Source organism: Arachis hypogaea, chromosome 3 (assembly GCF_003086295.3).
Source record: "Arachis hypogaea cultivar Tifrunner chromosome 3, arahy.Tifrunner.gnm2.J5K5, whole genome shotgun sequence".
Lineage (NCBI taxonomy): Eukaryota > Viridiplantae > Streptophyta > Magnoliopsida > Fabales > Fabaceae > Arachis > Arachis hypogaea.
The window spans coordinates 33,016,289-33,087,831 of NC_092038.1; the positions used below are offsets into that span (position 1 = coordinate 33,016,289).

The window sequence follows — 71,543 nt, forward strand, 5'->3', positions numbered from 1 at the left end:
TTTCCTCTTTCTAGAGGTTTCTCCGGCCTTAGATGCCATAAATGGTTATGGAAAAACAAAAAGCAATGCTTTTACCACACCAAACTTAGAAGGTTTGCTCGTCCTCGAGCAAAAGAAGAAAGAAGAGAGTAGAAGAAGAAGAAATAGAGGAGATGGAGGTGGCTTTGTGGCTTGGCCAAGGGGGAGAAGTAATGTTTAGGTTGTGTGAAAATGAAGGAGTGAAGAAGAGTTTATATAGGGGTGGGGAGAGGGGTAGGGTTCGGTCATGGATGGGTGGGTTGGGAGGGAAAGTGGTTTGAATTTGAATGGTGAGGTAAGTGGGGTTTTATGAAGGATGGATGTGAGTGGTGAATAGAATAGTGGGATTTGATAGGTGAGGGGTTTTCGGGAAAGAGGTGTTGAGGTGATTGGTGAATGGGTGAAGAAGAGAGAGAGTGGTGGGGTAGGTGGGGATCATGTGGGGTCCACAGATCCTGAGGTGTCAAGAAAAATTCATCCCTGCACCAAGTGGCAAGCAAAAATACTCTTTATGCCAATTCTGGCGTTAAACGCCGGGATGGTGCCCATTTCTGGCGTTTAACGCCAGCTTCTTGCCCCTTCCTAGCGTTTAACGCCAGTCTGGTGCCCCTTTCTGGCGTTAAACGCCCAGAATGGTGCCAGACTGGGCGTTAAACGCCCATTTGCTGCCCTTACTGGCGTTTAAACGCCAGCAAGTTTTCCTCCAGGGTGTGCTGTTTTTCTTTCTGTTTTTCATGCTGTTTTTGCTTTTTTCAATTGATTTTGTGACTTCCCATGATCATAAACCTATAGAAAACATAAAATAACAAAAGAAAATAGATAAATATAACATTGGGTTGCCTCCTAACAAGCGCTTCTTTAATGTCAGTAGCTTGACAGTGGGCTCTCATGGAGCCTCACAAATGTTCAGAGCAATGTTGGAACCTCCCAACACCAAACTTAGAGTTTGAATGAGGGGGTTTAACACCAAACTTAGGGTTTGGTTGTGGCCTCCCAACACCAAACTTAGAGTTTGACTGTGGGGGCTCTGTTTGACTCTGTTTTGAGAGAAGCTCTTCATGCTTCCTCTCCATGGTTACAGAGGGATATCCTTGAGCCTTAAACACAAAGGATTCTTCATTCACTTGAATGATTAATTCTCCTCTGTCAACATCAATCACAGCCTTTGCTGTGGCTAGGAAGGGTCTGCCAAGGATGATGGATTCATCCATGCACTTCCCAATCTCTAGGACTATGAAATCAGCAGGGATGTAATGGTCTTCAACTTTTACCAGAACATCCTCTACAAGTCCATAAGCTTGTTTTCTTGAAATGTTTGCCATCTCTAGTGAGATTCTTGCAGCTTGTACCTCAAAGATCCCTAGCTTCTCCATTACAGAGAGAGGCATAAGGTTTATGCTTGACCCTAGGTCACACAGAGCCTTCTTGAAGGTCATGGTGCCAACTGTACAAGGTATTGAGAACTTCCCAGGGTCCTGTCTCTTTTGAGGTAACCTCTGCCTAGTCAAGTCATCCAGTTCTTTGGTGAGCAAAGGGGGTTCATCCTCCCAAGTCTCATTACCAAATAACTTGTCATTTAACTTCATGATTGCTCCAAGGTATTTAGCAACTTGCTCTTCAGTGACATCTTCATCCTCTTCAGAGGAAGAATACTCATCAGAGCTCATGAATGGCAGAAGTAAATTCAATAGAATCTCTATGGTCTCAGTGTGAGCCTCAGATTCCCATGGTTCCTCATTAGGGAACTCATTGGAGGCCAGTGGACGTCCATTGAGGTCTTCCTCACTGGCGATCACTGCCTCTTCCTCCTCTCCAAATTCGGCCATGTTGATGGCCTTACACTCTCCTTTTGGATTTTCTTCTGTATTGCTTGGAAGAGTACTAGGAGGGAGTTCAGTAACTTTCTTACTCAGCTGACCCACTTGTGCCTCCAAGTTTCTAATGGAGGACCTTGTTTCAGTCATGAAACTTTGAGCGGTTTTGATTAGATCAGAGACCATGGTTGCTAAGTCAGAGTGGCTCTGCTTAGAATTCTCTGTCTGTTGCTGAGAAGATGATGGAAAAGGCTTGCCATTGCTAAACTTGTTTCTTCCACCATTATTGTTGTTGAAACCTTATTGAGGTCTCTCTTGATCCTTCTAGAAGTGTACATGAATTAGTTATTTGCAACCATTTCAATAAGTTCTTGAGCTTCTGCAGGCGTCTTTTTCAGATGAAGAGATCCTCCAGCAGAGCTATACAATGACATCTTGGACAGTTCAGACAGACCATCATAGAAGATACCTATGATGCTCCACTCAGAAAGCATGTCAGAAGGACACTTTCTGATCAATTATTTGTATCTTTCCCAAGCTTCATAGAGGGATTCACCTTCCTTCTGTCTGAAGGTTTGGACTTCCACTCTAAGCTTACTCAATTTTTGAGGTGGAAAGAACATTGCCAAGAAGGTATTGACTAGCTTTTCCCAAGAGTTCAGGCTTTCTTTAGGTTGTGAGTCCAACCATATCCTAGCTCTGTCTCTTACAGCAAAAGGGAATAGCATAAGTCTGTAGACCTCAGGGTCAACCCCATTAGTCTTGACAGTGTCACAGATTTGCAAGAACTCAGCTAAAAACTGATAAGGATCTTCCAATGGAAGTCCATGGAACTTGCAATTCTGTTGCATTAGAGAAACTAATTGAGGCTTAAGCTCAAAGTTGTTTGCTCCAATGGCAGGGATAGAGTGCTTCTCCCATAGAAGTCGGGAGTAGGTGCAGTAAAGTCACCCAGCACCTTCCTTGCATTGTTGGCATTGTTGTTGTTTTCGGGTGCCATGTCTTCTTCTTTGAAGAATTCTGTTAGGTCCTTTCAGGTTCAAGGTCAGCCTCAACAAGAATGCTTTTGTCTTTGCTCCTGCTCATGTGAAAGAGAAGAGAACAAGAAAATATGGAATCCTCTATGTCACAGTATAGAGATTCCTTGAGGTGTCAGAGGAAAAGAAAAATAGAAGGAAGAGGTAGAAGAATTCGAACTTATAAAGATAGAGTTCGAATTTTACATGTTAGTCCAAAATAGAAGGACGTGAGAAGAGGGGAAGAAATTTTCGAAAATAAATTTAAAAAGATTTTAAAAACATTTTGAAAAATTGAAGAATGATTTTTGAAAAATATGATTGGGAAAGAGATAAAATGATTTTTGAAAAAGATTTTGAAATTAGAAATTAAAAAGATATGATTGAAAACTTATTTTGAAAAAGATGTGATTAAAAAGATATGATTGAAAATATATAGTTTTAAGAAGATATGATTGAAAAACAATTTAAAAAAGATTTGATTTTTAAAATCAATGACTTGGCTAACAAAAAAAGATATGATTCAAACATTAAACCTTTCTCAACAGAAAAGGCAACATACTTATTGTTAGCAAGTATTTTTGAAAAAGGAAAGAAATTGATTTTGAAAATATATGATTGAAAAGATATGATTTGAAAAAGATTTGATTTTGAAAACTTGAAAAAAATTTGCATTAAAAACACAATCCTCCCTCTTGTGCCATCCTGGCGTTAAACGCCCAGAATGGTATCCATTCTGGCGTTTAACGCCCAAAATACTACCCTTTTGGGCGTTAAACGCCCAGCCAGGCACCCTGGCTGGTGTTTAAACGCCAGTTTTCCTTCTTCACTGGGCGTTTTGAACGCCCAGCTTTTTCTATGTAATTCCTCTGCTGTATGTTCTGAATCTTCAATTCTCTGCATTATTGACTTGAAAAGACACAAATTAAAAATTTTTTGGATTTTTAATGATGAGAAAAAATCAAAATGCAACTAAAATCAAATAAACAATGCATGCAAGACACCAAACTTAGAAGTTTGTATACTACTGACACTAACAAGTTGAGAACGCATATGAGAAACAACCAAACACTCAAGACAAGAGAATTTAAAGATCAGAGCAAGTAAATCATCAAGAACAACTTGAAGATCAATGAAGACACATGACTGAATTCGAAAAATGCAAGAAGAATAGAAACATGCAATTGACACCAAACTTAAAATGAGACACTAGACTCAAACAAGAAATATTTTCGGTTTTTATGATTTTGTAATTTTTTTTTTGGTTTGTTTCGAAAATTATATGGAGAAGAAAATAAAGAGATTCAAAATTTTTAATAAGAACTCCAGGAATCATGCAATGTTAGTCTAAAGCCTTAGTCTAAAGGAATTAGACATGGCTAGCCAAGCTTCAGCAGGACATTACATTCAAGAGATAAATTGATGAAGATCAATCAGCTTTGGTGATGATGAGAACATCACCTTGAAACACTAGAATTCATTCTTAAAAATTCTGAAAAATACCTAATCTAAGCAACAAGATGAACCGTCAGTTGTCCAAACTCAAACAATCCCTGGCAACGGCGCCAAAAACTTGGTGCACGAAATTGTGATCATCAATGGCGCCATCAACATGGTACGCTCAATTGCAATCTCAACTCTTTATCACAACTTTGCACAACTAACCAGCAAGTGCACTGGGTCGTCCAAGTAATAAACCTTACGCGAGTAAGGGTCGATCCCACGGAGGTGGTTGTCAGGTACACGTTCATAGGTGAGAATGATGATGATTGTCACGGATCATCACATTCATCAAGTTGAGGAACAAGTGATATCTTAGAACAAGAATAAGCTGAATTGAATAGAAGAACAATAGTAATTGCATTAATACTCGAGGTACAGCAGAGCTCCACACCTTAATCTATGGTGTGTAGAAACTCCACCGTTGAAAATACATAAGAACAAGGTCTAGGTATGGCCAAATGGCCAGCCTCCCAAAGAGGGTTCAATCATCTAAACATGATCAAAAGATCTCTAGTGATCAAAAGACGAAAATACAAAAAGGTCCTACTTATAGAGAACTAGTAGCCTAGGGTTTACAAATATGAGTAAATGACATAAAAATCTACTCCCTGGCCTACTTGGTGTGTGCTTGGGCTGAGCATTGAAGCATTTTCGCGTAGAGACGCTTCTTGGAGTTAAACGCCAGCTTTTGTGCCAGTTTGGGCGTTTAACTCCCATTCTTGTGCCAGTTCCGGCGTTTTACGCCAGAATTCTTGAGCTGACTTGGAACGCCTATTTGGGCCATCAAATCTCGTGCAAAGTATGAACTATTATACATTGCTGGAAAGCCCAGGATGTCTACTTTCCAACGCAATTGAGAGCGCACCAATTCGGCTTCTGTAGCTCCAGAAAATTTACTTCAAGTGCAGGGAGGTCAAAATCCAACAGCATCTGCAGTCCTTTTCAGCCTCTGAATCAGATTTTTGCTCAGGTCCCTCAATTTTAGCCAGAAAATAACTGAAATCACAGAAAAACATACAAACTCATAGTAAAGTCCAGAAAAGTGAATTTTAACTAAAAACTAATAAAAATATAATAAAAACTAACTAAAACATACTAAAAACATTTTAAAAACAATGCCAAAAAGCGTATAAATTATCCGCTCATCACATCCTCACTTTCATATATTGCAAAATCTTTAGTACGCTTGACACCTTTGTCTTTAACCTGTTTGGATACACCACCACCTTTGATAATAGACACCTTGTTCTCAACGAGCTCATTGCTCAAATAAATAGAAAAATATTCAAACAAACAAGTTAAAAATATTCCATAAGGAAGAGAGCTCTTTTTATCGCTTTTGACACAATCCCACATGTGGCGAATCATTAGATATGCAAAAGAAATAGGGATAGAGTTCAGAATGGCATAAAGCACAAGAGTGTCACAAACTATTACCCTTTGATATGATCCGTTTTGAGGCATGATTATGTGAGGTATGATGCTATGCAACAGAGCCCTAACAGGACCTAGGGCATTGTGTGTGGGAGTTGGCCATCCATGGGGGAGAAATTTTCACATATTCTAGCCAGGGCTTCTTGGTGAGAAATGCCAATATGGTTATCTCATTTTCCAGACATATAGACATTTGCCTTTGTGTCTTGGTACCCAAGAGCTTCACAATAGTTATTACATTCAAAACAAATTAAGTATTTTTAACAAAAGAATGAAGTTCCCATTAATGAAAAAGCATATTTGCATAAAACTCTCGCACCAGGTTCGGATAGACAGACTTTCTAATTTTGAAAATGTTAGTCCATTTCAGATCATGAAAACTATTTCTAAAATCAATCCTTTTTTCAGACAAAGCATCAAGATCAACCACAAAAAATGAATAGAGAGTTCGGTTCGAAATGACTTGCTTATAAAACTCATAGTCAGTGCAACTGGCAAAACGATGAAGATCATAATGAGAGTATGCTGGTTTACCATACTTTTGTTTGAACTAAAGAGAGTCAAGATGTGGAGGCTCTCTTGTATCGTGAAGTGTGGACCTTCTTGGACTTTTAGAGGGACGAACAGAGCATCCGGAAGGATGAGGAGTAGAGCGACGAGAAGGAGATGGTGGACGGTCTTCTTGTTCTTGCATGGTGCCTTTTCCCTTTCCACCTTTCCCACGAGATGATTTGGCTCCTTTGTTAGCAAAGGAACCCTTAAGATGAACTGTTTTTCTGGCCATGGATTTGTTCGGTTGAGAGGAATGAGATGAAGATAAATGGGAATGTATGTGAATGTGTATGTGAGAATAAGGTTGTTTGGATTGAAGAGGATTTCGAGAAGGGATGAATGCACCAGTGCTCCTTCTTGTTGCTATTTTCTTTCTCATATTGAATGATGGAAGAAGGTTGAGGGGAAGAGATAACGCCGAAGAGGGTTAGTGGAGGAGAGAGAGGTTATCTTGAAAGAGAAACCATCATTAATGCTTAATGAAAAACTGTTCTTTTAAAGCAAAAGAATTTATTGAAATGATTTTCAAAAAAAATTTTGAATTTTAAAACAATGAAATATGAAGTGACAAGTCACGAGGGATGATAAAAATTTCTGATTGACATGACTTGAAATGGAAAAAAAGAGAAAGAATTGAATAAAAAATTATTAAAATAAAGATTTTATGATTTTAGTAATAAGCCCATATCATATAAACAATGTTTGTCTTACATAGACCCAGAAGTGGTGACAGCAAGTTGGGCTATATGGGATAGATTCACATTCTCTCAATCTAGAAATTTTCTGGGCCATGTTTAAGTTCCTTTAAAGAGTTCATCACGTACCCAGTTTTGTCTCCCTACTACCTACGAGACAAAATAACATAGAGAGAAGAAAAACACAATTAACCCACTGAGTTAATGTCAATTATTCCTAGGACATTTCTTAACTTGCAAAATCTTTCTTCACACAGTGGCTTAGTGAAGATATCAGCCAATTGCTTTTCAGATTTTACAAATTGAATCTCAATAGTTTCCTTTTGTACATGTTCCTTAATGAAGTGATATCTCACTTCAATGTGCTTGGTTCTTGAGTGCAACACAAGATTTTTTGAAATATTTATTGTACTCATGTTATCACAAAGTTAGAGAATACTATCAATTTTCAGTTTGTAGTCCACAAGTTAAGTTTTGAGCCAAATCAGTTGTGAACAACAAGTGGAGGCTGAAATATATTCGGTTTCAGCTGTGGATAAAGCAACAGTAGCTTGCTTTTTGCTTGACCAAACATTTAGGGATTTTTCAAGAAAGCAACACAATTCCGAAGTACTTCGTCTATCCACATAATTACCCGCATAATCTGCATCACAATAACCAACTACATAGAATTCATTAGTTCTAGGATAACATAAACCAAGGTCAGATGTGCCTTTTATGTACCTAATGATTCATTTTATAGCTGAAAGATGTGATTCCTTATAGTGAGATTGAAAGCGAGAACATACACCCAAACTTTGAACTATGTCTGCCCTAGAAGATGTTAAATAGATTATTGATCCAATCATACCTCTATACCAGGTTTCATCAATATCTTTCCCATTTTGATCCTTGTTAAGTTTTGTATTCGGATGCATAGGAGTACCATGGGTTTGGAGTTTTTTAAACCAAATTTCTTTATTAACTCTTTGGCATATTTACCTTGGCGAACAAAAATGCCACTAGGAGTTTGCTTGATTTGAAGTCCAAGGAAGAATGTTAGTTCTCCTATCAAACTCTTTTCAAACTCGCTAGTCATTAAATTTTCAAACTCTTTACACAAGGATTCATTTGCCGATCCAAACATAATATCATCCACATACACTTTGACAAGCAAGAAATCATCATTAGATTCTTTAATGAATAAAGTAGTATCAGTAGTACCCCTTAGAAAATCATTTTGCAAAAAGAAGGCACTAAGCCTTTGATGAGCGGATAATTTATACGCTTTTTGGCATTGTTTTTATATAGTTTTTAGTATGATTTAGTTAGTTTTTAGTATATTTTTATTAGTTTTTAAGCAAAATTCACATTTCTAGACTTTACTATGAGTTTGTGTGTTTTTCTATGATTTCAGATATTTTCTAGCTGAAATTGAGGGACCTGAGCAAAAATCTGATACAGAGGCTGACAAAGGACTGCAGATGTTGTTGGATTCTGACCTCCCTGCATTCGAAGTAGATTTTCTGGAGCTACAGAACTTCAAATGGTGCACTCTTAATTGCGTTGGAAAGTAGACATCCAGGGCTTTCCAGCAATATATAATAGTTCATACTTTGCGCGAGTTTTGATGATGTAAAATGGCATCAAAACGCCAGTCTTCTGCCCTTTTCTAGCGTCAAAACGCCAAAACTGGCATAAAAGTTGGAGTTAAACGCCCAAACTGGCACAAAAGCTGGTGTTTAACTCCAAGAGAAGCCTCCACACGTGTAAAGCTCAATGCTCGGCCCAAGCATACACCAAGTGGGCCTGGAAGTGGATTTCTGCATCATTTACCTATTTCTCCAGACCACTTATGTATTTTCAACGGTGGAGTTTCTACACACCATAGATTAAGGTGTGGAGCTCTGCTGTTCCTCGAGTATTAATGCAAAGTACTATTGTTCTTCTATTCAATTCATGCTTATTCTTATTCTAAGATATTCACTCGCACTTCAACCTGATGAATTGATGATCCGTGACACTCATCATCATTCTCACCTATGAACACGTGACTGACAACCACTTCCATTCTACTTAAGATTGAGCGTGTATCTCTTAGCCTCCATTCCGAAAGATCGGAGTCTTCATGGTATAAGCTAGAATTATTGGCGGCCATTCCTGAGATCCAAAAAGTCTAAACCTTGTCTGTGGTATTCCGAGTAGGATCTGGGAAGGGATGACTATGACAAGCTTCAAACTCGCGAGTGTTGGGCGTACTGACAGATGCAAAAGGATCACTGGATTCTATTCCAACATGATCGAGAACCGACAGATGATTAGTCGTGCGGTGACAGTGCATTTGGACCATTTTCACTGAGAGGATGGAAAGTAGCCATTGACAACGGTGATGCCCAACATACAGCTTGCCATGGAAAGGAGTATGAAGGATTGGATGAATGCAATAGAAAAGCAGAGATTCAAGAGGGATGAAACATCTCCATACGCTTATCTGAAATTCCCACCAATAATTTACATAAGTATCTCTATCTTTATTTTATGTTTTATTTATCTTTTAATTATGAAAACTCCATAACCCATTTGAATCCGCCTGACTGAGATTTACAAGGTGACCATAGATTGCTTCAAGCCGACAATCTCTATGGGATCGACCCTTACTCACGTAAGGTTTATTACTTGGACGACCCAGTGCACTTGCTGGTTAGTTGTGCGAAGTTGTGAAAAAGAGTTGAGATTACAATTGTGCGTACAAGTTGTTGGTGCCATTGTGTATCACAATTTCGTGCACCAAGTTTTTTGTGCTGTTGGCGGGGATTGTTCAAGTTTGGACAACTGACGGTTCATCTTGTTGCTCATATTAGGTAATTTTCTTCTTGTTTTATTTTATTTTCAAAAAGTTTTCAAAAATCTTTCAAAATTTTCTTCTTTTTTGTTTTTCCAAAATAATTTTGAAAAAAAATACAAAAAAAATTTATAAAATCATAAAACAAAAAATATTTAATGGTTCTTGTTTGAATCTAGGGCTAAATTTTAAGTTTGGTGTCAATTGCATGATTTTAATTATCTTGTAATTTTTGAAACACATGCATTGTGTTCTTGATGATCTTCAAAGTTGTTCTTGATGAATTGCCTTGTTTGATCTTCATGATTTATTGATTTGCACTGCATAATGTTCTACATATGCATTCTTGCATTCATATGGCCCAAACATGAGAAAGTTCTAAGTTTGGTGTCCTCCATGTTTTCTTTCATTAAGAAAACTGAGTTCTTGATCTTCATCTTGATCTTCAAGATTGTTCTTGGTGTTCATCTTGACGTTCATAATGTTATTTCATATATCTTGTGTTTTAATCCAAGAATTATATGTTTTGACTCATTTTGTTGTTTTTCAAAATTGAAAACATATCTTCTTGAATAAAGGATTTAGCAAAATGAAGATCCAAGAACATAAAGTAGAGGAATTACAGAGAAAAAGCCGGGCGTTCAGAACGCCCAGTGAAGAAGGAAAACTGGCGTTTAAACGTCAGCCAGAGTACCTGGCTGGGCATTTAAACGCCCAAACCATGCAGCAATTCGGCGTTAAATGCCCAAAACATGCAGCTCTTGGGCGTTAACGCCAGGAAGACATAAGGAGAGGAATTTTATTTTCAATTCAAATCTTTTTCAATTCTTCATAATTTTTCAAAAAAATCAAATCTTTTTCAAAATTTTCAAAAATCTTGATTCAAAAGTTTCAAGTTTGTTACTTTCTTGTTAAGAAAGGTTCAAAATTTGAAATTTAGAATCATATCTTTTAGTTTCTTGCTAATCAAGTTATTAATTTTAAAAATAAAATCTTTTTAATTTTTATCTTTCCAAAAATATCTTTTTTAAATCATATCTTTTTCAAATCACATTTTTTTAATTCTAATTTCAAAAATCTTTTTTTTTCTAACTCCTTATCTTTTCAAATTTATTTCTTATCTTTTTCAAAATCACCTAACCATATTTTTACTTCAATTTTCGAAAGCCACAACCAATTTTTCAAAATTATTTTAAATTTTCATTTTTTTTCAGTTATTAAATTTTTCGAAAATTTCCCCCCTTCTCTCATCTTTTTCTATTTAAACACTAACATTCCTCCTCCATTGTCAATTCAAACTCCATCTCTCTTTGTGTGTTCGAAATTTTACCTACCTCCTTCTTCTATTCTTATTTTCCTCTGACACCTCAAGGAATCTCTATACTGTGACATAGAGGATTCCATATTCTTTTTGTTTTCTTCTCTTTCATATGAACAGGAACAAAGATAAAGGCATACTTATTGAAGCTGATCCTGAACCTGAAAGGACTCTGAAGAGGAAGCTAAGAGCAGCTAAAGCACAAAACTCTGAAGAGGACCTCACTGAAATTTTTGAAAAGGAAACAGCAAAAGAAACAATTATGTCCGAACCAAACAACAATGCAAGGAAGATGCTCGGTGATTTTACTACACCAACTTCTAACTTCTATGGAAGAAGCATCTCAATCTCTGCTATAGGAGCAAACAATTTTGAGCTAAAGCCTCAATTAGTTTCTCTACTGCAACAAAACTGCAAGTTTCATTGACTTCCATCAGAAGACCCTTATCAGTTCTTAACTGAGTTCTTACAGATCTGTGATACTGTTAAGACCAATGGAGTTGATCCTGAAGTCTACAAGCTCATGCTTTTCCTTTTTGCTGTAAGAGACAAAGCTAGAACATGGTTGGACTCACAACCTAGAGATAGCATGGACTCTTGGGATAAGCTGGTCACGACTTTCTTAGCCAAGTTCTTTCCTCCTCAAAAGCTGAGCAAGCTTAGAGAGGATGTTCAAACCTTCAGACAGAAAGAAGGTGAATCCTTCTATGAAACTTGGAAAAGATACAAGCAACTAACCAAAAAGTGTCCTTCTGACATGCTTTCAGAATGGACCACATTAGATATATTCTATGATGGTCTGTCTGAATTTTTTAAGATGTCACTGGACCACTCTGCAGGTGGATCCATTCACCTAAAGAAAACGCCTGCAGAAGCTCAGGAACTTATTGAAATGGTTACAAATAACCAGTTCATGTATACCTTTGAGAGGAATCCTGTGAGTAATGGGATGCCTCAAAAGAGAGGAGTTCTTGAAATTGATGCTCTGAATGCCATACTGGATCAGAACAAAATATTGACCCAACAAGTTAATATGATCTCTCAGAGTCTGAATGGATTGCAAAATGCATGCAACAGTACTAAAGAAGCATCTTCTGAAGAAGAAGCTTATAATCCTGAGAACCCTGCAATGGCAGAGGTGAATTACATGGGTGAAACCTTTGGCAACACCTATAATCCTTCATAGAAAAATCATCCAAATTTTTCATGGAAGGATCAACATAAGCAAGGCTTCAATAATAACAATGGTGGAAGAAACAGGTTTAGCAATAGCAAACCTTTCCCATCATCATCTCAGTAACAGACAGAGCATTCTGAGTAGAATTCCTCTAGCTTAGCAAACATAGTCTCTGATCTATCTAAGGATACTCTTAGTTTCATGACTGAAACAAGATCCTCCATTAGAAATTTGGAGGCACAAGTGGGCCAGCTGAGTAAAAAGGTTACTGAAACTCCTTCTAGCACTCTGGACACCTCTAACTGGGGACTTTAGCAAAGCTGAGTCACAATCTGAAAAGGTTCACCCAGTTATGTGTCTGTGGCATTTATGTATCCGGTGGTAATATTGGAAAACAAAGTGCTTAGGGTCACAGCCAAGACTCATAAAATAGCTATGTTCAAGAATCAACGTACTGAACTAGGAGAATCAATAAAACTATCTAAAATTCAAAGTTCCTATAGATGCCAATCATTTTGAATTTCAAAAGAAAAAGTAAGATGTCAAAACTATTCAGAAGCAAAAAGCTACAAGTCCCACTCATCTAATTAGAACTAAGTTTCATTGATACTGTGGGATTCATTATATATTCTCTTCTTTTTATCCTATTTTTTTTTTCAGTTGCTTGGGGACAAGCAACAATTTAAGTTTGGTGTTGTGATGAGCAGATAATTTATACGCTTTTTGGCATTATTTTTATATAGTTTTTAGTATGATTTAGTTAGTTTTTAGTATATTTTTATTTGTTTTTAAGCAAAATTCACATTTCTGGACTTTACTATGAGTTTGTGTGTTTTTCTGTGATTTCAAAAGTTTTCTGGCTGAAATTGAGGGACATGAGCAAAAATCTGATTCAGATGCTAACAAAGGACTGCAGATGTTGTTGGATTCTAACCTCCCTACATTCGAAGTGGGTTTTCTGGAGCTACAAAACTTCAAATGGCGCACTCTCAATTGCGTTAGAAAGTAGACATCTAGGGCTTTCTAGAAATATATAATAGTTCATACTTTGCGCGAGTTTTGATGACGTAAAATGGCGTCAAAATGCCAGCCCTCTGCCCTTTTCTAGTGCCAAAACGCCATAACTGGCATAAAAGCTGGAGTTAAACGCCCAAAATGGCACAAAAGCTGGCGTTTTACTCCAAGAGAAGCCTCCACACGTGTAAAGCTCAATGCTCAGCCTAAGCACACACCAAGTGGGCCCGGAAGTGAATTTCTGCATCATTTACCTATTTCTGTAAACCCTAGTAGCTAGTTTCATTATAAATAGGACCTTTTGCTATTGTATTTTCATCTTCGGATCATAGAGAATTCTGGATATCATATTTTCATATTTGGGGAGGCTGGCCATTCGGCCATGCCTGGACCTCCAGACCACTTATGTATTTTCAACGGTGGAGTTTTTACACACCATAGATTAAGGTGTGGAGCTCTGCTGTTCCTCGAGTATTAATGCAAAGTACTATTGTTCTTCTATTCAATTCATGCTTATTCTTATTCTAAGATATTCACTCACACTTCAATCTTATGAATGTGATGATCCGTGACACTCATCATCATTCTCACCTATGAACGTGTGACTGACAACCACTTCCATTCTACTTAAGATTGAGCGTGTATCTCTTAGCCTCCATTCCGAAAGATCGGAGTCTTCGTGGTATAAGCTAGAATTATTGGCGGCCATTCCTAAGATCTGAAAAGTCTAAACCTTGTCTGTGGTATTCCGAGTAGGATCTGGGAAGGGATGAATGTGACAAGCTTCAAACTCGCGAGTGTTGGGCGTAGTGACAGACGAAAAAGGATCACTGGATTCTATTCCAACATGATCGAGAACCGACAGATGATTAGCCGTGCGGTGACAGCGCATTTGGACCATTTTCACTGAGAGGACGGGAAGTAGCCATTGACAATGGTGATGCCCAACATACAGCTTACCATGGAAAGGAGTATGAAGGATTGGATGAATGCAGTAGGAAAGCAGAGATTCAAGAGGGATGAAGCATCTCCATATGCTTATCTGAAATTTCCACCAATGATTTACATAATTATCTCTATCTTTATTTTATGTTTTATTTATCTTTTAATTATGAAAACTCCATAACCCATTTGAATCCGCCTGACTGAGATTTACAAGGTGACCATAGCTTGCTTCAAGCCGACAATCTCCGTGGGATCGATCCTTACTCACGTAAGGTTTATTACTTAGACGACCCAGTGCACTTGCTGGTTAGTTGCGCGAAGTTGTGAAAAAGAGTTGAGATTACAATTGTGCTTACAAGTTGTTGGCTCCATTGTGTATCATAATTTCGTGCACCAGCCTTTCATACCAAGCTCTTGAAGCTTGCCTAAGGCTATAAAGAGCCTTGGATAGTTTTAAAACATGATTAGAAAAATCTTTGTTTTCAAAACCGAGGAGTTGAGCTACGAATACTTCTCTATCAATAAACCCATTCAAAAAGGCACATTTGACATCCATTTGAAATATTTTAAAACCTTTGTGGGCAGCATAAACAAGTAGCAACCGAATTGCTTCCATTCTTGCCACTGGAGCAAAAGACTCATCAATGTCAATGCCCTCTTTTTGATCGTAACATTGAGCCACTAATCTAGTCTTGTTATGAACCATACTACCATCTTCACCCAATTTATTTTTGAAAATCCACTTGGTACCGGTTACCTTCTTACCATTTGGGTAAGGTACAAGAGTCCAAACCTCATTCTTTTTTAGTTGGCTTAACTCCTCTTTCATGGCCTTCATCCAAGAGGGATCTTCAAGAGCTTGTTTCACATTTTAAGGTTCTAATTGGGATAAGAAAGCAACATTGTTGATTTCGGCTTTCTTCTTGCTTGAGGATCTAGTAGTGACTCCATGGGATGGATCTCCAATAATGAACTTGTGTGGGTAGTTCTTCAAGAACTTCCACTCCTTAGGCTTTTGAGATGAGGTTTTGGCTTGACTATGACTTGGTTCAGCTTTATTTATTATTCTGAATTCTCTGGCTTCATCAGGAGACAAGACAGAAAAGTCTCCTTCATTTTGAGGAGCCGGTTCAGAACTGACATTCTCCATAGAAGGACCTGATTTGACATTTTCTTGATTCTCTTGTGGACTCTCCTCAGCTTCATTTCCGGCATCATCATCTAAGACAGCACTTGATATGAAGTTAGTATCGCAAAAAGATACATGTATGAATTCCTTAATAGTTCTATGTTATTTGAGGTAAACCCTATAAACTTTACTAGTGGTTGAGTATCCAACAAATAAACCTTCATAAGATTTTGGATCAAATTTTTCAAGATTATCTTTGTTATTTAACACAAAGCATTTGCATCCAAATATATGAAAGTACTTAAGATATGGAGAATTTCCTTTCCATAGTTCATAAAGGGGTTTTCTTTAACCCTTTTTCTAATTATTGTTCTATTTAGGATATAGCAAGCTGTGTTTACTACTTTGGCCCATAGAAATTTAGGAATTTCATTTTCAAAAAGCATTTCCCTAGTCACTTCTTGTAGACTTCTATTTCTCCTTTCAATAACCCCATTTTGTTGAGGGGTTCTAGGATATGAAAAATTATGAGAGGTTCCAAGTTCATCACAAAAGATTTCAAAATCTTGATTTTTAAATTCTTTTCCATGATCACTTCTTATATGGGCAATTTTCAAATCCTTTTTCATTTTGAATCTTTTTACATAGAGAAGAGAATGCATAGATCGCATCATTTTTGTGAGCAAGAAAAAGAACCTATCCGTATCTAAAGTAGTCATCAACCACTATCAAGCCATAATGCTTTCCTCCCAAACTTTGAGTTCTAGTGGGACCGAAAAGATCAATGTATGACATTTATAATGGCCTTTTGGTCGAGATTCCATCTTTGGGCTTAAAAGAAGATTTTGTTTATTTGCCCAATTGACAAGCATCACAAGTAATATCCTTGTCAAACTTTATATTAGGAATACCTCAAACTAAATTTTTCTTAACAAGCTTAGAAATTTGGTACATGCTAGCGTGACCCAACTTCTTGTGCCAAAGCCATTTTTCAGATTCTATTGAGGTAAAATATGTCACATTTGATCTTTTAAGTCCTCTAGAGTAAGTCCATACACATTGTTACATCTTTTTGCCTCAAACAAAACTACACCGGATTTTTCACAAATAACTAAGTAGTCTAATTTTCTAAATATAACTAAATATCCAAGACCACATAATTGACTATTGCTTAGTAAGTTGTGTTTCAATCCATCAACAAGAAAAACATCATTCATGAAAGATGAGAAATTCTTACCTACTTTACCTATGGCCACTATCTTTCCTTTACCATTATCACCGAAAGTTACAAACCCCCCATCATACTCATCAAGCTTGATGAAGAATGTGGATTTTTCGGTCATATGCCTAGAGCATCCGCTATCTAAGTACCACATGTTGTCCTTTCTTTTGGATTCTAGGCACACAAAAAAATCTTAAGTGACCTTAGGTATCCAAATCTTTTTGGATCCTTGAATGTTAAACCACCTCCTTTGGCCAAGACCATTATAGTTGCCAACTATTTTGTACACTTTATCTCCAATAATTTTTTCACATATAAAACATTGAATAAGAAAATGCCCATCTCAATTGCATAAATGACAAAACCTTTTTGGTTGCTATTTTTTTATATTAGTTGGGTTTTGAAACTTTATGTCATCTGAAGTAGAAGCCATATTTGAAAAAGGTTATCTTTCAAAAGTGTTTTTAGATTTTTTATGAAAACCCAATCCAGCCTTTTCATAAATATGTTTTTGACTAGCCAAGAGTTTATTTAGATTTTCAGAACTTTGAGTAAAGTTGGCCAGATCTTCTTTTAAGCTTTTTACCTCTTTGTGAAACCTTTCATTTTCTTCAAAATAGTTCAAGTATACAATCACAGAATGTTGTTTCTCATAGCCCTTAAGTTCAGCCTTTAGTAGCTTGTTTTCTTCAACAAGATCAACAACGGTTTCGACTTCCCTTAATTTATCTTTGAGAAAAGTGTTTTCTGCCTTCAGGATGTCATTTTGAGATTCAAGTTCATGATTTTTATTTAAGAAGCATCTTAGTTTCTTAGTGAGATAATCAATCATAAGATGAAGGTCTTCAGTAGAAGGTTCAATGAAAATTACCTCATTAGTTTGATCGGCCATGAGGCAGGTTTGAGATTTGTTCTCTGATTCTTTTCTTTCTTGGAATTTTCTTCTTTCTTCAACTTTGGATAGTTAAACTTGTAATGTCCAACCTCTCTACAGTTGTGGCAGATGATCTTGTTTAAGTCCCTTTTTGGTCTTCCTAAGCTGCCTCCCTTGCATCTTTCTTTAACCTTCATCATTTTTCTAAATTTCTTAGCAAAAAGAACAAACTCATCATCAGATAAGTTATCACTGGATTCATCATCTAAGGACTCAGTGAATGATTTGAGAGCAATTTCTTTCTTTTTTGTGTCATTTTTTAAGTAAGTGGTTTCAAAAGCAAGTAAATTTCCTCTCAGATCATCATATGTCATTTGATCAATGATACTGCTCTTAGCTATAACCATAGCCTTAATTTCCCACTCTTTATTGAGACTTCTTAGAACTTTCCTCACTAACACAGGTTTAGGGTGAGTAATCCCCGTAGCATCTAGGCCATTGATGATGACGTTGAATCTTTCAAATATTTCATCAATAGATTCTCCTTCCTTCATAGAGAATATTTTGTACTCTTTGCTCAACATGTCTATTCTGGTTCTCTTGACTTGGGTAGTCCCTTCATGGGTGACTTGGAGCTTGTCCCAGATTTTCTTTTCTATTTTACATCTTGATACCTTTCGGTATTCCTCGAAGCTGATAGCACAATTAAGCATGTTGACAACTTTGGCGTTGAGCTCTATCTTCTTTTATCTTCATCATTCCATTTGTCCTCAGTCTTAGAAATCACTACACCATCTGCTTTTGTTTTGGTTGGGATTTGGAGACCATTCAAGATTATCATCAAAATGTTATAATCTACTGATTAAACAAAGATCTTCATTCTCTCATTCCAATAGTTGTAGTTCTTTCTATTGAAGAACAAAGGTCTGTTATTGGATTGGCTTTCTGTCAGAGTGTATGCCACCATGTTGGAGCCATTGTTGTTCGCCATCAGGATCTTTTGTCCAAGCTACAAAGCTTGATCTCTTTGAAACTAAGCTCTGATACCAATTGATGGTTATCAGTGGCTAAGAGAATGGGGGATTGAATCTTAGCATCTCTTGTGAATATTACTTTTTGTTTTCTCAAAGAAACTTAGGAGATGTGTTTGCTTTTGTCTTGTATCGAGTTAAGAGACACTTTATTTTTATCTCTTGAGTAGCAAAAGTAGAAGTGAAGTAGAGAGGAAGAAGTGACACACAGATGTATCTTAGTTCAGCTACCTAGTGCAATGTAGCCTATATCTAGTCTCCATCATAATTATGATGGGATTTCACTAACTTTTTCAACATATTACATACACCAATGTTTTTCTAGGATCTACCCAATCCTATCTGGGACAAATTCATATTCTAACACAATCTGAATTTGACTAGATCTCAATCTAGTTTTCAACAGTAAAGTGCTAACCCAACTTACAAGGGAATCTCCACAGGATCATGACTTAAAACAGAAAGATGTATAAAGAAAATCTGAAACATCTTATGGCTTTTTCTCCAAGTTTTACTAACTATTTTTTACCTCTCATTGGCTTTTCTTACAAACCTCACCATGTTTGCCTTTTTTCAATGAGACTCAGACAGACTAAATTGAGAAAAAGAGAATACTAAATGAGAACCATGAAGGAGAAGAACTCAAAAGTTTAGGAAGCTATAAGAACTGAACACTGTGCTTCGTTCTTACTCTCTTGCCTTCAACCCTTGGCCATTCACCCTTATTATAGAAGAGTGAAGCTTCCCAGGTTGAAGCTAGTTCACAGTCCATACTATCTTCTTCTCCTTCACAGAACTTGTAGCGGCTTTGTCAGTGAGGAGAGAAAAATCTGAATTGGTTGCATGCAACTTACCCATTCTCTCTCATTCTTTTTTTCAAGTTTCTTCAATCTTGACCGTGGAGCCTTGCTTTGGCTTCAAGTTTTATTTCTGAGCATTGATGAGCTTCTAACAATTGTTGACTTTGCTTTCTTCATTGTTGCTTGTTCTGTTCTTGGTTCTTGGCAGATTTCTCCTTGATTCCTTGATGAAGCACAAAAGAAGAAAGAAATTTTTTGATGTGTTTTGACCGAAGAGTGACTAGCTTCTTGGTTGTAGTTCTTTATTCTTGCTTGGATTTGAAAACAAGCTTTTTGTTCTTCACACCATCATAGCTACTGCATTTTTTTTTCTTTCTTTCTTTCTTCCTTGTTGGAAGATGTGACCAAAGTGAAAGAGAGAGGAGAGAGAAGAAAGAATTTGGCTTTCGGTAGAAGCGTCAAAAAATTAATTGGAATGAATTTGGGGTTTAAGTGTCAAAAAGTGGGAAGTGTAGTTGATTACCGAATGGGCTTGGATTTTTATTTGGGCCATGTAACTTGTGGCTAGGTTCAGCCATTTCCTATCTTGGATCAAGATTGGGGTATTTAGTGTAGACTTGCTTAATGGGTGATCAATCTGTAAGTCATATTGTGTGCATATATGGGCCAGACCGGGTTTGGGCAGGATCTCAAGTTTCTTAGACCAATTTGGTTAACTTATTTTCTTGCATACTAAACCAAATAAATTAAACAAATAATTGACACTTAGCTTATAATGTTTGTTCATCACAGAAATTTGTTTTCCAAACTCAACAGATCTAGATCAAAATATCCAATAAATCAAATTATTTCTAACTTAAAGTAAAATAAATATAATCAAATAAAAATATTAAATATTTTATTTCATTCACATAAAAAAAATGAATATTGAATTCACGTAATAAAAATATCTCAACCTAAATTTTATTGTTGTCTATAACACAATCTAATAACATAAACTAATTTAACCGTCTTATAAACAAATTTTACATAAATCTATCTAACACTAAAATACCTAGCCATTAAAAAAAAGAGACAAAGACCAACCCCAAAGCCCAATGCCCTGGCTACGTGCCATGTCTCATTCAATTGGCCAATGTTTCCTGAACACAAAACTTGGCAGCTTGACATAATGCTCAAAGCAAATTCATCAAGATATGCAAGAATCTAAAGAAAATCTCTCAAATGAAAGAGATCACATATGCATGCTTTATATATGCTTCTTTCAACCATATCTTATATGCTCAGAATACAAAAACTGTACGTGAATATCTCATATGTACAGTATCTGAGATCTTATTTTAAATATAAAAAATACTCAAAATAGTCCTTGAAATTTAAACCACTACTCAATTTAGTCTCCCACTTTAATTAATGACAAACTAAATCGCTTAAACTTGAAAACGTGCATCCTTGTTAGTCCCTTGGAGAAGAGCCGTGTAAAGATTAATGATATGGAATGTTAAGTGCCAGGTTGGTATCCTAGTTGTATGCTGATATGGGCCAAAGTTGAATATTATTCAAATTGGTCCGAAATTAGTTTATGATACTTAAATTAGTCCATTTTTAATTATAAAATCCTAATCCCTAATTCTTGTCTTCTTCTCTTCGTTCTCTCTTCTCGTCTCTAAAACCCAAAAATCTAAAACCTAAACAAATACCAAAAGCAATTACAAAAGCAAGTAGCACTATTATCATCATCATCAAAGGTCTTAACATCACTCTCCAAGCTTGATGGTTATCAGTGGCTAAGAGAAGGGGGTTGAATCTTAGCCCCTTTTTTTCTGCTGTATCGTACTTTTAGTTTCTCATAGAAACTTAGGAGATATTTTTATTTTTGTCTTGTGGTTATCTGAGAGACATTTTTATTTTGTCTTCTAAGCAATAGAAACAGAATTGAGGTAGAGAAGAAGAAATAACACCCAGATGTATCTTGGTTCAGCTACTAGGTACAATATTGCCTACATCCAGTCTCTATCACAACAATGATGGAATTTCACTATCTTTAACAGATTATTACAATCATCAATTCTTTTCCTAGGATCTACCTAATCCTATTTGGGACAAATCCAGATTCTAAACCTAATCTGAACTTAACTAGGACTCAAACCTAACTTTCAACAGCAAAGTGCTAACCCAATTTGCAAGGGAATCTCCACAGGATCATGAAACAAAACAGAAAGATGTACAAAGCAAACCTGAGACATCTTATGGGTTTTTCTTATAGTTTAACTCACTGCCTTTTTTCTTTCATTGACTTTTTCTTACAAACCTCACCATGTTTGTCTTTTATAATGAGACTCAGACAAATAAAACTGAGAAAATAAAATACTAAATGAACTACATGAAGGAGAAGAACTCAAATAGCTTGGGTAGCTATGAAAGTGAACTCTGTGCTTTTTACTTACTCTCCTTATCTTCAACTCTTGACCGTTCACCCTTAATATAGAAGAGTGAAGCTACCATGGTTGAATCAAGTTCAACCCTCACACTTTCTTCTTCTCCAACATCAGAGATAGCATCAGCTTCATCAGAGAGGAGAGAGAAGACTGATTCTATTGCATGAAACTCACCTCTTCTCTCTCATCCTTTTTCTTCTAGCTTCATCAATCTTGACCATTGATCTTGACTCTGGCTCCAAGTTTTGATTCTGAACGTTGATGTGCTTCTAAACCAAGATGGCTTCACATTCTCTATTGTTGCTCGTTCCATGCTTGTGACCTTGTGGCTTTCTTCTTGGTTCCTCGGTGAAGCACAAATGAGGAAAGAAACTTTTGATGTGCTTTGACTGAGAGAGACTAGCTACTCAGTTATAGCCCCTTTTCTTTGCTTTGATTTGGCAATACCCTTTTTCCTTTCAAAGCTCCATAGCCTCTGTAGTTTCCCTTTTCTTTCTTTCTTTCTTTCTTGGAAGAGTGAGTGACGTGACCGAAGCAAGAGAAAGAAGAGAGAGAAGAGAGAAATGATAGCTTTCGGTGAAAGTTTCAAGTAATTAATTGAATTGAATTTTAAAGTTCCAGTTACCAAGAGTGGGAGAACCGTATGAAACTTGTGGTCATTTTACTGATTGGGCTTGGTTCCTTTCTGTTGGCTCTTTTTCTTTCTTCAGCCACTAATTTTGAGTCAAATTTGTACAAAGCTGAATTTGTTTATTGATCAAGATGAGCTTGTTTAATTGGGCCAATATAAAACTTAATTTACTTTCCTGCACACTAAACCAAATACATCAAACAAACAATTGGTAATATTTTAATAAACATCTTATTAACATTTTAATAATGTTTAATCATCATTTTAATATTAGTTTTTCAAACTCAACAAAGCTTGTCATCCTCCAATTGAAATCATGCAAAATTTCTTTCGAAATACGTATCGCACAAACTAGTTTTTCACATCCATCAGCCTATCAGAAGACATTATAATGGATTCCATACTGCAAAGTAACAAACACATGTGAATCCAACCTCAAATTGAAATCATCTTTATATTTTTTTCAAAGACATAACTTTACCTCATAGTTTGGACAAAGATAAAATAGTCTACCTGAATTTTCTGTCGTCATTGAGTACTTTATCACCGTCTGAAACCCGTACTTGCAGAAAACAACGTTTTTACCTCTCCTATTGCGCATTCTATTACTGCTGTAAGGTCTCCCAGTAAGGTTGTTCCTACTTGAGTTACTTTGAGTTCTCTTCGCACCTCCTATCATCATACACACAGAAGAGAAAACAAGAAGAATTGGAAAATAAAAGAGAGGACGAAGAGGAAAAGACAAGAATTTGGGGATTAGGATTTTATAATTGAAAATGGACTAATTTGATAATTATAAACCAATTTCTAATACCAATTTGAATCATATTTAATTTCCATCCACATCAACATACAGTTGGAATGCTAACTTGACACTTAACGTTTTAAATCATTAACGTTTACACGGCCTTCTCCAAAAGACTAATGGAGATGTATATTTTTGAGTTTAAGAAATTTAGTTAGTCATTTATTAAAATAAAGAACTAAATTGAGTAACAATTTGAATTTCAAACCATTTTAAATATTTACTCTTTAAATATATCTTGAGTAGATCCAAAAACTATTCAATTGTGATGTTACTTATAATGAATGTTCACCATTCAAGACATAGCCAAAATGTTAATGGATATACAATATCCAAGATGTGATGTATTGTATAAAATGGTAAATACTATATTACACATAAATATAAATAAAATATTTTTTTTGTTATTCACAATATCTTTCGGTTTGACAGATTAAGAATTAATTCGTTGTGAATCGAAATTCAATTTAAGAGTTTGTCGCTAGTTAATAAATGACTGCATACATAAAGCGGGATTCGAAATCCATAGTTATTTTTTTTTTGGTGACTTACCCATAGTTGTTTAAGCAAATAAAATACTTATTTAATTTATATAAAAAATCCAAAGAAATTACATAGTCCAAATCTGAAAAAAGAAAAAAACACAGAAAAAAAAACAAGTGGGTAATTTTTTCTGGGTGTTAAATATTCATGCGGAAAACGAATTTTTTGTCAAAAAAAAAAGCGTGACGATGTCGTTTCAAGAATCAGATAGCAAAAGCCCTAATTCCATCAAAATTAGGGGTGGCAACACTACCCGAACCCGCGGGTACCCACCCCGCTCCTACCCGCTCGGGGCGGGTAATTACCCGCCCCCGCACCGGGGCGGGTTTTAACGGGGCGGGTTCTTGGGCGGGGCGGGGCGGGGTCGGGTTTAGGTTGAACCCGCCCCTACCCGCCCCGGTATATATAATATATATGTAAATATATATATTTTTAATATATAATATATGTAACATATATAAAATAATTAGTAAAATGATTAATAATATTATATCATATATAAATTTTTATTTTAATTTATATTATGTATGTAAATGGTGGTTATATAATTTTTAAAATTTAATTTTATTTGTTGGATTTAATAATTATAGGGGCGGGGCGGGTACCCGCAGGGGCGGGTTAGGGTTTAACATTTTACAACCCGCGGGTAGGGCGGGGCGGGTTTGATGCGGGTTTTTTGTAGGGCGGGGCGGGGTCGGGTAGAGCAAAAACCCGCCCCTACCCGCCCCGTTGCCACCCCTAATCAAAATGGAGAGCGGATAAGATATTTCCATGGTTTACCCATTTCCATTTTCCGTAGGTAGCTTGTTCATGTCTTCAACCTTTAATGCTTCATATTTCTTCTGCTAACATCAATCACAATCACAAATTCACAATGTACACAAATGTTTCCAAAGCCCATGCATTTCCTCTCGCCGCCAAATTTTCTTCGCAACCCAGATGCTTCAATTCACCCATCGCCTTAAAACCACGATCTTTACCTCATCACTATAATCAAAAACCCTCCCAAAACCCTAGCTTGAAGAAGGTAGTCAACCCCCGTGGCTTGATGCTAAAATTTGCCAGAAGATATTGTAAAGCCAGAAGCTTCTCAAGCTCTTATGCTGGAAAAATGGATGGAGGGACTAGTTCTAATGGTGCTGGAAAACAACTTCCTTGGTTAGCAGCCAATGAAGCCAAAGCGTTGGAGAGAGCGAAACTGAATAAGATTAGTAGCTCTATTCAGGAAGGTTCAGGAAAGAAGGTGAATACCAAGTCCTCTTGGGAGCAATCGGTTGAGAGGTTAGAGAAAGCAGTAGTTCATGATCATGAAGGTTTTTCTAAGCCAGGACCATCATTAGCAAGTAAAGAAAGGAATAGCGGATTGGCTGAGAAAGTGAGAGTTCAGAGGACTGAGAGAAGTGATTATGGAACCAGGTATAGGAAGTTTGATAATCATGATGATGGTGAAGTAGGTGATGGTGAAATAGAGGAAGCCATTGATGATCCAAGGTGGGATAACATAAAGAACAGGTACAGGGGGATGGGGGGAGCAAAAGTTGGATCAGAAAGGCCCGAGTTTAGAAGATGGAATAAGCAGGAAAATTGGGGTAGAAAGACTTGGAAAGAGGCCACAGAATCCACTGTGCCTAAGATTGTTGGTGAGGGAATCTATGGGGTTGGACCGGTTTTGGCTGCACTGTCGGCTGAACGTAGAGAATTCTATGCATTGTACGTGCAAGAAGGTTTGGATTTGAGTAGTAACAATAGGAAGAAAAAGGACAAGAAAGGATTTGAGAAAGTTCTGAAGATTGCGGAAAAGGTTGGTTTAACTATAAAAGATGCATCAAAACATGATCTAAATATGGTAGCTGATAACCGTCCTCATCAGGGTTTGGTATTAGATGCTTCACCACTGGAGATGGTAAAAATAATGCAATTGGATCCTGTTTCTGTTGATGAAGGGAAGGGTTCTCTCTGGGTAGCCTTGGATGAAGTTACCGATCCTCAAAATTTAGGGGCAATAATTAGGTCTTCATACTTTTTTGGAGCTTCTGGGATAGTGTTATGTGCGAAGAATTCAGCTCCATTGAGTGGTGTTGTCAGCAAAGCAAGTGCAGGCTCACTTGAATTAATGGAACTTAGATATTGCAAGAATATGATGCAATTCTTGGTGTCTTCAGCTGAAAATGGTTGGCGAGTTCTTGGAGGATCTGTCTCCTCTAGAGCTATTCCTTTGGATGAGGTTGAGCCTGGTCCACCAACTATTCTTGTTTTGGGCAGTGAGGGTACTGGTTTGAGGCCTCTGGTAGAGAGATCATGTACTCAGTTAGTTAGGATTCCTGGGAACATTCCTTCTGATTTAGATAATAGTGAAGTCAATGATGTGAACCATGAGAGCTCTGGTAGAGAGTTCCTGTCATTTTTGGCCGTGGAAAGCTTAAATGTTAGTGTTGCCGCAGGCGTTCTTCTTCATCACTTAATTGGGAAAAATTCGTCTGGTTCTTTGCCAGACGGATATACACAGACCAACTCATATGAGTGAGATTGCAGGGGATAGTTTCAACTTTCATGTAGTCTTCTGTCTTCTCACCTTAGTGTCTCATGAATCATTGTGCCCTGCTTTATTACTATTATTTTCAATATAGTTATGTTTCTCCTTTTCTTTAGCTTGACCATGTTACCATTTTATGATCATTTAAACAAGTTTTTCTGATCATAAGTGAAGTGAAATCACAAACTTGACTTCTTTTCAATGTGAAGCCTAAATCTATTTGTGACAATATTCATAGCAATGATCACTTGAACCAATAGTTGAAACTTGTTTTGGCTTCAACTTCGAAGCTATCTGACACTATTGATTTACTTCATGTTGAGTTTGAATTATTCTTTCAAGCTTCATATGTGATTTTTTATGTCTCAGGTTTATTACATTTGAAAATTGTTTATTTGCCAGTAAAGCTGACAGGCTGCAATCAATAAAAGCGAATTGAAGCTGTATAATGGTAAAAGTGATAGCTGAGACTTCAAATATTTTAGGAGACACTTGGATTGATTAATTCCAGGGAGTGATCATGGTAAACGTAACTGCAGCATTACAAGTCATCATTTGCGATGCTTAAGCAGGTGAGCTTACATTTCATGTGCATTAAACACAGCAGTCCAGTTCTATCAAAATATGAGGGACTTTGATTGTTGTTGCTCCTGGATGCATTTTCATGTCAGTAGTTTAGTTATGACCGCTTAATTCCATGGCATATGAGGTTTTCCTCAACAGAAGTTGATATAATGGTATTCTTCCCTGTAAATGCTTTCCAAATTAATGCTTGCTGTTTTATAACTTACAATTAGGTACACTTGGTAAGCATGATTCTTGAATGCCCTCCAATGCAGCTCTTACTCTTCTGCTGTTTGCAATTGGGCTGCTGTTGCTGTCTACAGTACTATGCACGTCGAGTCGGACAAAATTGGAAAGATACAAAGACGATTCGCATATTGTCTTAACAAAATTGGAACGATACAGAGACGATTAACATGGCTCTTTGCATAAGGGTATGGGGGAACTAAGGTGATATAGACCTTGTGCACTTGCCAATTGCCATCATCATTCAATAATAGACAGACAGATAGACCATCAACACATCCCCCCAAGGGTAGTGCCATTTTTCTTTCCATAAAGTGCTTGCTTCTTGTGTCCATAGTTGATAGTTTACAGTTACAATGACTCAATAAATAAAGGGACTATTCAAGTGAAGCAAGTTTTTTCACAACATGAGAGGATGTTAGTCAATATCATGGTTCATTGATTCATGGTTAGCTTGCATTGCATAAAATAATATGAATGAAGGGAAATGGGAAATGGAAAATGAAAAATGGGCCACATTAGCAGGGTGAGCGGTATTCCATTAGAATTTGAACATCAAAATCAATAATAGCTGGCATTGGCAATATCATGTGATTAAGTAAGGTGGGGGCACAGTTACACTTGGATCCCAAGTTGCGTTTCTGGAAATCGTTTGTTCCATTCCAAATTTCCAATGCATCATTTTCATCTGAGACGAATACCGAATATACGCCTTATGTGATTGTGATGCCATGGTCATGGTCCCATTTAGTTTTCATTAGCGTGGTATTATAGTAGGTGATCCTTTTCTTATGTTATAATAATATTAAAACCAGCATGATTTTCAATAATTGTCAGCTTCTGCAAGAGCTATTTCCTTCGAATTAATAAATAATCTTGTTTTGGCGTTTAATTACGATTACAATTACAATTTTCAATTATGATCGTTTTTTTTTAGTATTAAAAGCAGGAGCATGCTTCATGGATCCCCACATGGGCAATCCATAGACACCAATTTACGAGATTAGATCTTCTGTTTTCTGCTTTGTCCCTAAACTCCTTCTGAAATCCTACGTCATTTTTAAGCATATTCATATTTTGCGTTAGAGATTTTTATTAAAAAACAAATCTGAAGATACATAATATAATCATTTGAAAAATAAATGAGAGAATCCATCCATTGTTATGGTATTAATCACTAGGGCTAGTGACTCCATCGGCCATCCTTCGACTTTTTGTTTGGGCAAATTGAGTTCTCTGAGAGGTAAAATTAATCGAAAGTTATCAGGTATGTCCGGAAATATCGGTGTTCCAGTTATTTTAACGTTGATTTTAATTAATATATATTATATATATTTTTTATAATTCAGATCAACAGTTAAAATAACCGAAACATTGGTATTTCGAATATACCTGAAACTCTTTCAAAATTAATAGGTATGATATAACATTCAATAAGACTGCAGCTGAGGTTTTGGTTGAATAGTTAAATATGTTGCCTCTTAATATATTGTATTTGGATTCGAATTTTGATAATAATCAAATAGTGGATAGAACCCTTAAATCTGTGTATGTAATGTAATGCTTAAGATTGAGGGTTGTCCAATCCATCTGACAACAAAAATTAATAGAACTAATTTTGTACCATAAGGACAAAGAAAGAAGGATCATTTAACATGGCTTTCTTTAGCCCTTCACATAGATTAGGATACAAATACAATTGTGGCAGAGATAGATCAGATTAGAATATTTGGACAGAGAATTGCACCCTCGAAGTTGCTTCTCTTGTCCTCCACTATTGTACTATCTCTTATTATCTCCTTTTTTTTTAAATAAAGGATGATTGTACTTAATTTGCTTCAATGATTCTAGCTAAATCTAATCCGAAAGTTATTTTCCACTTCCAAAAATAAAATTAATTTGAGATATGCTGGGTATGAGGGTACACGTTATTATATTGTGAACTAATCACATCTTTTTTCTAATTAGTAAGATTAAGCATTGCTCTATATGTTAAAAAGTTACATGTAACGTAAGTAATAACACATATGAAAGGGGCATGTGCAAACTTCCGTGTTCTAGTTGTCGTTATAGGTTGTAAAATAATCTTTTTTTAAAAAGAAAAAGAAGAAAATTTAAGGGTTCAAATATATAATAATAATAACTAATAAAGAACTATATAAATGCGAGGAATAATATTCGGATCCTAAGAAAAGCATCTTTCATGTTTATTGGGTGATTAAAGACCGAATAAGCACGTGACACCTTGCATGCTACCATTGTTCCCTTCAAACGTATGAATAACCACCAATCCAACGGTCTCTCCCCCTCTTCATCAGTCACAAACTCACAATATTCAAAACAAATTTCGAAACGAAAATGAAATGTTAAGTTATTGTATGATTAAAGATATTTATTTTAATAAATCATTACGTTAAAATTCTTTAATTATTGTTCTAACAAAAAAAAAATCTAAAAGTCTTCTTTATCCTTCCCTTTTCCAAACTTTCTCTTTCAGACCTTCATTTTTTTCTTTTTTTTTTTTGAAAGAGACTTTATTAATATAAATTTGGTTAATAGTTATAATATTTTCAAAAAATCATATATAATTTTGTTTGGTTATCAAAAGGCCAAATACTTTAAATTAGTTTCTCAAAAGATACTAATATAAGTCAGAGTATTTATTTTGTCAATTAAATAAATAATTGTGTAATATATTATCACCTAACAATAGAATGACTACTTTAATTGACAATATCTTTTATGAATTAATTTAAGGTATTTTAGTTTTAGAAGATAAAATTCTTACACGAGTATTTTTGAGAGGGGCCTAAAAAGAAAAGAAAAATAAAATAAAATTAAGGCCTAAAAAAAATTAAAAAGTAAAATATTATGTATATACAAAAAAAATTAAGTATTAAGATAGTTGTTATATAATAAATATATATTGTTTAATTTATTTTTAATATTTATTTTATATAGTTAAGTTGGAAATATAAAATTAGGCGGTCTGACCATCATAATGCATAAGCTCCTTCTTCCGTTCATTCTCTCTCATCCCAGCTTGTTCTGTGTTGCGCTGTGCTGTGCTGTGCGTTGCGTTAACATTTCTCTTTCTCTCTCTTCCCCAGTTGCTGCTGCTGCTGCTTCTGCTAATTGCTATGCTTGTTTCCTTCTTCTGAAGAGAGACCCAACAACACATTCTCTTACACAATGCCTTCCTTGGACACTCTCGATTGGTTTCTCTTCTCCCTCAGCAGGATCTTTTGTACTCCATTCGCCGTTTTCATTCAGATCCAGGTTTTCCATCTCTCCTTCCCTTTCTCTATCTCTCCCTATTTTTTTCACATACCCATTAATAAAAAAATGTTCCATTTTACCCCCTTTTGCGGCAATTGTTTAGCCGAACGAGCTTTTGAGTCGTCTATTTGACTGCAAATTCAGTTCAACTGCTATTGTTTATCTCTCTATTTTTTTGTTCAGTTTCAATTATGGTCATTTCTTTATACCACTTGGTGAGTTGGTGTTGTCAGATTCTGCGAGGTAATTCTTGTTCAATGTTACATGTTATTTCCTTCCTATCATCTCACGAACCGTGACCTGATAGAATTTCGGGAGATACAATGTGAACTTGATACAATTTTGGTTACAACAACCAAACTTCTCACTTTTTGGTTTCTTTATTTCTTTAGAGACCACAATGGAGTCTCAGTGGGGCACAGCTAAACTATTATTGTTATTTTAGTTTTGGATTAGGATTGGTGGCTTACTTTGCGTTTGTTTCTTGGCGTGTGATTCACTGGAATGTATTCACTGAATTTATCGTTCAATAATCATACTTGAATTGAGAAATAAGTTTGCATCCTACCGTGGCATGTTCACATATATGACTTGATATCCGCAATCCCTGTTGTTGAGAAACCTAGTAGGCTTTGAAGTCACATCTAGAATATACTTCACTATAAGCAACATTGTAGAATTTAGAGATACAAAGTTCTACTTCTACATTATTAAAAAGGCTTTACCCAAGTTCAAGGCGATTAACTGAAGTGAAATTTCATGGTTACTGAATGAAGTGGAATGAATGAACGAGGTAATGCAACCTTACGTATTGGAATACATGCCTGATAAATTAATGACTTGACAGCCTTTAAATATAAACGATGTTGATCTTGCCTTATTGATCTTGTGTAAGGTTTCTAATTTTCCTTGAAATCTTGTTCTGTATTCCTGGCCCCATGATGCTCAGGAGAAAATCTACCGTGCTACCATCCATGTCATAAAAACTACAATTTTTTTTCTCAGGGATGTTTAATTTGTTTAGCACTTGCTTTGGGTTGGGCTCTTGCTGCTTATGTCAGGTATTCACGGCTAATGACAAAGTTCAGATTACTTTCATGGTCACATCAATGAAAAATTTACGGTATTTTCCCCCGTCACAGGAACAGAGAGATAAAGCAAATGAACGATGCTATGAGGAATGGCAATAGCTTTCCTTTCCTTTATCATGACATTAATGAACTTGAGCACTCCAATCAGGTCAATCTTCCAAGAGTATCAGTAGTTATGCCCCTAAAAGGCTTTGGAGAACACAATCTGCATAATTGGAGGAGTCAGGTGAGAACTCAGAGAACACATTACCGGAAGTTATCTGATGGTGCTATGCGTTCTAGGCTACATTTGCTTTTTCAAGTTTTCTATGAATTATGATTTAGAAATTCAAAGTTTAACTTAATCTTATTATGTATTTATGTATTTCACATGCTTTATTATGCATTATCCAGATTTTTAATTTCCAAGTGTAAGTTGTTTGGTTTCTTGGTACTGCAGGAATACTACTTATTCCTGTTTTTCAGTAATCTGTATAAAGTTTTACTATTGGTTTTATTGTAATGTTAGAAAATCCTTGTTAACTAATGGTAGCAGTTTATTTTGTTTAGTGTTAACCATTGTTGTACCTTTTTCTTTCAGAAGGTTCCCCCATAAACTTTTCATTTCAATAGAAAGTTTTGGTTTATGCAGATAACATCTCTTTATGGTGGCCCTCTAGAATTTCTTTTTGTGGTAGAAAGTACAGAGGATCCTGCTTACCATGCTGTATCACGGCTAATATTAGAATTTGAGGTAAAATAAGTCCACAAGATCTTCTTTCTATTTTTTCCTTTTTGGTTTTTACTTCAATTTCCCTATTGGAACCAGCAAAATGCCCTCATTTAGGGTTGATTCTGGTCCTTTGGTTATCTGCTGCTCCTTTGGCAGTATGTGATTTTCTTCTTTGCATCTCACTAAATTGGATCCCTGTTTGATATATATAGGATTACGTTGATGCTAAAATCATTGTAGCTGGTTTGTCGACAACTTGTAGTCAAAAGATTCACAATCAGTTGGTACGTAATTTTATTAACATGTATTTTGATCGTCTTTTCGAATAAAAAGTAGGTCCATGTTCCATGCTCTATTAGTAACCGTTAACTACAGTCTTGTTTCAAACAGAAATTAATGTTGATTGGTGATGATCCTAGTACTATTAGTTGTTGGGAAGTATCTCCTCTATATAAAACTTCCTATGCAAATGCATGTGTTATGGATTGGACTTGCCATATTTGATATGAAAATCGAGGATGATTTCTTTTTTAAGATATTTTTGTTGCCTGCCCTTGATGGATGCTAGATGGAATTTACGTAGTATAACTTGGTATTGGCACCTGAGCAGGTTGGAGTGGAGAGAATGCACAAAGATACCAAGTATGTGTTGTTTTTGGATGATGATGTTAGGCTACATCCTGGATCAATTGGAGCACTCACTCGTGAGATGGAAAAGAACCCTGATGTATAAATTTGTCTTTTGTTTTCCTTTTCAAAGTGTTTGATTTTAGAATAATTACGGTTTTACGTTCCCAAATTATTTGAATACGACCTTTGCTACTTTGATGCTTTGCAGATATTTATTCAAACTGGATACCCGCTGGATTTGCCATCCGGAAGTCTAGGGAGTTACTGCATATATGAATACCATATGGTACACAAGTGGCTTTATATCTTGATTCTTTTATCTTTATACTGCATATCTCTGTATGGGATTGCTTAAAAATTAAAATTAAATCTGTAAATGAAGCTGAACTAATTGAATTTGATTTCTTAGCATTTTTTAAACAAATCTTTATGAAATATAGTAAAATATTTAATTATAGTTCTCAATCTCATTTCTTCTAATCCTTTTTCAATCATTCCATTACAGCCTTGTTCAATGGGCTTTGCAACTGGTGGAAAAACATTCTTCCTGTGGGGAGGGTGTATGATGGCAAGTAGCTTGTAGCCTTGTACCTTTTTTTCTGTTAGTACCTTTTGTTGCTTTGAGAAAACAATCATTCCAACTATTTAGTTTCTCTCCAGATGCATGCTGATGATTTTAGGCAAGACCGTTATGGAGTGGTATCAGGACTTAAAGATGGTGGATATTCTGATGATATGACCCTTGCAGCCATATCTGGTACATACCTTTGGTTAAACACTTTGATCATTAATTGATTATTGTATAAAAAAAAACAGATTGTTTTTAAGAAGATTTAACAATCTAGTGCATTAAATTGTACTCTTTGATGCTTACACAAATGCACATTTTGCACTACCATTTGAAGAAGTTTTCCTTTTTTGCTCAATAGACCAAAAAATGTTCATGTCTGATATTTGTGATGTTTTAGAGAGTAAGTGTATTGAACTGACAGCAAGTCAACTATAACAGAGTGGACCTACTTGTTTAGCTTTTTACTTCTCCTATGTCTTTCTTTTTTTTTTTTATGTTGTTTATTGCTTTTGAAATTATAGATAAAAGACAGAAAACAGTGAGAGAAGAGAGAACATATATTTTTCACTAGTAGAATTGTATACCTTAATCCTTATATAAACTAACTTAACTCTCTATTTATACTAATAAGCTACCAAGTTGTAATGTAGTGCAATATTTAAGCCCAATATGATTCCTAACAATCCAAATATTGTCTGTGCAGGGGCACACAAAAGGCTCATTACTTCTCCTCCTGTTGCTGTCTTTCCTCACCCCCTTGCAAGTGATCTTAACTTTGGAAGGTATGTATATGATACCACCCTTCTAAAAGTTAAAGTTCTCTTTCGATATTTGGCATTAGAACCTTTTTTTTTTAACATATGCAGATACTGGAATTACTTAAGGAAACAAACATTTGTTTTGGAGTCATACATATCAAATGTTAACTGGATGATGAATCGTGCATTATTCGGTACCCACTGCTATTTGTCATGGGGATTTGTAGCACCATATTTTATGGCATTGATTCATGTTGCAGCAGGATTGAGATTTTATGTAAACGGATACTCGGTTGAAGAAACACCCTACACTTTCGGTGGTGAGCATACTACTTTCCCTTTGTAGGTATGTTTTTTGTGGAGATGAGTTGGCAGCACTCAGGAAACCTGTCATTTTGGAACGTATAAAAATACTTTTATATAAGCAGGTCATTAGAAGCTTATGTTGTTATTTCATTGCCTTCTACCTGTGACTGTGAGGTACTAAAATTGAACAATGAAATCGATTTGTCTGTTTGTTGACTGTAATCTTATAGGGTGGGCTATTTGTTGAATTGTTCCAGTTATGCAATAAATGACATGCAATCGTATCCAACAATAAGATTTGTCTTCCTGCAGTATGAGTCGCATTTTCCCTACTGGGACATTTCTATATTTAGAATAATTAAACAAGTTTACCATAAAGAAAACAATAAGTTAGGAGAACTCTCTTATTAAGCTTTACATTTTCAGTTCCTGCATTCTGACACATGCCTTTTTTTCATAGGTTTATCATTGGTCACCATTCTGGCCATTTGCACTCTTGTTGAGCTTCTTTCTATGTGGAACTTGACAAGGATAGAAGTTAAGCTATGCAACATGCTTTCTCCAGAGGCATCACAACTATCGCTTGCCTCCTATAATTGGGGTCTCGTAAGTATTTCTCCAAGCTTACTCTGCGGATAGAATTATACTCCAATTTTTTCATCAAAAAGCAAATTCTCAATTGAGTCATATTTTATAAAAAAGAACTGGTAACAAAGCAAGCTGCAGGATTGACAACGGTAAGTACATATAATACCTAGTGAAACACCAATCTATGAAAACATGTTAACTGTAAGATCAAGTAGAAAATAGAAAATGTAATGCATGCGATACTGTGAGAATAAGTTGCAGTTTATATATATGTTAAACTTTAAGGGATGTAAAAATATGCCTGCTCCACTAGTTGGTAAAAGAGTGATTTCTCATGGACAGGTGTTCGTTGCAATCCTGGTTGATAACTTTCTATACCCTTTATCTGCTGTTCGATCTCACTTTTCTCAATCTATAAATTGGTCTGGTATCCGCTATTACTTGAAGGATGGGAAAATTCATAAGGTAAGTAGTCCAATGCTTTATGCCATCTTATTGGGGCAGATTAGATAAAGATTTGTGTAATATCCTGTATAGAAAGACAAGATGAACTTTTTGCAGCTGATTTCTCAGTTGAAATTGATTTGTTTGAATATATGCACAGATCGAAAGAACTCAAAGAAGCAAGGACATGGATCCAGTATTCACAGACTTGGGTGGAAAACATCTATATGGTAAGAAAGGGTTGCCAATGAGGGGTTCATTCCTTAGTTCTTTGTCCAGAACTTTGGCACAATGGCATCAACCCAAGAAATTTGATTGCTAGTGGAAAGGTCATCAACTCGTGTCTATTCTATCTGTCTGTGTCTGTCTGTCTTATTGCCTTAGTTGGGAAGGATGGGCATTGTAGGACGTTGGTCTTATTTCTTGTTTGGTGCATTGATGATTGATAATTAGGAAATTTGATAACTAGGAAAGGGCAATTATGTCTCTTGCCTCTTATCTCATTACCTCATTTGGGAAAGCATGGGTTTTAGTAGATCAGTTTATTCATTGTTTGGTGCATTCATGATTGATTGATTTTAGAGTGATAGGAATCTAGTTCCATTTTTTTGTCCAACACATTCAAATCCATACGATTCTTCAGCCCAAAGCCTTCTCTGCGTGGGGTTGATTTTGTAATTGTAACATTTCAGTGATGTAATTTATGTAATACAGTATTCAAGAATTGCCAAACTCTTTTTTATACAGCAATACAACTAGCTAGCTATTAGCATTTATTTTTAATTTCGATTACTACTACAACGCATCAGAGTCAGACCCATCACTGGCTTACTCATAAGTCCGTGACGAAGCACAAAATTACTACAAATTGATCATAAAAAACCGTCTATTTTATAGTTTATCCTACTAAAATAGCTATAAAAATGGTGGTTCCCAAGAATGCAATTTGTTTTACGGTCTCGGTAAACCCCGACTACAACGACCAAATATATAATGATTTTCACAAAAATGTTTGTTATCACTTTATTTTTTCCTGGACCGAGTTTGTATTATCAAAACCTTAAATCCTGAGGGTCTTTTTATTTAAATTAATAAAATATAATATTTGCTGAAATGTGTAATGTATAGATGAATCAAGATTTTAAACATCTATTAATCTATTATACATTCTGAGTACATAAACAAAAAAATTTATTTAATACACAAATCAGCTATATAGAATATGAATGATTAAAAATTTAGTCTTGTTACACATACATAGTTTTTGAACAAAAGTTAACAAAACTCACTTACATAAAGTGTACGTGAAATCAGGTCGTTCGTTTTTCTTTGCGTTCTTTTTTCAATATTTATATTCTGCGTTCCTCCTCCTCCTCCTCTTCTTCTTTCTCTTCCTCCTTTTTCTCTTTTTACTTTCTGCGTTCCTCCTCCTCCTCCTCTTCCTCTTCCTCTTCCTCTTCCTCCTTTTTCTCTTTTTTCTTTATATTTCTCCTCATTTTTCTTCGTGTTCCTTTGTCTTTGGGCGTTTTATCCTCGTTGTCATTCTTTTTATTACTACTATTGTTACTGCATTTATTTCCATCTTCCTCTTTCTATTGATTTTGCAACATTATGTATTTTTTTATTTAATTTTGTTCTCTTAAAAATAATTATGAGAAAATAAAATAAGATAAAAAAGAAGCAATAGCAGAAGATGAGGAGGAGGAGACGAGAAAGAGTTTTGAATTATGCAGAACTTATCAGAATACAAATACACTGCAAAATTTCCAAAATACACCGAAAATTTTCCAAAATACACCGAAACAAGAATGGAACAGATTCATCACAATAATAATTCAGACTCAGAATTTTTATACTAAAATTTTGCTACAAATACACAAAAATATTTTTTTAATTCATTTTTTCTTTTTTTTATTTATTTCTTTCTTTTAGTTGAATGAATGTAGGTTCATCATCTTCCAAGTAATTTTATAGCATTTTATGTGTTTCTTCTTTTTCTTTGTTTAATTTTTTATGCTTGTTAAGAGGGTAAAACAAGAAGAAACTTGAGAAGGTAAAACAAGAAAAAGATGAATAAAAAAATGTTGATGAAAAAGAAGAAGCAGCAGCAGAAGACAAGGACGAAGAAGAGAAAGGGTTTTGAATTTTGCAAAATTTATCAGAATACAAATACACCGAAAACTTTTCAAAATACACCGAAAGTTTTCCAAAATACACTAAAATGTGAATTGACACAAATTCATTATAATAAAAATTCAGATTTAGAACTCTTACACAAAAAATTTGCTACAAATACACAAAAATATTTCTTTTAATGCATTTTTTTTCTTCTTTTTTTCCTTATTTCTTTCTTTCTTTTAATTAAATGAATGTACGTTTATCATCTTTCAAGTAATTTTGCAGCATTACGTGTTTTTTCTTAATCTTTGTTTGATTTTTTTTTTGTTTTTAGGGCTTATTTGGGTGAGTTTCTAAGAAAATATATTTTTTCAAGTTATCGTTTTTTAAAAGATCTTATAGAAAAGTAAAAGTAATTTTATGTTTGGATATCTCATGCAAAAATATCTTTTTATTTATTAATTATGTTTGGTTATAACCATATAAAAGTACTTTTTTGTTTATTTATTACGTGAAAAATATCTTTTTTTTAAAGAAAAAAGATCTTTTAAAAAAAGATGTAAATTTTAGCTTCTCAAAAAAGATGTCTTTTTTATTTTTTAGTGCTTTTACTTTTACTACTAGAAATTCACCAAACACGTTAAAAAATAAAAAAATTTATTTTATTAAAAATATTTTTTTTATCAATTTAATGACGCCCAAACAAGTACTTATTCATATTAAGAAAGTAAAACAAGAAGAAACTTGAGAAAGTAAAATAAGAAGAAAAAGATGAATAAAAAAAAAGATGATGATGATGAAAAAAAAGACACAGCAAAAGATAAGGAGAAGGAAGAGCAAAAGTTTTGAATTGTACAAAACTTATTAGAATACAAATACATCGAAAAAATTTTCAAAATATACCAAAAGTTTCCAAATTACATCGAAACAAGAATGGAACAGATTTATCACAATAATAATTCAGATTCAGAACTCCTACACCGAAATTTTGCTACAAATATACAAAAAGTGTTTTCTTGACGTATTTTTTTCTTTTTTTATTTCTTTCTTTTTTTAGTTGAATGAATGTAGATTCATCCTCTTCCAAGTAATTTTGCAGCATTATGTGTTTCTTTTTCTTCTTTGTTTGATTTCTTTGTTTTTATTCTTGTTAAGAGAGTAAAACAAAAAAAAAATTTGAGAAGGTAAAACAAGAAAAAAAAGATGAATAAGAAAAAAAAGAAGATGATGATGAAAAAGAAGAAAAAGTAGCAACAGAAGATGAAAGGAAGAAGAGGAAGAACTTTGAATTATGTAAAACTTATCAGAATACAAATACACCAAAATTTCTTTACAATAACAAATAAATTTCTTAGTTTTTATACCAAAATTTTGCTACAAATACATAGAAATATTTTTTTTAATGATTATAACATACAAATTGAGTTTGAAAATAACACACAAAAATGACTGAATTATTAACAAAAACACATCTAAATCAATTTTGGATTAGGCAACATCATCAATATGGCAAAATTTCTACGATAACGATAATAATAACGATGCTAGCGATAATGACGATACGTATAAAAAGAAGACGATGATGATCATGATGATGAAGATCATGGAAGAGAAGGGGCAGGGGTAAAGCTAGACAATATTTATCAGGGGCCAATATTTTTTTTAGTTTTTTATTTTAACAAAAAAATTAAAAATAACTCTATATATAATTTTAATTAAAAATAACAACTAAAACTTAAAATTTACTTTTTATAAGATAACTTAACATATTGTATATTAAAATAATAGTTTAATTACTCTGTTGGTCCCTATAGTTTCGTGAAATTTTCAATTAGGTCCTTATACTTTTTTCCTTTTAATTGGGTTCTTACACCAATTTTTTTTTTCAATTAAGTCCCTACCGTGACCAAACAGTTTGATTTAACGGAATATTTCGTTCCTAAATTAAAGATTCTCTAACTTTTTTCCTAATTTTCTGATTCTCTTTTACTCTTATTTTCTTAAAGACCAAAATAACCCACCTAGACTTAAACGAAAACTGTTCATTCTCCCAAACTTAGAGAAAAATCTCTTCACGTTCTTTCCCTTCTTCGTTCGTTGGTTACACACTCTGTCATCTGCCGAGATCAACTCCACTGGAATATTGTTGGAGGGTTTCGCTTCTCCGGTGTCACCGCCGTCGTTGTAGGTGTTGCTGTTACTTCTAGGTAAGACAACGGTTAACCTTGTCAGTCATTGAAAATTTTTCTTTTTTTCTCCTAGAAAAATCTGCCACATTGTTTATTAGAGCTTCCTTTTATTTCTGAAAATGGTTAAATAGGGATTTATGGTATTGTATTTTCTTATTTTTGGTATGCAGTTATGGATAATTCGGATTTTACCATTGAGGTCCACGATGGTGGCAAATTTATTGACAGTGGACACGGATTAGAGTATTTAGGAGAAATAGTTGTAGAAGATTTACATTTTGACATTGATGAATGGTCATTGCAAGAGATTGTGAGTGAGCTAAAGCAACTAGGGTATAAGGAATATGCCAAGGTTTGGTAAAAGAAACCTGGGATGGATTTGAAGTCAAGTCTTAGAGAGATGAAGTCTGATGGGGATGCGATGAGAATGGCTAGGTCACTGGTGTCAAGTTCCTGCAAACATTGCGAGGTATACGTTGTCGATGGAGTCAGAGAAGATAACGAGATTGAAATCACTTCTAGTGATGTTGATTATGTGCCAAAGAAAGGTGAAGACAGTTGCTTTGGCTCTGAGTTGATAGAGGTTGAAGTGGAACTTCTGTTACCTGCAGTAATTGTACGTATATGGCCAATATGGACACAACAGGAGACACTGTCCAAACCCTATAGTGACAGGTATTGGTTGCTCCTTTATTTTGTTCCTGTGTTGAAGAACTATTACTAATTGCTATTTTATGTTGTAGCTCCTGAAGGCACACAAGGATCTAATGCTGCTGCTGAAACTGGAGGAGGTGATTCTACTGCTAATGAACCTGGTGCTGCTAATGAACCTGGTGCTACTGTTGAAGCAAATGGATCTAAAGCTGCTGTTACTGCTAGATCCAGGGTGGTTAGAAGGAGAGGCAGAAGAAGAACAACAGTAGGGATGGGCAGAGGAAGGGGTTGAGGGAGGGCTGCACCTATGACTGCACCACCATCTCAGCCTCCAAACACCCCTGCACCACCATCACAGCCGGCCACCTTGCCTATACCAGCATCACTACACACCACCTTGCCTACACCAGCATCACTACTCACTGCACCAGCATCTCAACCTTTTCCTAAGACCAAAGTCTTTCGTGTGAGAAGAAGTGGAAGACTCAAGATAGGAGTAAGGAAAGCAACAAGTCAGCCACCTGAACTTGTTGATCTCATACTTGATTGAGGCTGAAAACTCTTTAGGTTTTCCTTTTGATATGTATTGTGTTATGTAGAATTTTTAGTGTTCACGTGTGACTCTGCTTTCTTTATGGTTTGGACCATTTTTATTATGTGGTGTGGACCACTTTTGTTATGTGGGTGAAAAATTGTTATGAGAGGGTGAAACATTTATTTTGTGGCTATCTAGATGTCCTGTGATATATAATGCAAAAAATAATGGTGCCTATTATAATTCAATGCATCTTTTGTTTTAGCTAGTTTTTTCTCTGTATCATATTTCTATGTGTATTAAATAGCAAAGGAACAAATTTCATTTAGAGAACTTAAACAACATTTCATATATATTCATTGCAGTCAAAATAAACAGTACACTTTTGACTTATATAGACTATTACATTATCATCACAGCCATACTTTCTACATCTTTACATATAACACTGCAACAATCAAAACACCAAATATCAAAATCAGCATAATTAGCATCTTGTTTTGCTTTTTCATAGTATCTTCCATTTTTAGCAAATTGCTCTTCGACTGAACTCAGCTCACCACACAACCTTTTACACAAGCATCTATTTTTCCAACCTCTATAATTAATCTCTCTAGATCCACACTTAATCTATCTATCTTCCTTTCGTGTGCCTCCAATTCTCTAACCCTTCCAAATTCTTGCTGTGAACTGATTACTACATCTTCTCCAGAAATATTTTTTTCTTTTCCATCAACCCACTCAAAAAATTTGCATCTCCTGTTAGGGCAAGAAATGAACCTTCTGTTTGGATTATTTAATGTACTTGAACTCCGAAGAATTAGAGTGTCTCCACAAAAGTAATGAACCCTCCTTTCCTTTTGCTTCAACCATCCACTCTTCTCATCTTCTTCATCATCAATCCACTCGAAGAACTTGTATTTTGGCATTCTCCCACAACCAACATACCTTCTTCCATGGCTTGCTACTACCGAAGAAAATATCATAGCAACTGCCTCACCACAAAAACAAAGATATCTCTTCTTGACGAGGATTTTCGAACTAGAAACTCCTGAAGATAAGTGACTTTGATCCATAAATATTCACAGAGTAAGAGAAGCAAATGGAGGAGGAGAAGTTTGAGGAAGAGGCGAAGAGAGCGACTTAGAACCCTATTGATTTTTCATGATTTGTAAGGGATAGACGAGGGTTATAATGGTTAAATAACACATTCTTAACGTTTTTTGTAATGTTTACTATCCATAGGGACCTAATTGAAAAAAATTGGTGCAGGGACCCAATTAAAGGGAAAAAAAGTATAGGAACCTAAATGAAAATTTTGCGAAACTATAGGAACCAATAGAGGAATTAAACCTAAAATAATTAAACACAAATATCTCAAAACTAATTTCAAATATTGTAAATATAGATTGTTACATACTTGTTTCTAGAATCTTCAAATACTATTCAATTCCTTTTTAGACATTTCTTGCAAAAGTGTTAAAAAAATGTATTATGCTTCAACCTTCATGTAAATAATTTAAATCAAAATCATAACTTATCCAATAAAAAAATTAGTAACAATATTATTAGAGCTGAAATAAATTTGCAACTTATATAGACAATTGAGCTCGACGTTTTTTTTCTTGATTCAAAGTCATCTATTATTGAATCTGTACTGAAAGTAGCTGTAATTTCTTTCTCAATGTAAATGACTAAATTATCTGCAAGAAATTCATCTGCCATTTTACTCCGAAACCTTGTTTTAACAATTTTCATTGCCGAGAAAGCTCTTTCTGTTGTTGTTGTAGATACTGGAAGAGTCAAGACATTGCGAATCAGTCTATCAACCAAATGATAAGTTCTTGATTTTTCTGTTTCTTTTAATCTTTGACATAACTCAGAAAGTGTTCCAACATCTTTTAGATGATTAGGTATATCAAATGCATAAGAATCCTTTTATGATCAGAAAAATCTGAAGGATAAAACTTTTCAGCTAACTTGCATATATTCTGAATATTAAACAACTTAAAATTGTCTTTAGGGTCCAAAGCAGTACTTAAAGTCAAAAGCTCCATGGTTTTCTCATTGAATCTACTATATAACTCTTGAATTTGAGAGTCAATTGCTGCCAAAAACACATGTACTTGATAATGATGCTCGATTGTTATCTTTAGTTGATAAGATCGACCTCTTCCAATCATGTATTGTGTACTCATATCAGGAATGTCAATTTCATGTTTCTCACAAAACTTATTAACAATCTCAAGTAAATTGCACCAACCATTATCCCTCAATCTTTAAAGAAGTAGTTTTGATGTGGAAACAACATGCATTACATTCAAAATATCTTAAGATTTTTGTTGTAATGCTTGACAAAAAATATTAGTAATTCCCATAATTTCCTTCATCAAATGTAACACAAAAACAAATTCAAACGAGGATAGCACATTGTTGATACCATAAGCCTCACCTCTTTGAGTAGAAGTTGTACCATCATCAATAATGTTATTAAGAACGGTATGAGTACCTGCAAACATTCTTATCAAGCTACAAACAGAATGAAAGTGAGAACTCTATCTTGTATCTCTAGTTCTTTGTAAAGTGCCCATTTGATTTGCACATTAACCTGTTTCTAGCTCATCATTGGCAATCAATTTTGCATTTTCAATTTCTTGAGCTTCTTGTAGTTGATCATGTCGTTTGCAAGATACACCAACAATATTGACAATAGTAGTCAATTGTGTAAAAAACTCATGAATTTGAAGTACTTCTCTTGAAGCAGCCACCAATGCTAACTACAATCTATGAGAAAAACAATGGAGATAATATGCTTATCGACAATCATTGAGAAATAAAGCTTGTAAACTATTCTATTCCCCTTTCATATTGCTAGCACCATCATACCCCTGACCTCGAATATTTTTAATTTGGAGATTATAAATAGAAAGTACAGACATCAACTCTTTTTTCAAAGTCAAGGCACTAGTATCACTAACATGTATAAGATCAAAGAAGCGTTCATGAACAAAACCATCCACATCAACAAATCTCAAAACAATAGCCATTTGCTCTTTTTTAGATTCATCACGAGCTTAATCAATGGCATCTCCAATATCCTTTCTAATTGAGTTTCTTACCATTGTAGCAAGAACATGTAGAATTTCTTTCTGAACATCACTTGAAGTATATTTAGCAAATCTAGGAGCATTTTCTAAAACATGCTTCTGAACACTAATACTGTAAAAACCCAAAACTTTAACAATACAATAAAGTTACCTCGATTATCTGAACTCGAGCTGTCATCATGGCCTCTATAAGCGCAACTTTGAAAAGTCAACCATCTAATACAATCAATAGATGCTCCAAGTCTACGTCGATTATTCTCAATTTCCTCTAATGTTTGTCGTTTCATAAGTATATCAACATGTTGTGATTGCTTCATCAAATCATCATATGATTTCGTTGCCCTATGATAGAACGAATTGGGGTCTTTGCCAATGTAATTCAAAAGAGGACAATCTTTTCCACTATTTACCTTCTTCCAATTCCTGAAGTCGTTTTCAATGAAACCATTTGAACCTGTGTTGATTGAAGATTCCATAGCAAATAAGTAGCATGGTAAACAACATACATCATCATCTTCAATAGAATACTCTAACCATAAAGGATATAATTCAAACAAAAAAGCTTGAAAATGACGACGATGACTTGTATCGCTCGAGAATGGATACTTATCAAGTATTGGTTGATTTGGTCCAGTTTTAAGATAAGCTCGACGAATTTTATCTCTTTTACTTGGATAAAACTTTCAAATCATTGTTCGAATTCCTGGATCTCTTACCAAATGACATATGTTCATTTGTTTAGGATTAAGTCGTGAACGTTTTGACTTTAAACTATCTTGTTGAGGAGTTAAAGTATTCATGTTTGATGCCTCAAGTATTGAAGAGGTTGGTGTTGATGTAACAATATTAGAAACATTTTCACTCTTCTGGCTAGTCTTTTTTCATCTTACTCATGATTCAACTAAATTTCTACAATTAAAAATTTACATAGATAATAAAATAAACATTATGCAACTTAACTAAACTCAATTTATTTTATTTTTTGTAAATCAATAATATCAATGTCAAAAACAATTAATAATGAGAAAAAAATATATAACAATACAAGAATAACATTATAATTACATGATTATCATCTTCAATTTTTTTAAAAAACCTAAATTATTATTATAATATTATAAACTAGATAAATAAATAAATAAATATATAAATTATATATAAAAATAAATAAAAAAATAACTTACAAAAGAAAGAAGAATGAAAACTGATAATAGAAGACCAAAGACTACTTGCTATCTTCTAAGTTGTAATGATAATGAAAATATGGAGTGATGTTTTGTTTTCTGATTGAAAGAAGAGGGAAGAATGGAAGAAGTGATTTGTTGACTTCTTGTTACTACCTTTTTAGATTCTTCACTTATAATATGGATTAGGGTTTTTTTTTTTTAAATGAGCATATAACCCACTATCCATAACCCAAATAACACACTACAGTCACTACTTTTTAACCGATTTCTTAAATAAAATTATGGACATCATATATTTTTCAAAGGGAGAGGCCTACTTTTTTTTAGAGGGGCGCTCTTTGATTTTTTATTATTTTTGTAAACAAATTTTTTTGGGGGGTCCACTGCCTCCCCTGGAACATATTAAGCTTCACTCCTGAGAAGGAGAAAAAGAAAAGAGGAAAAGAAATTCCAATGAGAAAAGAAGGAGGAAGAGGTAATGTTGGTAACGACGATAACGAAAGAGAAAAATAACAAAAAAAAAAAGAGAAGAAGAAGACGACGAAATATCAGGGCCGCTCTTTCTTTTTTTTTTCTTTGACTTCAAAAATCTGAACAATTGATCCATTCTTTGGTTCCAAGTTTTAATTTTGACCTTGGATTTACAGCAAAGAAGAACAACCTTCATTTTTTTTTTCTGAAATGTGTACCAAGAAGAGGGCAACTTTAACAAATTAGAGTGCTTGCACAAGAATGAGACTACTATGCTGATTTTTCTTCTGATATAACCTTTAATTTGATTTTTATTTTTGGCACCAACATCTGAATTTTCTTCTTTTTTCTTTTTAATGCTTAGGTTTAGTGATCATTTTTTTTACTTTGATGAACCCTAATTTGATTTTTCTTATTTTTCTTTCAACCTTATTTTTCTCCTTGGCTTGTGATCATCAATATTTTTCATGGGCCACATGGGAATGGAATATTTGCACTTGGTCTTGAATTTCATTGATTGCAATTTCATTCAATTTGGCCTCTACAAAAATCACACACATCATATATATTTTTGGGCTTTCAACTCAAATCACTAATGTTTGTCATTGTCAATTATTATTATTTTTCTTTAAACTCAACATTTTTTAAGGCATTCGAAAATCTCCTCTCTTGATAACGAAAGAGGCTCAACGAGACACAAATAGAAGGAGTAGCATCTCTCAATCTCTCACATTCTTTACTTTTTCTTTCTATGAATGTAATAAGTTTGGTTAGAATTTTTCACTTTTATCCTTGTTTGTAGTCCATTTGGACCATTAATTTTATCTAATAAAATTTTTACCTACTTTCGTTAAAAAAAATTATATAGATGTTATATTTTTAATTTGTATATTTTTTATATTTATATTAGAATATAATTATATTTTATGTATTTATTTATAATTTTATATATTATTTTATTATAAAATAGTTATTTCGATTGAACTATAGTTAAATAAATTGAACTATAATTAAATCGATTGGACCACTAAATTAGTAACTCAATAGTTAGAGTGGTTCAATGACAGAATCGATTTTTAACATCTTGGTTAAAATCATAGCAAAGTTTTATATTAATGTTCAAATAAATTAAGTTAAATATGATAATAGGGTAAATGACCCATATATACCATGCATTGCATAAATTTACATGATTTTGCCAAACCAAAAACTGTTATAAGGTCCACCAAGAGCACATTTTTATATAGTTCGAATCAGTCTAATTCAAACTATACATTCACAGTAATTCGAATCACACTGATTCGAATTACACACACTAACTCACACTAATTCGAATAGGCTAGTTTCGAATTAGTCTAATTTTCGTGCCCATGGTAATTCAAAACAAGCTGTTTCGAATTACTCCCTGTTTAATTTAAAAAAAAGATTAAATTTAAATACAAATATTCATGTATGTATTCAAATTTTAAATAAAATACTCTACATAATTAATTATAATTTAAAAATTTAAAAGAATTATTTTATTCCATACAAAACCGTTTAAAAAGAAAAAATGAGCAAACAAACTATTTAATTATGAGACTTTTTCAAAATATTCATGAGCTACCAAGAAGGGGCTGAAGAGTATTGTATAGAATTCGAATTGATAGCTTATCAATATTTTGAAAAAGTCTCGTAATTAAATATTTTGTTAGTATTTTTAATGCATGAAATAAAATATATTTTGTTTTATTTCTAAATTATTAATTTTTTTAATAAATTTATTTAAATTATATCACAAAAAATATTTTATTCCATGTAAAATAATTTAAAAAAAAATGGATTAAAAGATTTTAGGAGTACTATCAAAATTTGTAATGTCCTAGTGACTTAGGTAAATACATGCATATACTCAAAATCTAAATAAAATACTCTACATAGTCTATAATAATTTAAAAATTAAAAAATATATATTTTTATCATTTACTTACCTAAGTCATTGGGACATTACAAATTTTTACTGTACTCCTAACATCTTTTAAGCTATTTTTTTAAAATTATTATTAATTATGTAAAAGAGTATTATTATATTTGAAATTTGAGTAAATATAATTTTTAATAAATTTTTTTAATAAATTTATTTAAATTATACTACAAAAAAAATTTGGTGGGGTATGGATTTGGAAAAGTAATTCGAATGAGGCTAGTTCGAATTATTTATATAGGTAAAACAGGGAGTAATTCGAATAGCCTATTTCGAATTACTATGGGCAGGAAAACTAGACTAATTCGAAGCTAGCCCATTCGAATTAGTGTGAGTTAGTGTGTGTAATTCGAATCAGCTTAATTCGAATTAGTGCTTGAGTGCATGTGTGTATTTCAAATCAGTGTGATTTGAATTACTGTAAATGTGTAGTTCGAATTAGACTAATTCAAACTATATAGAGATGTGCTCTTGATGAAACCTTGTAACGTTTTTTGGTTTGGCAGAATCATGTAAATTTATGCAATGTATGGTTTATATGGGTCATTTACCTTACGATAATACTTGTATGGGTAAAAAACAAGAATAAGCCATGGGGAGAAAGAATTTACGTGAATCAGCCAAAACAAAATCCATTTCACCAATCAACCAATGCACAAATATATGTAGTTCGAATCACACTATTTCGAACCTGGATTGAATGTAATTTGAATTGAGGCAATTCGAATTACTATGAAGCCTGAACTAAGCATAAATCGAATTGGGCCAATTCGAATTATTTCATTTGTAATTCGAATCAAGCTAATTCGAACTCCTCTCATGCATGCCATGCAACGTAATTCGAATTGGCTTAATTCAAATTACTCAAATTATAATTCGAACCAGGCTGGTTCGAACTATAAAGGAGCAGAGTTGTATATATATGTTGTGGACAAATCATGATATTCTACTTTGAAAATGGCTGTTCAAAGTTTATGAAATTTCAGTTACTAGCATATTTTCCGCATCATGTATTAGTTTAATTTGTAGATTTATTTATTGCGTTGTGAATTCAACAGACATTTCGTACAAAACTCCGGAAACGGAACATATTCATTAAGTAAGATCCGATGCACAGTACATCGCATTAACATTAACAAACTCTATCAGTTAACAACAACAAGTAAGAAAACCTATAACAGTGGAATCTAAACACTAAAGTGAAATAAACAAAGTACCAAAGCTGACAATACACCTATTCATGTCCCCCTGTATGCTCTGGCCCTCCGACCTGTGGGCAACTCCGACGTGTGTGTCCGGGTTGCCGACAGAGGCCACATCTCTTTGGCCAGTTCGGATCTGCCTCATCCATGTTGGTCCGTATCCTAGTGGACCTCGGACAACCCTCTCTCGCACGCCTCTTGTTAGGGTCTGGGATTACAGTCGGCCCGTCATATGGTGGCCAGAAACCCTCTGGAATGGGAGGTGTGAATCCCATCTGATACACACTGAACACCAAACTAAGACGATACACCTGGTGGACGTAAGGATGCCATGTAAGCCGTGAGTAGGCACAACATGCCTGTGCGTGCGAACACGGAAAATGAAGTGCCTGGAAGTATCCGCAGTCACATGTCTGAGAGGCAAGCGAGACTCTGTAGCTATCCAGTGAGAAAGAACCAGTCGAAGTCGTCTTTGCGACGGTGAACTCCGAGTTATCCCCATCGTACAAAGTCACCGTGAAGCACCTCGCTGTCTTCAAGTTGGCCTCGATACAAATCACCAAGTGCTGCTTGAATTGTTATCCGATTCCGAGCTGGGCCTCAGCCTCTCTCCCCTTATGAACAAATAGTTCAGCCAGCCTTCCGTATGTTGCCTTCACCAGCAAGCACACAGGGAGGTTTCTGACACCCTTTATGATTGAGTTCACACACTCAGAGATATTCGTCGTCATGTGTCTGAATCTCCGCCCCTCATCACGATGCTGTGTCCATAAGGAATACTCAATCCGGTTTGTCCAGTCACACATCGCCGGGTCTTCAGACCGCAGAATATCAAACCAGTAATCAAACTCTACCTCGGTCTTTGCGTACGCCACGTTAACAAGAAGCCTCCTTGCGTCTTTGCCCTTGAAGGTTAGGGCAAAATTTACCGCTACATGTCGAATGCAGAATGCCCGGTATGCAGCTGGAGGTAACCAACCTCCGTCAAGAGCCTCAAGCGCGGCCTTGATGCCGTTATGCCTGTCCGATATAACCAGCAGACCCGGCTGCGGTGTCACGTGCTGACGCAGGTGGGAGAGAAAGAAGGACCAGGACTCAGCACTCTCACCTTTCACTAGTGCCAATGCAACAGGGAGTATGTTGGAGTTTCCGTCCTGTGCAATAGCCACAAGCAACGTTCCCCCATACTTGCCATACAGATGGGTGCCGTCAATACTAACCAGTGGCTTGCAATGAGGAATGCCTCGATACACGGTGGAAACATCCAAAACAGTCTGTGAAAATAAGCTCGAGACTCGTCCAACTGTCCACCAACTCGAATAGGACTCGTCCTAAGGACTGTAACAGTACCAGGTATCGTCAACTAGACTCCTAACACCCACCTAGGGAGCTCGTTGTACGACTCATCCCAGTCACCATAGATGAGGGCAACAGCCATCTGCTTCGCCAGCCAGACCCTCCTGTACGTCAGCCTAAACCCAAAGTGTGCGGCCGTGGCATTTAGGAGCACTTTGATGCTGACAGATGCATCAGCCCTAACCATTGGCATAATGAATGCCGATATCACATGATAATCCAAACTCCTGTGGTCATTGGAGATGGAGGTGGCCAGACACGTATGAGGTCCATTGTACCGTTTGACCTCCCAAATGCCCTTGCGCTGCTGGAGACTCAGCCGAATCAACCATGTGCACCCATTCCCGAACTCAGAACACTTGCCCACATACTGGCGATAGTCGGACTCCACTACCTTGTACTGTACCCCTTGGTGGAAGCTGTAAGTCTTCACACTTAACAAGGCCTCATATTTGTCCTGAAATTGCTTACCAACCTGGAACTCTGTCAGACCTGGAGACCCTTCCGCATCCCTAGCGCCAAACCCAGCAGGCTGCCCCGGAACCCCCTCCTACCTCATGGCATCCAAGTCCAAGGATGAAAAATATGGAGGGTACTGCTGTGTGCCAGAGCTAGAACCACCTCCCGCCCCAGCAGGATCACTCGCTCCGATATCATCGCCACTGTCATCAGCAATCATATTCGGCTCGACATCATCGTCCTCTGGATCATCCAAAAATTGCTCTCCAACCCCACCCGGTGCAGCACACTGTAAAGAGGTCGGCCGAAATTCCCCTATTCCAACTTCGTCGCCTACACTGGCATTGAGATTAGCAGCAAAGGAAGGGGAGGCGACAGGTTGGACGGGTGGCTCGTACGCAGGGACGGAGGTAGAAGCAACGGCATGTCTGGAGCTAGAACCAGCTACCGTGGCTAAAGTGGTGGTATTCTGGTTCGAACCTCCCGAGCTCGATACCGCATCAACCAACTTTGCCGACAGCTCTGGTATCCTCGCTTCCGGAAACTGACGGCGACATTGAAACATGACCTGCAAGTCCTCATCACTCCCGATCGTGAAACAATCATACTTCACGGTGTCTTGGAGCACCGTGATCGGAATGCGATAGAAGAACTTCTTAACCCGTTTCACACCATCCAGACCCAGTTTCATCAGCACAGTGCTAAGAAGGTCATCGTACCTTACCGTAGGCCTCACGATAATACAGAGAGGATCCTTATCAGTGAACTTCACACCGAAACGTGTCTTCCTCTTAATCGATCCTCTGTGGTGAACCAACACCACAAAACTCTCCTCACTAGCCATTCTACCCCTCTAATGAGAGCAACTCACGTCAACAATATATATATATACAACTCTGCTTCTTTATAGTTCAAACCAGCCTGATTTGAATTACAATTTGAGTAATTCGAATTAAGCCAATTCAAATTATGTTGCATGGCGTGCATGAGAGGAGTTCGAATCAGCTTGATTCGAATTACAAATGGAGCAATTCGAATTGGCCTAATTCGATTTATGCTTAGTTCAGACTTCATAGTAATTCGAATTGCCTCAATTCGAATTACCTCAATTCGAATTACATTCAATCCACGTTCGAAACAATGTGATTCGAACTACATATACTTGTGCATTGGTTGACTGGTGAAACGGATTTTGTTTTGACTGATTCACGTAAATTCTTTCTCCCCATGACTTATTCTTGTTTTTTACCCTACTTGTATTAATCAACATAACTTTTAATGTGGGATTAACTTTATGATTAATTTAGTATTTTTTTTATAAAAAAATATTTATTAGACCAAAAAATAAATATATTAGATCAATTTTTATTTTAAAATACGAAGATACAAAGGAACAATATTAAAAAATTATAACAAAAAATAGTAAAATATAAAATAATAGGAACAAACGCAATAAAATTTTATCCAATATTCACATGCATCATCTGCAAAGGCTTCTAAAATGCTCTTTTTTTTTTTACCTAATTCTTGGATCTATTTCTTTATTTTAATCCATGACATTAGTTATTGTAAGAAGCATATATAGTTATCCAATCTTTAATTAAAAATGTTTGCACCGTTTTAAATGTCTTTTTGTTAAAATGCTTGAGTTCAACACAAATTCAGAGTAATATTCGACTTAAAGAACTAAATATATTAGACTAAATGAAATAATTATTGAATAATTATAATTATTTTTAAATTCTACCGTTTCTCACAGTGATGATAGACTTATTCATTTAAAGTAATTTATAATATTTTTTTATTTTAAGATAGATAATAAAAATTTTATTAAAAAATAGAATACAATTTATATTTATTCTTTATACATAAATATTATATATAATTTACTCATGACTCCTATAAAAAAAGAGGTAAGTAAAAAAGATGAAGAAGACGTATAACAAATTTACAACTTTGATTGATGTTATCTCATCACTCAATTCCTAAAATCAGAAATGAAATTAAGCACTTAAGAAATGTAATTTAAATATTGAAAAGACTCAATATGTGAAGAGTTATGATAAATTAACTTGTATGGTATAAAAATGATAAACTTTATAATAAAAATTTATAAAAACTTAAACAAATAGAAACAAAAGGAAGAAAATAAAAAAGATAGAGTACAATAACGAATAATGATGTTTAATAGTTCATAAAAAATTAAGGAGTAAAAATAATGTATCATAGGAGAAAAAAAATATGACCGAATGAAAGAGTAGTTGGTAAAAAAAATAAGATCTTCTTCTAGAATATATAACTTTTAGAGTGAATAAATTATGTAAAATACAAAAATAAGTAAAATAAAAAAGAAAAGAATGAAATTTTGTTTTTTTTTTAATAAATTGAAGAAATATTTTTCGACCATATAATTAATGGTGGACATATAACTATTAGACAATAAATTGAAAAAAATATTAATAGAAATATTAGATTTGATATTAATAAAAACAAAAAAATAAAGAAATATAAACAAAAATAAAAATTTAAAATAAAAATATTTAGAATAAAGTGACAAATAGTATCAATAAAGTTCTCCATGATAACAGATGTATGTGGACATATTAATTCTAAATTAACCTCTATAATTAGGGTAGAAGACCTTAATTCAAACTAATTTGTTTACATTTTTTATTGTGGAGGACTTTATTAGTATTTTTTTCTAAAAATTAATTTGTCAGAAATATAAATTTTTAAAATTTATTTGTCACTTTACTCAAATATTTAAAATTAAAAAAGAAATTAATTTTTTTTTGTAAATAATGACTTTTCATTAACGTGACAATAACTTGAATCAAATAACATATATTTAAATTAATTAAATTAATTAATTAATATAATAATTTAATTATAATTATTTACCTCAATAAAGTAAGTTAAACAAATAAAAATATCTTATAAATATGTCATCTAAAAATTATAACCATTTTCAAAACTATTAATCAAAATTAGATAAGATGAAAAAATTAATACAAATTAAAAAAATTAATTTATTTATTCTAGTCAAATCAAATAATTAATATAATTAATTGATTATAGTTAATGTGGTCAATCAAAATATTAAATAATTTAATATTTATCTCAATCAAATAAAATAAATAATTAACTATAATACTTTTAAAAATTATTAATCAAAATATATAAGATAAAAGATTAATACAAACTAGTAAAAAATTTATTTATTTATTTCACCCAAATTAAATAATTAATGTAATTAATTAGTTATAGTTAATGTGGTCCAATAAAATATTAAATAATTTAATATTTATCTCAATCAAATTAAATAAATATAAGTTAATATATTTAAATAAATAAAATAAAATAAATAAAAATTTATCTTTAAAAATATGTTACATTAGCTATGTTATTAATTGATAAAAATTAATTTTAATCATATATAATAAATAATAGATTTTACTCTAACGAAAAATACTTTTTTAGTCCATCAGTTCATCTTTATTCATTACATTCGAATACGGTGTGAGAAGGGGTTGATCTCATTCAAGTGATTAACGAGTGTGATGCAGTAGGTAGCATTCATATTCTTTCAGCACAGTTCAAATGCTCAAATTTATAATAAGGTAAGTCTTCGGTTTCACAATAAGGGGCGAGGCCAAGCTGTAATGCTATATACACATTTTTCAATAAGCTCTCTCCGTTTTTTCATATACCAAATTCCACCGAAAGCAACGAATAAAAGAAAAAGCATCGACACTCACATTCGACAGCAAACAAAAGCTTTCCCCTTTAACTTCTCTTTCAACATTCCGTGCGGTCCCAAAGTGAGGTCAAAGAGAAAGCAACTTAACACTAAGCATAGCTGAGATGGGGTGCTGCTTCCATGGCTCCACAACCATTCCACCCATGGAAACTTTCACAGCTTCAGTTGCTGAACAATACTCGTCGAATCTCAGACAAGAAGTTCTGTTGCAAATAGCAGAATGCAAAGTTCATCTTATGGATGAAGGACAAGCTCTTGAATTGGCTCAAGGCCACTTCATGATCACCAAAACCTTTGATGAGAATGTGTCTCTTGCTACAATCATAAAGGTAGATGATCTTCAATGGCCCTTGACGAAAGATGAGCCAGTGGTGAAGCTTGATGCTCTCCATTACCTGTTCTCATTGCCTGTGAAAGATGGTGAGCCTCTTAGCTACGGTGTTACTTTTTCACAAAACAGCTTTGCAAGTATGACTTTGTTGGATTCTTTTCTAAAGGAGCATTGTTGCTTTTCTGGCTTGAAACTGAGTAAGAACAACAATGATCTTGATTGGAGGGAGTTTGCTCCTAGGGTTGATGATTACAACCATTTTCTAGCCAAGGCAATTGCTGGTGGGACAGGTCAGATTGTGAAGGGTATCTTCATATGCAGCAATGCTTACACAAACAAGGTTTAGTATTTTTGTTTTCATGTCCAATTAGTGGAGCAATTTAATGCTTTCTTTCTTGTTTTATGAACCATGAACTTTGTAACTTACTGAAGCTAGAAAATGCATGAAATACGTATAAAGTTTAGGGGTTACAGTTTAGGGTTTATGGTAAGAAAGAAGCAATTTAAAAAGCATATCACTAATTAGGTAAATTTGTCTTGTTGAGGAAAAATCAGGTCCAAAAAGGAGGTGAGACAATCCTGAACAGTCATGCAGATGAGAGAAATGGTGTTGTTGCCAGAGAAAAAACAGCTGCTGCCTCAAAGAAGAGCAAGATAAATAAAAATCTCAAACGGTATTACAAAAAAGAAGAATACTATGGAGTCATCAAAATTTATTATTCTTGGCCATTAATGCAATGTTTAAAAACTTGGGATGAAATATGTTGTTGGATTATTAGACTAAAGGAAATATACTAAAGAAATTGAGTTAATGACTAAGGGATGACCAAAAACAATAAATTCTGATGGAATAATAGCATGTGAAATGGTTATATCATGTTATGTCTTGCTACTATTAGTTATCTCTTGCATTGTGTTGGTTTTGCAATCTAGTGTGAGGAAACTATCAAAGATGACAGAAAAGTTGAGCAAATCCTTGCTGAATGGAGTTGGCATAGTTAGTGGAAGTGTGATGACCCCTGTTCTTAAATCCAAAACAGGAAAGAAATTCCTAAAGATGCTTCCTGGAGAAGTGTTGTTGGCTTCTCTTGATGCACTCAGTAAGGTTCTTACAAGAATATGATATATCATACTTGTCCAAGCATCACCATCACCTTTGACTTCTCTGTTTCTGTTGTAATCAAATGTTGTAGACAAGGTTCTTGATGCAGCTGAAGCGGCCGAAAAACAAACCTTTTCTGCTACCTCCAAAGCTGCATCTGGAATGGTTTCTAAGAGGTGAAGGCAATTCAGTATAGTTATTGCATTGCATTGCATATTTGTGTTACATTATGATGTGCTTTGATAATTCGTTTATCAATATCTTCATCTAGTATCAGTGACAAGTATGAGAGTAACTTGATGATCCATGAGAATACAGGTTTGGGGAAGATGCAGGGGAAGCTACTGAGCATGTGCTTGCAACGGCGGGGCATGCTGCTAACGCTGCTTGGAATGTGTTTAAGATAAGGAAGGCCATTAATCCAGCATCCTCAGCAACCACTGGAGTATTGAAAAATGTTGCAAAGAATACTAAGTTTTAAATGTTTAAAATCCCACTCCCACACCCTGCCAGGCAGCCACTCAAGTAATGGATGTAACTGCTGTATTTTTCATTTATGACTTTCTTAAATCTTAAGGAGTTTGCCGGATTTGTCAATATCTTTCTTTAGATATCACTAACAGAAGCTACCTTTGAATATCAAATCACAAGTGGTTCACTTAAGGAGTTTGCCGGATTGGTCAATATGTAATATGTTTTTATTTAAAATATTATGTTTAATGATGTAATGTTTTAAACTATATTTTCATTGAGTCACCAAAAAAAAAACTATATTTTCATTATTGTAAATATCTTTTAAATATGAAATATAATTTAGTCGAGTAGCTCTTAGTATTGAAACCCTATGCTTTTAAGTTTAGATCAGGTATTTAAGTGTGGAGAATGGAGATACGACGTCCGAGTGATAAAGAACACAGAGAGAAGATGGAAGAAGAAAGCGGAAAGCTAAGTATATACAAAGCAGCGAGAAGCATAAAGCGGAGAGAGAACAACCTATACAACGCATTGAGATCGATATACGATGATTCCATATTTGTGGGTGAGATCTCTGAGCTGTGGCCTCAGCTGCCTCTTGTTGCAAACCTCCGTTGCGGGCTTTGGTACCATCCTCGTTTCCATGCCACCTGTTACTTCAAGTCCACCGACGGCCATTCCAACAATTGTTCCTTCAATACCTCTCGCCTCAATCTCCATCTCGCTCTTCTCGCTGCCTCGGTATGACCTCATTTATTTTAGGGATTCAATCTCTTTTCTTTTTGTTTTAATTTAATTTGATTAGTATTGGTTAGGACAGAAGGGAGGGTGCATGATTGTTGATTCTACTCGCAGAGGGAAGCGCTTCCCTGACAGCATGTCCAGAACTATACCCATCTGGACATGTATTTTAAATCGCGCTATTATGGATTTCAAGAACCAATTAAACGACGAGTCTTCTTCTGAGTGGGATTGCTCTTTGCATCTCCCTCTCTGGGTTCCCGAAACAGAGAAGGCTTCCATCGAGAAGCGTTTAGATGAATGGACACAACAACTGAAAGCCAGTGGTGCTGATATCGCTTCCATTGCCGCAGGCTTGAGGAAACCCCTCCGCCCTCTCTGGATTTCTCAAAAGAGTGTTATCTGGTTAAATGAAGTACCTGACCATGATTCTTGGGATTTCACACCCATTATACTTGTCTCTGCGTCTTCATCTTCGTCGGGTGTAAACCAACACAGGACTACCTCTGAGTTTAGCTGGAATTACATACCTGGTGCAGGAGATGATGAAGAAAGCTGGGCTAGGGGTTTAACTCCTATTCTCTTTTGGAATCATGTTTATGATATTATAAACTCAGGTCCTCATCTATGTAATCACAAAGTTGCGGATATAGTTGAAAAGAATAGGGTAAACCGAGCTTATAAGGGAGAAAATGCGCCACAAATCTCAGTTAAATCTTCCAACTCACCTTGTCTTTCCCATCAAGAACCATTGTCTACCACTACTGCCGATATTTCAAACATTCAAATTAGCACCGACTCTTCTCATCACGATTTGAGAATATCTTGGTTAGGCTCAACTAATATGGCACTTGGAACATCTCAAATTGGTATTGATGCCCTTTCATAGCACCGTTGATATGCTTATTCTCAAAATGTTTGTTTTCTGTGGCCGAGCATTATTATGTTTGGTGCAGCTGCAGATTCCGCTGACATTGATTGCATACTGAATTGTGATCGCGAGTCCATCTCTGTCTCTCTTCCCAGTGCGGAAGCATACTTGCATCTCCCAACTCTAGTGAGTATATATGAAGTGGAGTCAAACCTTGATTTTATCTAATTGATTTTTATACTCATTTAATTTTATATCTTTTGATACCAGAGTTCAAAGTTTGATCGTTTTTCCTTGTTCAACAATCTACATTCGGCGGTGAACTTTGCACAGTTGAATCTCAGCCAGGGAAAAAGACTTCTTGTTTGTTGTGATAACGGTAAAGCCTCTCGACTCGAGTATCCTCTTTCTATTTATGTGAAAACCCTAATAACATCATAAAGATGTTCCGTTAGTTATGTGTCCTGATTTAATAGCAAATCATTTCACATGACCTGCCTAATGCACTAACCTTGCTTGATTTTTCAGGGGAAGACATTAGTGTATGCGTTTGTCTAGCCATTTTGATGTCCTTATTTGATGAAAAAGGTAATCTCATTAGTTAACGATTTACAAACAAATTTGCTTATGAATTCATACCATACTCATTGACATTTTTGTTTAGGTACTTATGATGATGGGAAATCATTTAGTGTGACACGCGTCACTAAATGGGATATGCGGCGTAGGCTCGTATATGTATGTAAGTTTGCAACTAATGCTCGACCATCCAGAGGAAATTTGAGACAAGTTTTTAACTTTCTTATTGCTGGAAATGGCGTACAACAATCCCCCATAGACGAGTGATTCCCCCCCCCCCCCCCCCAAAAAAAAAAAGATCTATTATTATTATTTATTATGGCCCTAATTGGTTTTGCATTGCGCCTGAGCCACTTGTACCAAATGTATCGTAGATTGTACCAAAATTTTGACACTGAATAACCTATTTATGGCTTCGTAGTATCCGTATAAGGTAATTGTCAAATAAAAAAAAAAACGTCATACTCACAGGACAACGTTACATCCACAAGACCTCAAGAACCTAGACCGCATTTGTTTATAAATACCGGACACAGAAATACATAATTGTTTTTGGTATGAACAAAGATATTGTATAAGACCAAAAAGAAAAAAAGATATTGTATTAAGAGATATTGTGTTTAGAGATATGAAATTAGTATATTTTATATTTAATCTGATAAGAAGGATATAGAAAATAAAAAATATATTATATTTTATATTTTATATTTTTTTGTTAATTTTTTATTATTATATTTTATTTTTAATTTTTTAAATAAAAAATAAATGGAATTTTTATAATTTATTTTAATTTATCACTAAATAAAATATAAAAATATTAATTTTTATGTCTTGATTTTTTGTGTTTTATTCTCAGTATTTTTATCTTGTTCTATTATCGGAATCAAATACAATTTTATAGATGGTTGATCCTTTCCTATTGCAAAAGCAAGATATCGTAAATTATTTATTTGGTCTCAAGATTTAATTCTTAATAAATGGCTCTTGAAAAAAATGATTGCTATGGTGGTCTCAATTTTTTGTAACGAAGGGGTTCAGCTAACAACTTTTTTAAATTGTATTTTATATTAATTAATTGTTATTAATTAATAATTATTTAAATTTTATTTTTAAAAAAATACTAAATTAATAGTTATTAATTACAATTGTTTAAAATTAATTTGTTAGAAGTTATTTATTTATATTTTTTCATAAAAAATATTTTTTATACCCAAACATCAGTGACATTTTGTACTTTTTCAAAAGTAAAAACAATCTCATAGTAATGTAAAACTCCGAGGAACGAAAATAACAATGCAAAGATAAGGATAGAGAACTAATTAGGTCATAAGCCAACTCCTTTCTAATTCAAATTCTTTTAAAAAATAAGGGTAAAACACTTATATCAACAAAAGGTATTCGATTTATACATTTTAGTAATAGATCGAATTAATGTTTATCGGCAAAAGATTCAATGGTATCATAACGTTTGGACCATTAAATGATCCTATAACAAAACATATTTTTTTAAATTTTTTAGTAACTATTAAATAATCATTTTCTAATTTTAATTACAAATTAATCTCATATATTTTATTTAATTATAAAAACTATTTCTTCTTTTATAAATTATTAATTTATGAATCAACTATTATATTTATTAACAATAAAAAACAATAACAAATTAGATCTTCCATTGATTGTAATAAATCTTTTGGTCATTCCAATGGATTAAAAGTTTATATTTAATCTGTGACGTTCGCCCAGGACTGTGAAATCGTGTTTCTTTGAAAACCAATCGATTGGATTACAATTTATCACAACAATCAATTGAAAATTGCAAGGCGGCATGATTTTTTTATCTTCGTTTTTTCTAAACTCTATAAAAAAACACATATATTAACAATTAATGATAACACTATGTTTTAACAAATACTTAAGGTAAAAGTAAACTAAACTTAGTAAATAACATACGCTACTAATTACTAATGCTGTTACTTTTTTTAATTAATTAAGCATTTAAACTAAAAGATAATTTACTAAAAACATATCCCAAACATTAATAATAATAACAACTCTAAATTTGTTTTCCTTTTTTCCAAGAAATATTGCAAAAAAAATCTAAAATCAGTAAATATATGCTAAAAATTAATCATATTAATTCTATTTTTTCAGTAAATAATTAAGATATAAAAAAACCTAACAGTATATATAAATAATTAATAATAATTTAGTTTTATTATTAAAAAATAAATTCACTACAAATATAAATTAACTAAAAATATAAACTAATAATAATTGAAACTTCTAATATTTTATGTAAAAATTCTAAAAATAAACCCTAGTCATTAAATAATAATCAATGCTAATATATTTTAGTAAAATTTTAACACAACAACCTAAATCACTAAAAAATATATACTAATGACTATTAAATAAATAATTCTGTTTTTGAAAAAAATTATTTAAAATAAAACTAAAATTACTAAATAATTCTGGTTTTTGAAAAAAATATTTAAAATAAAATTAAAATTACTAAAAAATTCTTGTTTTGAAAAAAGTCATTTAAAATAAAACTAAAATTACTAAATAATTTAGCTTTTTGAAAATTTTTTAAAATAAAATACTAAATAATTATTTTTTAAAAAATATTTAAAATAAAACTAAAATTACTAAACAATACTGTTTTTTAAAAAAATTATTTAAAATAAAACTAAAACAACTGATTAATAATATACACTAGCTAACAATAACTAACTACACTAACACTAATACGACTATTACAGCTACAACAACAAAATCATATTTTTTAATTAGCTTGTTTTAACTAACAACTAATTTAATTAGTACTAATCCACAACAATAATATTTTAAAAAATTATAAACTATTTTTTTTATACTACTTTTAGCTTAAAAAAAATTAAATAACAACAATAAACTATAACTAAAATACTCACCTATGTATTTAATGGAGTGGTTGAGTGTAGTGCACTAATTTTTCTCCCTGATGCAGTGCTGCCATTTTGTTTGTGCTGGTGGGTTGAGGAGTTGAAAGTGATTTGAAGCGAATAAGGGAGAATAGGGGACCAGAATCGGAAGAAGAAGAAATAAGGAAAGATAGATTTGGTGGGTTCACTTAGGGGTCCCATAATGGCGTTAAACACATTCCTTCTATCATTTTGATGAGATACATCACTACTCTTTCAATATTAAAAAAAAAAAAGTTCATTATGGTGTATATAGTATATATAGTTGTCTAATTTATTTAAAAAATTAAAAATTAATATTTAAAAAATATAAAATTTTAAATATTTAATATTATTTTAAAAAGCAAGTTTGGAAAATTTGATACTAAATTCAAAGACACCAATGAATTTGTCATTAAAAGAAAAATGATGTTTTAAAGATAATTTTAAATTAACAAAATAGTTTATGTCTTTGATCTAATTTTGTATTAGAATATTTAGAAAATTATTTAGTAGGTACATCAAACAATAAGTAAAAAATTCAATCTGTAATATATATTTTTTCAATTCTTTTGAATTTTAAGTCATTCAATAAAAAATATGTAAAATGATCGAATTTGGAGATGGAAAGTTCTTAATTTTTTAAGTAGGTTGGTCGAAATTTAATTTCTAAGAATTTTTTTATTTTGAGTATGTCTCTATTTAGTATATTTTTTCAAATTAAAATCATTTTTAAAAAGTTAATATCATTTGTTACATTATTTTTTTATTTTAGAGGAGTTATATATATATACACACGCAAGAAAAGTTGAAATTTATATGAGAATAAAGAATTATTTTAATATCTAATATTTACGACAAATTTTAATCTTGTTTTTAATTTTTTTAAATTTTATATTTTGGTCCTAAAACATTTTAAATAGACTCAATTTTATGCTATCCATCATTAAATATGGGTGAAATACTTAGCACTATTGATGTGTATATAATAAAATTGTTATTAATAAGCAATTTTCTTTTTTAATATGTGTGAATATTTTAATATTATAATTTTAAAATTAAAGCAAAATAATAGAATTTATATTAGAAGATATTAGGGTTTATATTTGATAAATAAGAAGGTTAACAATGTGACCAATATAATAAGGTTTAATTACTTTGTTGGTCTCTATAGTTTCGCAAAATTTTTAATTAGGTCCTTATACTTTTTTTTTCTTTTAATTGGGTTCCTGCACCTATTTTTTTTTTCAATTAGGTCCCTATTGACGGTAAACGTTACAAAAAATGTTAAGAATGGGTGATCTGACCATTATAACCCTCGTCTACCCTTACAAATGAACGAGACTCAGTAGGGTTCTGAGTTCTAACTCTCTTCTCTTTGCCTCTTTCTCAATCTTCTCCTCCTTTGTTTGCGTCCCTTACCCTTACTATGTCAATACTCATGGATCAGAGTCAGTTATCTTCAGGAGTCTGTAGTTCCAGAACCCTCGTCAAGAAGAGACATCTTTGTTTTTGTGGTGAGGTAGTTGCTGTGATATCTTCTTCGATAGTAGCAAGCCATGGAAGAACGTATGTTGATTTTGGGAGAATGCCAAAATGCAAGTTCTTCGAGCGGATTGATGATGAAGAAGATGAGAAGAGTGGCTGGTTGAAGCAAAAGAAAAGGAGGGTTCATTGCTTTTGTGGAGACACTCTGATTCTTCGTAGTTCAAGTACATCAAAAAATCCAAACAGAAGATTCATTTCTTGCCCTAATAGGAGATGCAAGTTTTTTGAGTGGGTTGATGGAAAAGAAAGAAAGTTATCTGGAGAAGATGGAGTAAACAGTTCACAACAAGTACTTGGAAGGGTTAGAGAATTGGAGGCACAAGAAAGGAAGATAGACAGATTAAGTGTGGATTTAGAGAGATTAATTGCAGATGTTGGAGAAATAGATGCCTGTGTAGAAAGGTTATGTGCTGAGCTGAGTTCAGTGGAAGAGAAATTTGCTAAAATGGAAGATAGTATGAAATAGCAATACAAGATGCTAATTATGCTAGTTTTGATATTAGGTGTTTTGATTGTTGCAGTGTTATATGTAAAGATGTAGAAAGCATGGCTGTTATGATAATGTAATAGTCTATATAAGACAATAGTGTACTGTTTATGTTGAGTGCAATGAACTTATATAAAATGTTGTTTAATTTCTCTAAATGAAAGTTGTTCCTTTGCTATTTAATATGCATAGAAGTATGATACTGAGAAAAAAGTAGGTAAAACAAAAGATGCATTGAATTATAATAGATACCATTATTTTTTACATTATATAATGTAGGACACCTAGATAGCCACAAAATAAATATGACACCCACTCATAACAGTTTTCCACCCACATAATAAAAGTGGTCCACAACACATAATAACAGTGGTCCAAACCATAAAGAAAGCAGAGTCACAGGTGAACACAAATCCTACATAACACAATAGATATAAAAAAGAAACCCTAAACTCTTTTCAGCTTCAATTAAGTGTGAGGTCAACATGTTCAGGCGGCTGATTTGTTGCCTTCCTAACTCCAATTTTGAGTCTTCCACTTCTTCTCACACCAAAGATTTTGGTCTTGGATAAAGGTTGAGATGCTGGTGCAGTGGGCAGTGATGCTGGTGTAAGCAAGGTGGTGGGAAGTGATGCTGGTGTAGGTAAGGTGGCCGGCTGTGATGGTGGTGCAGGGGTTTATGGAGGCTGTGATGGTGGTGCAGGGGTGTGTGGAGGCTGTGATGGTGGTACAGGGGTGTGTGGAGGGTGTGATGGTGGTGCATGGGTGTTTGAAGGCCTTGATACTGGTTCAGTCCTGGGTGCAGCCCTCCCTCTACCCCTTCCTCTGCCCATCCCTATTGATACTTTTCCTCTTCCTCTCCCTCTAATCATCTTGGATCTAGCCGTAGGAGCAGCTGCAGATCTATTTGCTTCAACAACAGCACTAGGTTCACTAGCAGCAGCATCAACTCCTCCAGTTTCAGTTGCAGCATGATAAACCCCATTTTTAGGGTTTATCTTGTATTGAATTTAGAGTGTTTTGATAACCTTTTCTCGCAATTAGCCTATGAATTAGCATGGTTTTGTTATCTCTCCCATATTTATGCTAAAGTGTAAAAACATGCTTTTTAAGCCTTATTTTGATGAATTCTAATTTCTCCTTGATTCCATAAGATGCCTTGATGTGTTTGCTAGTAATTCCAGGATTGAAATAGGCTAGGCATGGATCAAAGGAAGCAAGGAAGGAAGCATACAAGTGGAGAGAAGCATAAAAAGTCAAAGAAGCAAAGTCAGCCAAGCACGCGCACGCGCACAAGGCGCTTGCGCGCACATTGCAGAATCGGCCAGGGACGCGCACGCATACCGTGCGCGCACGCGTCGATGACCGCACATGACTTCATTAATGCAACACGTGCCTGGCGATTTGAGAGGGTTTCTGAACCCATTTTTGGCGCCAATTGCTAGGAGAAAGGAATAAAAGGATGAAGGATTAAGGGGAAGGCAAGAGGGAATCAATCTAGGAAGCATATAGCATAATTAGGATTAGTTTAGAGTTAGTTTTTAGAGAGAGAAACTCTCACTTCTCTCTAGAATTAGGTTTAGGTTTAGGTTAATCTCTCTTCTTAGATCTAGGTTTAATTCATGCTTTGATTCACTTTTCCCTTACCAATTCTTAATCTTCTCCTCTTCCTCTTTCTAGTTATGTGCTTTAATAATTGTAATTCTTTATTTTGTTTTGGATAGATTGTTGTTCCTTTGTTTTCTTTCAATAATGCAATTTGAGGTAATTTATGATAATTGTGATTTCCTTGATTGTTGTTGTTAATTGTTTGCAATAATTATTGTTAGATTCTATTCTTGTTCTCAAATTACTATGCTTTCCTTTTGTGCCTTCCAAGTGTTTGATGAAATGCTTGGTTGGATTTTAGTGTAGGTTTTGTTCCTCTTGGCCTAGGTAGAGTAATTAGTGACTCTTGAGTTATCGAATTCCTTTGTTGATTGATAATTGGAGAGATTGCTAATTGGTTTGGAGTGCACTAAAGCTAGTCCTTCCTTGGGAGTTGGCTAGAACTTGTGGCTCAAGTCAATTCATCCACTTGACTTTCCTCCATGGTTAGGGGTTAACTAAGTGGTAGCAATGAACAATTCTCATCACAATTGAGGAGGATAACTAGGATAGGACCTCTAATTTTCGTACCTTGCCAAGAGCCTTTTATAGTTGTTAGTTTATTTTCATTGCCATTTACTTTTCATGCTTCTTATCCAAAACCCCAAAATAACTCATAACCAATAACAAGACACTTTATTGTAATTCATAGGGAGAACGACCCGAGGTTTGAATACTTTGGTTTATAAAATTAGGGGTTTGTTACTTGTGACAAACAATCTTTTGTATGAAAGGATTATTGTTTGGTTTAGAAACTATACTTTACAACGAGATTTCGTTAGTGAAATTCTAAACCGTCATAAATCTAATCATCAAAAATGGCGCCGTTGCCGGAGAATTGCAATGGTGTTATGTTATTGGTTATTGTATATATGTGAATATTGTGAATAGCTTGATTTTGTTTGGATTGCTTGCTAGTTAGGACTTTGTTTCGTTATTTCTTAGTAGTTTTTGTTTTTTTATTTTCTCTTTTCACCATGAATTCTCATTTTGGCTATGAGTGTGATTACAACTATGTTATAGGTGATGAGAGCTTCAATGAGGATGTGTATCAAGGATGGGACAATCAAAGGTGGAAGGAACCACATGCATATGATCAATCTTCATGGCAACAACCTCCACCAATGCACTGTGAAGAAGAGCCATTCTATGATGCATATCAATCCAATGGCTATGGTGAATCACCTTGTGACTTTCAAGAACCACCACCATATGCCTATGAACCATACCCTCAACATAAACCTCAACCATACTCACAAGCCTTTCCACATCAAGCACCTTCCTATAATCCATATCCATCATATGACCAATCATCCATACCATATTTTTATGACCATTATGAGCAAGAACCCTTAGAACTACCACAACCCTATCAAGATTACTACCAAGAGCCACCTCAATGCACACCATCTCCACAACCTTACCAAGAAGAACCACCTTCCTACCACGACTTCTCTCTCCAAAATAATGAACCTTCCTACTCACCCCATGCCCCAATGGACGATTCTCTCACTTTGTTACTTCAAGGACAAGAAGCCATGAAGCGGGATACACTTGAGTTTGTGACCAATTTGACCAAGGTGGTGCACACTTTAGCCCACCAATGTTTGAAGACTCGAGGTAATTCCGTGACCACATGTGAGATGTCAAAAGAAGAGCAAAGCATGAAGGAGAAATTGGAAAATCTGGTGGAAAAGGAGGAGTCAAATTTTGTGTTAGAACAATTGGAGGAGCCTATGATCATTGAAGAAAAGGAAGAAGTGGTTGAAGATTTAGGAGATGTTGAAAGTCCAAGGGAATGTAGCATCATGGAGCACTCTTCCAAGAAGCTTGATATTGACCTTGAGGAGGGTGCGCAACCTCCAAGGCATATCATCGTTGGAGACTTGGAAGAGACTTATCAAGAAATGGATTCAATCATGAATGAGTTTCTCTCTACAATGGAATCCTCTCTCATTGGACATGAAGTTGAAACAATAAAAGAGTGTGCACAACCTCCCAAGGAAAACGAAAATGGTATGGTGTATATTGAAATTGAAGAATATGAAGAGGTTGATCAAGAGATGAATTCATTCATCAATGACTTCCTATCCAAAATTGAATCACCTCCCATTAAACGAGATGAAGTTCTTGAAGCCAACACCAAGCCACATAACAAAGGGGATGAGGTTGAAATTGAAGAAGCTTGTGAAGAGGTGGACACAACCAAAGTAGAGCCTAAAGAAGTAGACCTTGCATTGTCTAAGTGTGGGGAGGTCTCCCTTCCCAAGTCACCACCCATCACAACATTCAAGTGGGTAAAACTCTTGTCCCTAAGCTTTACTTTCTCACTTGAATATGGCTTAATTGAAAATGATGGTCAACTTAGAGCTCTTTGTGGAACTAAAAGTAAGAATGAGTTGTGTAGTGGTTGCAAGTTAGGAATTAGGCTCATTAAGGTAAAAGCTTCAAGGTATAGGAACGATGATTGGAAGAATGCCACTTTACAAGGGTATCGACGGAAGGTTAGGTGTGCTAAAGAGAATTCTATATGTCAACCACCCGGAAAGAAAAAGTATGAAGATCAAATTGAAGACGGGTGCAAAGATAAGATATGGGATCCCGGTTCGCTATGTGAAGACCAACTATGGGGACTCATATCTTGGGTAGAACTTTGCCCAAGCTTGATGAAAATGGTTGAAAATTCTGTCAACCAATTGAGAAGCAAGGATCCTTGGAGATCCAAGGATGAGTACAAACATAAGCCACCATGACAATAAGCATCTCAAAATCTCCAACTTAAGGACTTAAACTAAAAGTGCTAGGTGGAGACACCCCACCATGGTAAACTCTTTCCACCCTCTTTTAAATTTGCTCAATAAGTGATTTGAGTTACCATTGTAGGTAGATGTTTCATATAAATTTGTTTGTACAACTTAATTGTTAGCTTAGTCACATGTATGTTGTGTTTAGTAGTAGATGAATAATATCAAATTGCATTTTTGTGAATTGTATGATGGTTGATTGAATAAAGAGTTGTGAGCAGTATGGGGAGCATCTGAGCAGACTTTTCCTGAAAAAAAAAGAGGGGGTGGACGCGCGCGCAGAATGTACGCGCACGCGTCCCTGAGCGGATGCATCATCACCCACATCCCCGAGAGTTGAGCCTCTCTTGGGCAAACACTATGCCCTGAGCCCAACACAATCCACGCTGACGCGCACTACGTGCGTGCGCGCCAATCATGAGAGTAAGAACATGTACGCAGACGCGCACAAGCCGCACCCGCGTCGATCTGCTGCTGCAATTTTTTGAGCCAAGCCCCAGAGAGTTGAGCCGGATCTGGGCCAACTTTAAGCCCCTAGCCCAACTCGATTTGCGCGGACGCGCACTTGCCGCGTGCGCGCCCATATGCCCAGGAAGGAACAGACGCGAGCGCACGCATTGCGCTAGCGCGCCTTATCTCAGATTATCAACGTACGCGGACGTGCACTTGCCGCGCGCGCATCCCTTACATGCTGCCGCCACTCTAGGCTTTTGCCCCGAGAGTTGGACGCGCGTCAAGCCCACTCTAAGCCTCAGGCCCAACCACATGTATGCGTGCGCGCGCTGTACACGCACGCGCCGTTGCATAGTCTGCCAATCCACACTTGAGCGCACTGCACGCTCACGCGTGGGTCTTTATTTTTCTCAATATACGCGGACGCGCAAGGTGCGCGCCCGCGTCGATTCAAAAAAGGGGTAACCCTAAGACGCGAAGAGCGTTGCGCCGCAGCGCACTCCTTTCTCTCCCACAGTTTCCTTTCTCCTTCTTCTCCCCCATAACCACCTCTGCTCCGCCGGCAACCACCACCGCACGGCCAGCTTCTCTTCTTTCTCTCTCTCTCTCTCTCTCATCACCACTCAACCCCTCTTCACTCTCTCTCTCATCCACTCACTCGCTCCTCCTCGGTCACCCCTCAACCACCGCCACCGTCCACGGCGGCGCGAGCTTCTGCCTCTGCTGCCATTGCCCCAATCCCAATTCTCCTTTCCATTCACAGTTTTTCTCCCGCTCCCAGGTTCCTGTCATACTCTGTTCGTTTTAACTGTTCCATTTTGTTAGCTTGTGTAATTTTTCGTTACTTAGTTGAATTCAAATGTTGCATGTTAGGTTAGATAGAAATATTTGCTGTTAGGTAGCTAGGACTGGATAGAGGATTCTAGGCCTGATAAGTGCTCCGTATGTGCATATTTGCTGTTTGTTTCCTTGGGTACTGTATGTTGATTTTGGGTTGCTATTTTGTGCAAATTGTGTTGCTGCATGCTATCCCACTGTTGTTATACTTGATTGATGTTGTGATCATGCTATTTGTGCTATTTTGCTATCCGGGAACGTCCAATTTTAAGCCGGAATGCTGCCCAATTTTCAAGAAAATTAGTTTCATTTTTGGTCTTTATTTCAATTTTGGGCTAATTTCTGTTTCCTTTCAACTTCCCGGATTTGCACCTATCATTGTGAACATGAACCTGAACTTCTCTTTTAATTGAGCCTAAATATCATCATATCACTAATCCACTTTTCTAACTCACTAATTTCTTTAACCATTTAACTTCCACTCACCTTTAACCCTCTTTAACCATTATTTCTAAAGTATGATGAATTTATGCTTAATGAGTAAGAGTTGGTCCCTTTAATGAAGATTGCATTCTTGGTTTACTTGTTCACTTATGCTTACTTGTTTACCAATTCTTTTCAAGTTCATTTCAACATCATGATTGTTATTAGCCAATTGTATCCTGAACATGCCTTCTTTGTTACATGCTAAGTGTTTTATTGCTTATATTCTATCATATTTTTCAGGATGTCGGATAAAGGAAAGGCTATAGCCACTGCCTCCAAGAAAAGAAAACACTCTACACCCTCTATCCTCGCCATCTACAAGCATTATGCTAAGAATCCCTTAAATGATGAAGAAAAGGAAAATTAGTTGCTACCTTCTACCGATCCGACTAACTTCCCCAATCTCTACTGTGAGCTTCGATTTTCCAAATATCGAACAACGAAGCTGAATACTGAGAAGAAATTGCTCCTACCCAATGATGTGAGACGGTCCATTACTAGTCGAATCCTTGAGTTGGGTATAGATTTTGTTGACAGAGATTTGGGGGATATTAACATCTCTTGGGTGAAGGAATTCTATTGCAACTTCTTCCGTCCTACTTTGGATTCGGTTCAGTTGAGGGGTAGAGAGGTTATGATCACTGAGACTGCGTTAGAGGAGGCATTACAGTGTCGGCACATTCCTGATGACATGTGTGCCCATCAGCAAGCAGAGATGGCTATCCATACCATGACCTTTGATTATGAGGCGCTTAGGCGTGTGATTGGGTTACCGGATGCTACCTGGGTCATGGATGCGACCAACACCAAGTCTAAGGGGATGCTATTTGCTCAGTTGACCAGAGAGGCCAAGACTTGGCAGATGATATTTGCCCATTATGTCCTGCCTACCACTCACTTCTCTGAGATCCCCATGGAGATGCTTCTGCTGATTGGGTGTGTTATGGAGGGGAAGAACGTCTCTTTTCCTCGACTTATCCGACAGTGCATGTGGCGGGTGCATATTCGTGGCCTACTTCCATTTCCTACCTTGGTCACGAGTATGGCGGCCCTAGCTGAGGTCCCATGGCTAGAGGATGATGTGATACCACCACCCCCTGATGCAGATGACAGGGAGGTTACTATTCCTTGGGGTGGTTGGGTGCACGAGAAGCCCCCAGCTAGACGCCGTTCTAGGGCTAGAGCAGTAGTGGGGACACCTTCACCATTAGCCCCTACAGCAACCCCATCCTCTTTTACAGCAGCAGCTCCATCTTCATCGACAGCTCCACCTTCAGTACCTGAGCCCACCTACTTACTGGTCCAGCGTCTATTTCGGTTTCTAGAGCGCGAGAGGCTCCATGTCAGACGCCGACTGGATCGGATGGACCAGGCGCTCATTTCTCTGGGTGCTGAGTTACCTCCGCTTCCCGACTCTCCGGCCTCCAATGAGCAGGATCATCAGGAGGAGGATGTGGAGGCACCGACTCAGCAGGCTGCCCCTCCAACTGCTCCAGATACCGCAGAGACACCACAAACCCATGCGGAGCCGGTACCACAGCCTCAGACAGATTCAGCTCCTACCGTTGTACCTTCCACTAACCCTCCAGTTTAGCATCGCGGACGATGCTTGATCTTAAGTGTGGGGAGGTCACCGGTAGCACCACATTAGAGGACCGGTGAACATTTTAGCCATTTTTTTCTTAGTTACCTTATTTTGCATATCTTTTGTATATATTTTGATGCATTTTGAGTT

General features: G+C 35.1%; 5 protein-coding genes and 1 non-coding gene across 15 annotated transcripts; 5 read left to right on the top strand and 1 right to left on the bottom strand.

Annotated features, from left to right (window-relative positions):
- The first annotated feature begins 2,320 nt into the window (after positions 1–2,320).
- Positions 2,321–2,428, top strand: LOC112794010 (small nucleolar RNA R71). The gene has a single exon (XR_003198693.1). It is a non-coding gene; the product is annotated as a small nucleolar RNA R71 (small nucleolar RNA).
- A 15,097-nt stretch (positions 2,429–17,525) lies between these two features.
- Positions 17,526–18,245, bottom strand: LOC140183402 (uncharacterized). Its single transcript, XM_072231816.1, has one exon. The coding sequence runs from the start codon at positions 18,243–18,245 to the stop codon at positions 17,526–17,528; it is 720 nt and encodes a 239-aa protein (XP_072087917.1).
- Positions 18,246–24,529: 6,284 nt separating this feature from the next.
- LOC112790183 (uncharacterized) lies at positions 24,530–27,513 on the top strand. Of its 4 annotated transcripts, XR_011879722.1 has the most exons (3): positions 24,534–26,332; positions 26,716–26,885; positions 27,111–27,513. XR_011879722.1 is itself a non-coding variant. In XM_025832451.3 (2 exons), the coding sequence occupies exon 1, from the start codon at positions 24,607–24,609 to the stop codon at positions 26,302–26,304; it is 1,698 nt and encodes a 565-aa protein (XP_025688236.1). In that variant the 5' UTR covers positions 24,534–24,606; the 3' UTR covers positions 26,305–26,332; positions 26,683–26,759. The 4 variants fall into 4 exon arrangements, 1 of the variants encoding a protein (XP_025688236.1); XR_011879724.1 differs by having other exon boundaries at positions 24,530–27,050; positions 27,153–27,513; XR_011879723.1 differs by having other exon boundaries at positions 24,530–26,885; positions 27,153–27,513.
- A 2,595-nt stretch (positions 27,514–30,108) lies between these two features.
- Positions 30,109–36,234, top strand: LOC112790184 (uncharacterized). 2 transcript variants are annotated; one of them, XM_025832454.3, is made up of 14 exons: positions 30,109–30,402; positions 31,352–31,463; positions 31,545–31,719; positions 32,125–32,226; positions 32,418–32,489; positions 32,816–32,932; positions 33,044–33,121; positions 33,341–33,403; positions 33,496–33,592; positions 34,110–34,188; positions 34,273–34,484; positions 34,931–35,076; positions 35,401–35,523; positions 35,663–36,234. In XM_025832454.3, exons 3-14 carry the CDS (start codon positions 31,564–31,566, stop codon positions 35,822–35,824), a joined length of 1,407 nt encoding a protein of 468 aa, XP_025688239.1. In that variant the 5' UTR covers positions 30,109–30,402; positions 31,352–31,463; positions 31,545–31,563; the 3' UTR covers positions 35,825–36,234. The 2 variants fall into 2 exon arrangements, with proteins under 2 accessions (XP_025688239.1, XP_025688238.1); XM_025832453.3 differs by having other exon boundaries at positions 30,110–30,402; positions 31,408–31,463.
- An 18,087-nt stretch (positions 36,235–54,321) lies between these two features.
- Positions 54,322–56,676, top strand: LOC112790187 (senescence/dehydration-associated protein At4g35985, chloroplastic). 2 transcript variants are annotated; one of them, XM_072232736.1, is made up of 6 exons: positions 54,463–54,923; positions 55,101–55,174; positions 55,390–55,508; positions 55,768–55,934; positions 56,028–56,112; positions 56,255–56,676. In XM_072232736.1, exons 1-6 carry the CDS (start codon positions 54,608–54,610, stop codon positions 56,415–56,417), a joined length of 924 nt encoding a protein of 307 aa, XP_072088837.1. In that variant the 5' UTR covers positions 54,463–54,607; the 3' UTR covers positions 56,418–56,676. The 2 variants fall into 2 exon arrangements, with proteins under 2 accessions (XP_025688245.1, XP_072088837.1); XM_025832460.3 differs by having other exon boundaries at positions 54,322–55,174.
- A 20-nt stretch (positions 56,677–56,696) lies between these two features.
- On the top strand, positions 56,697–59,091 carry LOC112790185 (uncharacterized protein C3F10.06c). 5 transcript variants are annotated; one of them, XM_025832456.3, is made up of 6 exons: positions 56,697–57,151; positions 57,216–58,020; positions 58,114–58,208; positions 58,293–58,401; positions 58,551–58,610; positions 58,687–59,091. In XM_025832456.3, the coding sequence occupies exons 1-6, from the start codon at positions 56,819–56,821 to the stop codon at positions 58,866–58,868; spliced, it is 1,584 nt and encodes a 527-aa protein (XP_025688241.1). In that variant the 5' UTR covers positions 56,697–56,818; the 3' UTR covers positions 58,869–59,091. The 5 variants fall into 5 exon arrangements, with proteins under 5 accessions (XP_025688241.1, XP_025688240.1, XP_072088836.1 ...); XM_025832455.3 differs by having other exon boundaries at positions 56,698–57,151; positions 58,108–58,208; XM_072232735.1 differs by having other exon boundaries at positions 56,698–57,151; positions 57,231–58,020.
- The last annotated feature ends 12,452 nt before the right edge of the window (positions 59,092–71,543 follow it).

Coding starts and splice junctions, on each gene's coding strand:
- LOC140183402 (XM_072231816.1), bottom strand. CDS start 18,245: ATGCTTAATTGTGCTATCAGCTTCGAGGAATACCGAAAGGTATCAAGA.
- LOC112790187 (XM_025832460.3), top strand. CDS start 54,608: ATGGGGTGCTGCTTCCATGGCTCCACAACCATTCCACCCATGGAAACT. Junction 55,509..55,767: donor ATAAATAAAAATCTCAAACG/GTATTACAAAAA, acceptor TTTGCAATCTAG/TGTGAGGAAACTATCAAAGA. Junction 55,935..56,027: donor GGCTTCTCTTGATGCACTCA/GTAAGGTTCTTA, acceptor CAAATGTTGTAG/ACAAGGTTCTTGATGCAGCT.
- LOC112790183 (XM_025832451.3), top strand. CDS start 24,607: ATGCTTCATATTTCTTCTGCTAACATCAATCACAATCACAAATTCACA.
- LOC112790185 (XM_025832455.3), top strand. CDS start 56,819: ATGGAGATACGACGTCCGAGTGATAAAGAACACAGAGAGAAGATGGAA. Junction 58,209..58,292: donor ACTTGCATCTCCCAACTCTA/GTGAGTATATAT, acceptor TTTTGATACCAG/AGTTCAAAGTTTGATCGTTT. Junction 58,611..58,686: donor GTCCTTATTTGATGAAAAAG/GTAATCTCATTA, acceptor ATTTTTGTTTAG/GTACTTATGATGATGGGAAA.
- LOC112790184 (XM_025832453.3), top strand. CDS start 30,316: ATGCCTTCCTTGGACACTCTCGATTGGTTTCTCTTCTCCCTCAGCAGG. Junction 33,404..33,495: donor TGTGGGGAGGGTGTATGATG/GCAAGTAGCTTG, acceptor GTTTCTCTCCAG/ATGCATGCTGATGATTTTAG. Junction 35,077..35,400: donor CCTCCTATAATTGGGGTCTC/GTAAGTATTTCT, acceptor TCTCATGGACAG/GTGTTCGTTGCAATCCTGGT.